The sequence below is a fragment of the Tiliqua scincoides genome, chromosome 2, assembly GCF_035046505.1.
Source record: "Tiliqua scincoides isolate rTilSci1 chromosome 2, rTilSci1.hap2, whole genome shotgun sequence".
In the NCBI taxonomy this organism is placed as follows: Eukaryota; Metazoa; Chordata; class Lepidosauria; order Squamata; family Scincidae; genus Tiliqua; species Tiliqua scincoides.
In genome coordinates, this window is record NC_089822.1 from 29,004,297 (window position 1) to 29,076,385 (window position 72,089).

The 72,089-nt window shown below is 43.8% G+C and overlaps 2 protein-coding genes across 4 annotated transcripts in view; one reads left to right on the forward strand and one right to left on the reverse strand.

Moving 5' to 3' along the window:
- Positions 1–524: 524 nt before the first annotated feature.
- Positions 525–36,502, reverse strand: THBS4 (thrombospondin 4). Of its 2 annotated transcripts, none has more exons than XM_066618500.1 (21): positions 36,469–36,502; positions 28,196–28,443; positions 23,959–24,064; positions 20,430–20,512; positions 18,610–18,661; positions 17,565–17,737; positions 16,642–16,779; positions 14,652–14,729; positions 12,827–12,979; positions 12,069–12,173; positions 11,796–11,903; positions 11,230–11,389; positions 10,603–10,721; positions 8,934–8,986; positions 7,785–7,978; positions 6,712–6,890; positions 5,562–5,610; positions 4,392–4,588; positions 3,983–4,155; positions 2,440–2,579; positions 525–586 (listed from the first exon to the last, which is right to left on the reverse strand). In XM_066618500.1, the coding sequence occupies exons 1-21, from the start codon at positions 36,485–36,487 to the stop codon at positions 525–527; spliced, it is 2,589 nt and encodes an 862-aa protein (XP_066474597.1). In that variant the 5' UTR covers positions 36,488–36,502. The 2 variants fall into 2 exon arrangements, with proteins under 2 accessions (XP_066474597.1, XP_066474596.1); XM_066618499.1 differs by having other exon boundaries at positions 20,430–20,524.
- Positions 36,503–57,246: 20,744 nt separating this feature from the next.
- Positions 57,247–72,089, forward strand: part of MTX3 (metaxin 3) — a 19,197-nt gene continuing 4,354 nt past the window's right edge. The window contains exons 1-6 of one of the 2 annotated variants that reach the window (XM_066614747.1): positions 57,247–57,339; positions 58,621–58,690; positions 59,180–59,256; positions 62,752–62,844; positions 69,991–70,173; positions 71,907–71,983. In XM_066614747.1, coding sequence (XP_066470844.1) covers positions 57,259–57,339; positions 58,621–58,690; positions 59,180–59,256; positions 62,752–62,844; positions 69,991–70,173; positions 71,907–71,983 — 581 coding nt within the window. In that variant the 5' untranslated portion in view covers positions 57,247–57,258. Of the gene's footprint in view, positions 57,340–57,395; positions 57,549–58,620; positions 58,691–59,179; positions 59,257–62,751; positions 62,845–69,990; positions 70,174–71,906; positions 71,984–72,089 lie in introns of those variants that run through there. The other variant, XM_066614748.1, reaches the window with a different exon arrangement.

Here is a 72,089-nt window from a genome sequence, read left to right on the forward strand (position 1 = left end):
CCTCCACTTGATAGCACCAGGCTGTTTTGTCCTATAGCCCTGCCAACCTAGGGTTAGCCTCAGCCATGTATTGTGAGATAATGTCTAGGAACTGGGAGCTGTTTTGCCACTTATCAAGCTTCTTGACTTCATGTGAAAGAAATGTTGGAAACTTTACATGTCTCTGAAACCACTGGGGCCAGATGACTCTCACTATGGCAGCAGGAAGAGAAGCACAAGCACTGAGGTACTAGCCGAGACAACCTCAGTTAGTAGTGGAGTTACTTCCATGATATAGATCTGATTACAACAGTATTGCATCCTACAATCTTAAGATTGTATCTTAACTATTTCATCTGAAAAGGATTTCAAAACAAAGTTAAACCCCCAGCTGATTTTCTCTTTTTATTTTAACATTTACATATAAAAAAGTCTGACAGTTTTATACCAATCATAACAAGTAGTGTGGACTTGCACCAAAAAAAGTCATATAAGAATTTAATCTGCTTTATTGTCTGCCCAGCTACTCTCATTCTGAGTAGCTCTTAAATATCTCCAACTCCATACTGCTGAGCTTGAAATTCTTGGAAGTCCTCTGGGATAGTATCTAAAAGAAGGAGACAAAGATCAGCCTCTGTCACTGCTATGGAATTGGTGAGCAGTTTATTTTCAGAGTTCATATTTGGAAAAATGCTCCTTGTACAGAAGACTTTTCTTCTCTAATATTTCTTTATAGTCTACTCCTATGCATATTGACTTGAAAGTAAATCTCACTGAATTCAATAGCGCTTTCTCTGCATAGGACTGACTGCTATGGCCATGCACCCTGTCATGAATATGTACAGTTGAGGCCTAGGTTAGCATGTGAAGCCTGAACCAAACTAAGTCAGTAAAGGAGAAGTGGCTAGCAGTTCCTAGCTACAAGAATGTGAGTAAACAAACAAAAAGACTGTTGTCTCCCCTTTGCTGGCCAGAAAGGACAGACAACAAGAATTACAACCCATTGGAATGTTTAACACCTCAGTAGACTGAGGGGTGCCTGATCAAGCGGAATGGAATGCAGCTATGGATCTCCAGTTGGGAGGGGTAAGAACTAGGGGGGCTAGCAACCAGACCCACTCCAAGAAGATTCTATCCTCAAAAGTTTCTGATTTTTGGACTTATTTGGACAGTCTAAATAAGTATGAAGTCACCTCAGTACTATTAGTATAAGACGTATAATAATGAGTGCCCCAAGGGGTGTGTCTGGTTCTTCTTGGGCAGAGTTTTTGGGTGCAATGTCCTGCACATTGTGAGCTCCATTGTCCACCATGGGCATCTGGCCTCACAGGTAGCCTGGAACTAAGAGATCTACAAGAGTAACTGACCCAGGTGAGAGATAGGTATTAATAGAGATAGCCAGCTAGCTTTATTATTTTATTGCTGATATGTTTCCTAGATGTTTATGCCTCTAGCATTTGCTGCCTTATGTAACTTTATGTACTTAATAAACTAAAATCTCTTTTACCAAGTTGTTTCATTGTCTGTTGGGGACAAAGGTTCAGAATCCTGCCTAGCCATTCAGCAAGCTACCAAGTGCTCATTGAGGTCTAGTAACTTGAGGACTGAAGCTTTAATTGGAGAAGAAGCTCAGTGCCTGCAAGGGATAGAGTTAAGCCTAGAGGGTCTCAGTGTCCCTGGACTGAGGCACTGGCACATACAGGGTGGTGGCAGTACTACTGAACAGGGGGGCCTCAAGGGCTTTAGGGTTTGAGAACCAAGAACTCTGAGCACCCCAAACCCCCCTAAGTTTACGACACACCCACCCATCATAGTGACAGTAGAGAGAATTCAATACAAATGCTACTTTAGTTCTGTATCATGCAAAGATTACCTGTGTGTGTTTGTGTTTAAATGTGATTGATTGCTACATATACACTTTAAAATCACCAAAGGGCATCTCCTCTGGCAAGTTACATGTATATAGCAGGTAAGATCAGCTTATTTGCATCTGATAGCCTACATACATGTTAAGCAGGGATGTGTTATTGGAAGCAGGTGAGGCTTTGACCCTGGCTGCGCACCCAAAAAAAAAGAACCCAACAAATCGGGCCTGGAGGTGTTCTAATGACTGGAAAGGCTGTATGCAGCCTGTCTGACCCACCAAAGGCCTTTCTAAGGCTTTCTGAAGACCTTAGAAATGCTTTCCGAGGGCCGGAGAGGCTGCATATGGCTTGTCCGGTTCTAAAAGGCCTTCTGAGGCCTCTCTGTCCCTCAGAACACCTCTGGCTGTGACTGGGCTCTGTGACGGTTTGTGCCTCACTGGCACAGAATGTCACGGCATGTCCCTAATGTTAAGTCACATTAGACAAGGTCTGGCCTTCCCTACAGCCTGCCAAGCATGCAATCTTCCTTCAACAGTCTTTTGTTCTACAACCGTTTACTTGGTATTGCAAGAGGATGATGTAAGAGAAAGGTTACCATTGCAGCGATACTTCAGATTGGACCAAATAATGTTTTCCTGAGAGAAGCAGAAAACACCAAGTCTTCCTCCACGCATGGTAGTATCTATGGTTACTCCGGAATCTGCTACCAGATCAGAACCTTCATAAAATCTTGCCCTTTGAAAATGGAGCAAATAACACTGTTAAACATTTATGTGGCCTGATCCTTTATGTGGATACACACAGGAGCAACTCCCACTATGTTATATGGAGTGAAATCCGAGGAGGCCAACGTGTGCAGGACTGCAGTTTAAGAGTGTGTGTTTTGGGGGTCTTTCACAACAGCAAATTTCAAAATTGACTGCAAATGTATAAGTAGATTTTATGTGTACCACTAGAGGGCCCTATGCAGGGCAGAACTGACAAGGGAAGGAAAAGATTAACTATTGCCTACCAATTTTCTCCTCCTATCCTTCCCATTATCATTAAGTGACAACACATATTTGGAACTACATGTCATGCCCTGAGCTGCTCTGCTGCATATCTCATGTGGTCAGATTTTTCACAAACACATCTGTGAAACGGGCATAATCTCAAAATATGTAATACTCCTTGACTGTGAACATAATTCACACCTGCACATTTTGGACAGCAGAGGGGCATGCTTGCTGAAAGCAAAGGAAGGAGCCACTTTAGATGTAAGCTTGGACAAAGAGCTGGGGAGTAAAGAGCGGACTCCATCTCTGTTCTGTTCTGGTTAGACCAGATTCCATTGGGTGGATCAGACAAAAATCAGAAACTAAAAATCAGATTTCAATTTTATAGGGCTGCCTGTATGCTACAATCCCCAAACAGTGCCACAGAAGCATGGTGTTTGGAAATGGACAACCAATTCAACGTTCTGGCAATCTCAGTTTTAATAAAGATAAATTTCTAGACCTTATCACTGCAAAATCAAGTTTGAAATGCCCAGTAAAATCTGACAAGCTGGGGGGGGGGGGGGTTGCATATTTCTGATGGCCAGTGCCTTGCAAAGCTTTTTTAATGATGTGAAAATCCATCAGATTTGCTACTATAAACACTCTGTAACCTGCAGTTTTCTGAAGATAGAATTACTAGAAACAGACAGGCCTGTCTCACACATTATGTGTTAATAAGTCTGGATTTGCCACTGAAGATACCCTCCTCAGGAAACTGTAGCCAGTATTAGTTTCCTTAAGAATGGGTCTGCATGAAACATGTTGAGGAACAAGCATTAAACATCAGAGCTGTACACCTAAAATGTAATGTCATGACATGGTCCTCAGTGTACACACAGTAGGCATTTATTTTTCTGGAACAGCATCAGCTTCAGCATTCATACCGATGGCTGCACAGTCACAGAGTTTCATGTCCCAGATTCTTTTACCAACAGGTATTGTTTTAATGTTGCTCAATTTTCTTCTCTTAGGTGAAAATAGCAACCTTATGCCAAGTTGTTGAAACAGACCCAGTTTAGGTGCACACAATACTCAACGCAAAGGAGTGCCATGCCACGAACAGGTTAGAAAACGCTTTCCTCCTTTGCACCACCACCCTACCTGATATATCCAACTTGAGGTCTATGCTGCAGGAACCAGCGATAGGAAACTTTGTCTTTCCATCCAACATTTCTGGGGTCTTTCCACAGCAATCTGACTTGGTCATTGGTGTCCCCTGTGTGCCAAAGAGAATTCCTGAGGTGTTCTCCAGGTCCAGTCTTTGATTTAACAGCCTACACAGATTCAAGTTCAAAGATAGGTCAACAAGACAACATACAGTTTAACTTTCTTTCTTAATTCTGGAGAAAAACAGAAACACTAATGGTCTTTCCATGATGTTATGGGAAAGGAAGCTCCATGCCCTAGGTAGGCTTACAATGCCAGAAACCACACCACAAACAGTTGGAAAGTTTCATCTTGGCCCATGACTAGATGACGGCATTAAGATCACAATTTCTCAGCCCACTACCTTCAGCTGAATTCCAGGCTCTGCCACAGCTCTGAATGGAGTGGCTTGCCAATAGGTCTGCTCTGTCTGCTTCCACATCACCACATAAAAGCTAGAGCTGTCTTGATAACCAAAAATGAAGCCAGCATAGTCGTCGTCTGTTGCTGTGTTCACATGGAAAGTGCCTTCAAAATCGACCCCGTTGAAAGCTGTGTAGCCTGTTCAATGTGGAAGTATAGTTTTTATTATTATTAAGAATATTTATATAAATATTATCAATTACACACATAAGACTGGATCCACTAATGTTCCCCAACGGGGAAATGTGGGATATAAATATTTTAAAATAAATGTGATCTTCCTTTGGAAGCAACAGCCTCAATCCAGACCACCAGGAAGAGTTGGAAGCCCTCCCCCCACTCCTTGTTACCAGATGCTGAGTGCTTTATGAAGTTGCCCTATGGCAAGTCATGTCTTGGTTCCAACTAGCCACATAGCATAATCACTCTTGACTGACAGCAATTCTTCAAGGCCTCACTCAGGCAGGTAGGTTTCTCAGCTCTATTTTCTTGAGGGTCTCTAAACAGAGACATCAGAGATTGAACTTGGTATCCCCTGCCTCTCTGTTGCTAAGATCGGGCCAGGGTGGCCCATCCATGAGAGGATGATGAGAGAGATTGGTTTTTCTCCTTCTCTAGTACCGCTGCTGAAAATCACAGTACTGGCACTCCTGTAGGAGGAAAAGGCCACTGCAACCCTCTGCTGGAAGGAGAGAACTTCCTCTGTCTCTAGGTTCCTCTCTGCCCAGTTTGTTTTAAAGACAAGCTGAGTAATGAGTTGGTAGGGTGGCACCAGCAATGGATGCCTGCTCTAATGTATGCACAAAAATACAAAGGCTGGAGGAATCTGAAGCCTCCTTCAAGTGCAGGTCCAGCTTCAGCTGGTGCTGACTAGGTCCCTGGCTCAAGGACACACAAATGGTCTCTGAAACTCGCCGATCCCTGACAGGTTGTTCTCAGAGCTGACCACCTGTTAGGCAGTGTGCGTGCAATGAAAGAATAAGTGCATATACCCTGGATGCTGCTTGCACGATTTAGAAATCTTTTGGGCAAATGACACAGAGCTCTAGAAGTAGAAATCTGTTTCTGTTCACAGATTTCTGGGTCTGTCTGCAGAAACATTTGCACTTACCCACAGCAAGTCCAGGATCACTGTTCATGGTCTGCACAATCTCCATTCCCTGTAAAGTACAAGTAATGTTAAGGAAACAAAACTGCAACAAAGGTGTTTTGTTTGCTAGTCATATCCTTAGAGGTTAATAAAAAACACATGCCTTTCATGCTCCCACCTGGTGAGTCCACATAAGTCTTCTTTGGCTTGAATGGGCTCATAAATAAAAATTATTAACAGAAAAGATGTTCATGTCTTCCACTTCTGCTGTTGGCAAGCAGGATTGGCTTCCCAATCATTTAATTTGTTTTAAAAAGCAAATAGTGAGTCATCAAAATCATGGGGATGTTTGCAATGTGTGGCTAAGGACCCAGTCCTATCCAACTCTCCAGAGTTGATCCCACAGCAATGCAGGCCCAAGATAAGGGAACAAATGTTCCTTTATATTGAGGAGGTCTCCATGACTGCCCTACCACCACACAATGCAGTGCATGCCCTGTTGGTACCGTACGGCTATATCAGCACTGGAAAGTTGGATAGGATTGGACCCTAAGATACACTGAATGCTCAGCTGACATTCTCTCTAGCATAGCGCCTTCTCTCTCCCCTCCAGCCTCCTCCCGTACACCCCTCTGTCTTCTTTGCCCTTCAGATACACACAACATTGCAGAGTCCCAGCTAATGGTATTGGATTCAAACCTCCACTTCTATAAGTGGAAGTACCTCCCACTCATACATGGCAAGTTGCCAACCCCATCCCAGCTGCAGCTCCCCACAGCCCATGAAAAGCTGCTGGGGGAGGGGGATCCAGGGATTATCCAGAGCAACACACAATATGGGACAGGGGACTGCAGAACTCCCTCCTAAGTAAAAAAACACATCTTCTTATCATCCAAGCAGGGAAGTTGGCATAAATATACTCAAAAGTTTAGTGTGTTTATGCTAATTATTTTAATTAAAGGAAAATGGTTAATCCAAAGTTAACCATTCTCAGTCTGCATGCATTTTAGGTTCCTTTGCCTATGTATAGTTTTTTTCCATTGACAACCTCCAACTTCATTTTACAATGAAGTGCTGAAATATCATTAATTCCGACATGGTTGGAGAAAAACCTTTATTTGTGTCACAGCCAGCCATTCCCTCCTACTTTTAGATAATCAAAGTGTTTTACCTGGTTCAAAACTACCCAGTTGGGATCAATCTGAGCATCACCTTCGGGATCCAGAACAACAGTCTGATAAGCCCTGAAATCTGTCAGGGTGATCTCTGCATTCTCAGGACAAACATCAATCCGATCAATCACGGTGTCTTGATCAAAGTCGGACTCACAGATATCACCTATTCCATCACCTGGACACGTAAGTGCAACACAGTTGGGAAGTCATGTGACAGCTGCTGTTGTGACAGCCATTTGGTGACAAGAGAATAACTGATTGAACATCCTTAATATTCATTGTTTAACTCTCAAGTCTACAGGAGTTTCATGAGGATGTTCCTATATGAACCTTCATATACTTCTGTGGTGAACCCAAACTTTCACCTTTCCTCTCATTCCCCTTAGGGAATCCCTAGACTGGTTTAACATAAAGGGTGTTCAGCTGAATCTTACCCCCCCCCCCCCACCCATGAAGATTGGCCTCATGGTCATTCTCTGCCAGTTATTTTGCATGTTGCTCATCATTTTTGTCTGGAACCAGAAAATCACAGGCCCTGGCCAGACCACATTCTGTGCGTGGCATCTGCTGGTTCATTGGTAAAATTAAACCTGACCATGACCAAGAGGAGGTTCAAGGAGCTAACCAGGATTTTCCACCTTTGAGTTACCAATCAGACCATGGGCTGATGCAAGACAAAGTCCTCCCAGATGCTCTGTTCTGCAGTTTTATAATTGCATTGTATGATTTTAAATTTAAAGTAGTATTTAAACAGCAATTGGGGAGATTTGAATTGAACTGACCCTCCACATGATTATGCAGCTAGAGGGCAGTGCGTTTTTCGAGGGCAAAGGCTCACACGTGCTCATGTCCCGCATTCCATGGGGGGCAAGGCTGCTTGGGCATATCATCTGAACCTGACTGATGGAGAAAATTTTCAGCTCCTTATTATGGGATAGTCAAGACCCAGGCAAACTCTTCATGACAGTCTCCTTTGTTCATCTCGAGGCATCATATTGTCATTGTACCCACTGCATAAATACCAATAGATGGAGATGGGGGAGGAAGAAAAAAAATAGGTCGAACTTACTGTTGTCATCTTCCTGCCCCGGGTTAGGGACTAGCCGGCAATTATCTGGGCCAGGAGGAACAAGATCTGGAACTCCATCATTATCATCATCTTCATCACATTCATCCCCCAGCCCATCCTTATCTGTGTCTAGCTGGGAGCTGTTAATGACTGTGGGGCAGTTGTCCGTGCTATCCTGATGACCATCCCCATCGCTTCCATGGGAAAACAATGGAAGAAAATTATTGAATAAGTCTAGCACATGTGCTATCATCTGCCAACCCAATGCCATTCTACTACCTACACAGGACAAACAGGTTAATCTCTGCAATGGAATAAATGGACATGAATTTGACAAAAAAAACATGGCAACAGTCAGAAACCAGTGGGAGGTCATTTCAGTCTCCCAGGACTCTCCACTCCTGACTTGAGAGCCATCATTTTACAGTAAAGGAACGACTAAGGGAGAATCCGGTGAGAAACTGCTGCACAATAATTTATCAAGGAACTTGACTGAATAAATGTCTCACTACACTGTTGAATAACTTAACTGAACCAGATATCATGCATTTTGACTGCACACAGGACAGCTACCTGCTGCATTTCTTGCTCTTCATAGAGCCATAATGGTCACCAACTTTACCTCTTCCATCCCAGAGGTGACCCCAAATTTTAGAACTTTTTTTTTTCCTGCTTCTGTATCTCCAGTGTTATCTACTTGCCCACTGAGGATTTCACTCCCTGCATCTGATGAAGTGAAACAGGGTGCAATCCTAACCAACTTTCTAGCAGTGACATAGCTGTGCCAATGTGGCATGCATTGCATCCCGCTATGGGGAGGCAGTCAAGGGGGCTTCCTCAAGGTAAGGGCATGTTTGTTTCCTTACCTTGGGGCTGCATTGCAGCTAAGTCAGTGCTTCGAAAGTTGGTTAGGATTGCGCCCATAGTCTATGAAACTTATGCTGACCTAAACTGGTTGGTCTTGATGTGATACAAGACTTTCCTGCTGTAGATTCAACTGGAGAGTGATCCAAGGCAAGAAGATACTTCCGCTCAGTTAGATTCAGGCCCCCACCTGTATTAAGAGTGTGTACTGTCCAAAATGAGAACAAAATGGGCACTACCCCCCTTGTGACACTCTTACATATATGAGATGAAGATTTACTCTACCTGTCTTGATTGGTATCACAGGAATCTCCTACCAGGTCATTGTCAATATCCGACTGTAAACAGAAACAGAAAACTATTGTTATACTAAATTGCAAAGTTAAAAAAAAGAGATAAGATATGATTGCATTATTGCAAGTCATCAGAATTCAACACATCTTTCAATAATTGAAATTAGCAGGGAACTAATGTTTGAGAGGAGAATATTTGAGAATGATTGGCCTATGTTTGAACAGCACAGGTTCTGCTTTCTCTCTGGGCTAGGAAACAAATGTAGATTATTGATTATTAAGGGGATTCTACTTCAGAAAATCATTTTCAGTTTTTTTAAAAGGAAGATTATATGAAAAACCGTATGAATACTTATTCAGTTATAATTTCTGCTGACTTCAGGTCTAATCTCAGGGACAAATAAATGTGATTTTAACACATATTTGTATTCTGAACTTTTGATGATAGGCTTATTTTTTAGATAGCAGCTGCAGGGCCCTAAATCCAGATCGAGATTGTGGAGAGCAAGTGTGAAGGTGAACTTTTTCCCATGAGCTACAGTCCTGATGAAAATTGCTTCTAGCTCAAGCTCCTATTTGCCCTGGGAGAGAAGCTGCTACTGGCATTCCCACAACTGCTACTTAAACAACAGACCATAACCACAACAAAAATAGAAGGGCAAAGGAGTATTTGACCTGCAGAGATTTGGACAAAGGCAGATTCAGAAATTTATGTCTGCTCTGCACATGGGAAGTTCCAGGTTCAGTCTCTGGCAACTTCAGCGTCAAGATAACAGAACTGGGAAGGACCACTGCCTGCCATCGTTGGATACCTGCTACAGGTTGAATCAGACAAACCAATAACCAGACTCTGTACATGGCAACTTCATATGTCAGCATTATTGTTGCTGCTGTGAAGTATTTCAGCATGTTTCTCAATTATTATATTCCTTTACACACCCATGCATGGGATGATTAAATGTCAGGCAAAGGACTGCATTGTGCAGGAAAGAAATGATTTAATTTGCTGGGGTCCAAATTAAACATATTTTGCAGAAAAAATTTAACAGGGAGTGCTTTAAACTGCACTGGTGTAGCAGAGCCACATGGCCTTCACTGTATCCAGCACAGGTAAAGAACAGGTTGGAGGTCTCAGACGAAGGGGAGATCCTTCCTCTAAAGCTGAGTAACATCCCAGCCTGCCCTATGGGGCTACTCATATCTGTGCCTGCTAAACAGCAGGTGCAAGTCCGAGCAGCCATGTGTAGGGTGTTCAGGTTCGGGAGGGAAGACAAAATACAGCAGAGGGCCTTCTCTGTTGATCCTGGCCCCTCCCAGGCCTGCTGCCCTGTTCCATCTTCCCCCACCCCAAATGCCCCTCCCCACCACCAATCCACACTGCCACCATCTCTCTGCCACAACTCTTACCTCCACCAGCAGCCAGCTGTCTAGATGCAGCATCACTGGGGCAGCTTAAGCTGCTTACTCTCCAGGTGTCACAAACATGCTTTACAGCACGTTTGCAACACCCTCAGATGATGCAGCAACCACTGTGCGAGCGGACAGCCTAGTTTGGATTGTGCTCTAACACACTTACTGTTTTGATTATCTTTAATTATGCTATAGCCTCACTGAGGATTTTCTGTAGCCCTTTCCTGCTGCTGTTCCCTGTTGTCACTCACCTGATTAGGATTGCTAATGTCAGGGCAACTATCACAAACATCACCAACACCATCACCATCTCTGTCTTTCTGTTCTTCGTTGGGAACCCTCTGACAGTTGTCCAAAACATTCTTAATTCCTGAATGAGATGATAATCAACATTACTTTCTGACACTTCTAACTGTATGCAAGACTAGAAACAAAGAACCACTGTAGCAAAGTGGATACTGAATTCAGCGTAGGTCTTTGGTTTAAATATTGAGTTGGGATGGGAGAAACATAGTTTCAAATCCCCTTCTGACCACAAAAGCACACTGGGAGTCAGAGGGTCAGTTACTATCTCCAGCCTAGCCAATCTCATAGGATTGTTGTCCCTTTATTCCACACAACCCCATACGTAATCCTGAGCTCCATGAAGAAAGAACAGAATATAAATATATCTTTTTTTACAGGCTAAGAGCTAAAGAGCTCCATGAGAACACCTCAAATATTTCAGCAAGCACTAGAACTTCCCTGATTCTGACTTCATGCCCATGTAATGCAATAGCTACCACCCTAGAGAGGCTTCCAATCTTCATGTGTGGTACTGGGGTAGTTGGGGACGTGCACGTGAGTTTCACAGATGGCAAATGTGAATATTGACCTACCATCTCCATCCATGTCATCATCACAGGCATCTCCTTTGCCGTCGCCATCTGTGTCTCGTTGGTCATTGTTTAAGACCATGCGGCAATTGTCACAAGCATCGCCAAAGATATCTTGGTCGCTGTTTCTCTGGTTAACATTAGGAGCCAGAACACAGTTATCCTGAAAGAAAGACAAATGCCTCTTGACTAGAACCTCTCCACAACAGCAGTACTCAATAATTTTTTAACTATTCTCACAAGTTACATTGTAATGTGAAAACAACAATAGGAGCCTGCGGCACCTTAAAGACTAGCAAATTATTGCTGATATTAGCTATCATTGTGGCCAAAACTTACTCTGACAGATACATGACCTGATCACTAGTCTGAATGCCATCCTCATTGCCTGCTATTCCCTGCCTTCTACATGAGTTTCGTCCTAGAGGCCTGTTTTTAAATTTTAGTGCTTTCTAATGGTTTTTTGATGGAGATTCTGATACATCTGTGAGCTGCCTTGGACACTCTAATGGCCAGAAAGCTGGGACATAATAAACAGAAATAAAATTTATAATCTCTGTAATCAGCACCTGATCATTTGAAATGCCGTCCCCATCCGCATCATCATCGCAGGCATCTCCGATTCCATCCCCATCCGCATCTTCTTGCCCAGAGTTTGGAACGAACTTGCAGTTGTCCTATTGGAAAAACAAGACTGGGATTATTGCACTACCATCCAGTTTGCTGTTTCTCACCCTTCCATGTGCTTCCTCAATAGAATTTTAAATGGGGAAAACATTAGAGATAATGGGCCAAGTCTAATTTTTTGGTCTTCGCACTTGGTTCCCAGTAGGTCTTCTTACCTTTCTGCAGCTTTCAGCAGAGCATGGAAGTTCTTCATCAGGATAGCCATCAATATCGATATCTTTTCCACACACAAAGCCATCGCCGGCCCAGCCAATGCCACACTGTGAACAAAAGTGTAAACAAACTAATGAAGACTGAATATTCTATTTTATAAATGTGCACAGTTGTGTCAGTCAGTATCTGCTGAGGACACACAAACTGTTTGATGGAAAACATGTTTGTTTAGGAAATTTCTAGGCTGTACGATTCAGTACAAGGCAGTGGAGGACCAAACATTCATTTGATGGGGCAAATGCTCCGGACGCAGAGCCTCGTGCACCTTTAGGACCCCGCGGAAGCTGCTCCCAAAGGGGTCAGAATCTGTGCTTCCGGTTTGCCTTCAGGATGCTTCCCCTACACATCCTGGAGTTGTGCGAGGCACCGTGGGGTATGTGGGGGGAGCGGATTTGCATGGGGGGCTGCATCCTGCGGAAGGGTTATCGTGGGGATGCAAACTGAAAGTGACTTCTGATTGCATCCGGGAGGCCTTCTGAGGCTGAGAAAGGCCCGTGGCCACTCCCTGGGCCTTCCTCAGCCTTAGGGCACCTCCTCGATTTGACCAGAAGCTACTTCTGGTCATGTCTGTGAGGTTTTCTGGGCTGAGGTTCAGAGTCTATGGATCCTCAAATCTGCAGATGCCCGAACTCAAGGATAAGGAGGGCCAACTGTACTACACCTGGATCAGGTTAGAAAATCTTGCAGAACATCAACTTACAACACATGAGATGTCGCCTTCCCTTGTTTCGGTACACTGTGCATGTATACTGCAGGGATTCAAGGCTCGATTTCTGCAGCTTCTTTCAGCCCTGCATCCCCTCAGCTGGTCTCCAGTAAATCCAGATTTGCATTCTCCACAGCGATAGGAACCCTTTGTGGGAAGCAACAGAGAAAGTAAGCCAAGCCTTCCTTGCTACTCACTGGATGCCAGTTCTTGCTTCAAGATAAGAAAACTTTCTTAGGTCCACTGAGTAACTGGTTTGTTGAATATTGCATGCCTATTTTATCTATTTCTTTTTTCAAACTGCATTTATATCCTACCTTTCGTCCATCATGAAATTCAAGGCAGAGTACATGGTGTTCCCAGATGATTTCCCTACTTAACCTCAGTAAGGTGGTGGCAACAGGTGAATTCACACCATACCCTGGAAACTCTGGCTCTGCTCTGGGATTATGTTCACTCATGCTCCTGACCAATTCAGTGCTGCTTCTCATGAGATACTTTATATCCACAGAAGTACAAAGGCATAACTTCTTGATCTATCATTGATCCCTTAACTGTGACTAGGAAAGTACCACATTAGACATGATGGGGTAGTAGCCACATATATGTTATCTACATGTTTGACTTGTTCACATATGAAGTAGGATGGGGGAATTTTGATCTTCCTCTGAAAAATAGAATGTGGGGATGAAATTTGTCTTGCTATTCCTATCTTACTTTGCTATGCAAGTTTTCTCCCAGCATGACTCCTTATCAGATATGGTGGGAAACAGCTGAAGGCAACAGACTACAGCTAAGAAAGGGGAGAGGGGTTGCTCCCCTACTTCACAGATATGTGGATAGCTGTCCTGGCATATATAATTTAGCCATCTAAGGGCCCAATCCTATCCAATTTTCCAGCACCGGTGCAGCTGCAGTGCAGCGCTGAGTCAAGGGAACAAATTTTTCCTTACCTTGTGAAGGCCTCCATAATTACCCTCCCACCACAGGATGCAGCGCAGAAACCATTGGCATGGCTACACCAGGGCTGGAATAGGATAGGATTTGGCCCTAACTCTGTATCAGCTTAAAACAGTGGTTCCTAAACTGTGAGCCGTGGCTCCTTGGATTAGGCTCCCTGGATTAGCCACAGAAACCAGCCAGGGGAGCTGCAGATTCCTTGCTAAAAACCTACCATCCATTACCATGTATAGGATTGCAGTCCTAATGGGGACAGCCAATGGCCCAGTAGGTCAATGGAGCCTCCAGTTTAAAAAAAAAAAAATTGGGAACCACTGGTTTAAAGAACTACAAACACTTTTGACTGTGCACTGACAACCTCCTGCAAAAATGAAAACATGAACTCAGCTCTAATATAAAGTTAACAAGAATCCTGTTGAATGTTCATCCCTTGTTTTAGTACTGAACATCCTTGCTAGAACCCTTGCTGGAACATCCACCATCTTCATCCCTTGGTTTGGAACAGAATATCCTTGCTAGAAAAAATAGGCAGTAGTTAATATAATCTCTTTTCTTGCGGCAGCCACATGGATGGGGTGCCACCGATGCCAATTCTCTTGTTCACAGATGGCAGTTGAGAAACACACCAGTTTAATGCTGTGGGATGGAAGTGGGGCAAAATGTGGCTGTAACGTTTTTATCTGCTGATGTCACATTATTATCACCATCAACATCATCTGGATGGCATTCAAATAATCTTTGCAACAGAGAAGATAACCACCTCAAGGCACTTGCTGTGACCTGGGCTGTGTTTTGGGGCCAGCTCCCAAAACATACAAAATAATCAGATTTGGATACTCTAAAATGAGAGCATGCTTACCACAGTGTTTATACAGTGGGAATTTGGAACACAACCTCCATTTCCATTGCTTTGACATTCATCTATGTCCAAGCAGACCTAATACAATTACAAGAAAAAGTAAATTAACTCAACTGAGATGGCTGTTTAAGTACAAAATGTTTGACTAAAAAAGCCTCTCGAACAGTGGTTGTCACACATTTAGCAAAAGGACTCACTTTTTACAGTGAGAATCTGTCAGGACCCACTAGAAGGGATGTCATGACCAGAAGTGACATCATCAAGCAGGAAAATGTTTAAGAACCCTAGGCTGCAATCCTACCCACAATTACCCAGGAGTAAGTCCCATTGACTATAATTGTTAAAAGAATATACATAGTAGCTTGTTAAAAGTACAGGTTTATAACATTTCCTCAAATGCAATAACATATCATGGTAGCATCAAGTCTAACAGATTAAAAATAAAATACTGAAATAAATGGGGATCCACCTGAAATTGGCTCAAGGCCCACCTAGTTGGTCCCGAACCACAGTTTGAGAAACACTGCTCTAGAATGAATCAAAGCAGAGACTTTTTTGCCAACTGAGAAATAATCTCAAAACACAGAAAAACCATTTATTGATTCATTTTGCTATGTAAACAAGCTTTATGAACTATTTTTTTTGTTGAAAAGCAGTATACAAATCATCTACTTCATCATCATCATCATCTATTTTGATCATTCAATAGCAATAGATTGTTCTAGTCTCTGCTGTAAGTGTAAGTCCCTACTTGAACAAAGGAAACGTGGGTTCAGATCTGTGCTAAACCTGAATTCTCTGAGAGTTGCTTCACACATAGCATTTTTCCTACAGCACAGTCTTAATTTATAACAGGGGTGTCCAAACTTTTTGGCTGGAGGGCCACATCATCTCTCTGACACTGTGTCAGGGGCCGGGGAAATAAACAATTAATTTACATTTCAAATTTGAATAATTTTACATAAATGAATGTATTAGAGATGGAATTTATATGAATGCATGAAGGTCTTGCAGTAGCTCAAGGCCTATAAAAGGCCTTGCACAAAGCAAGGCTGACCTTTCCTTCGCTACTGCTGCTGCATCACAGACGTGAAACAGCAAGCAGTGGAGGGTGCCCTTGTCCCACAGCTCACGCAAGAGGTTGAGCAGTCGCCCTCACATTGCATCTGGCCAGCACATGCTCCAGCAAGTCTCCGGAGAGCCAGAAGCTCATTGGAGATTGAGGGCTCCCCGCGGGCCGGATTGGGAGTCCTCAAGGGCCACAAGTTTGCCCCGGGCCGGGGTTTGGACACCCCTGATTTATAAGAATAAATATGGATGCTGTAATATGCAAACTTTTTGAGTTTTTGCCTGCCTCAAATATGTGAGTTTGGAAAGTTAGATTATTGTTCCTTCTGTTGGAGAGGTACAGTAGAGGAGGACTTGGCCTTCATAAATGGAAAGGAAAAATAAAACCCACAAAACGGTGTGAGCAGAGGATACAGAGGAAAGCTGTGTCTCTTGTCACTGACCGCAAATTCAACCACATCCAACGGGTGCCCGTGACAATCATGAAGTTCTGTTTCACAACAGCATTCAACACTAGCTCTTAAGTCCTGGGAAAGATCTTATGCTAGGGAAAGAGACTCTTTAGGGTGAAGCAGATGGCTATGATGTGGAGGAGGATATCTTGGTTTCTTACAAAGAGATTTTAGGGAATAGAGAATAGCATTAGGGTATGCTTGCACACCAAGAAGAAAATACCTGCAAGAACTGGGACAGAATGGGGTATTAATTTAATCAATAACTGATTAATATTACCTTTAATACAGTGAGGCCAGAATTATTTTGTCATACATTAGAAACAATGTGGACATTTACACAGACATCTCAACTTAGATTTTTTTAGAATAAAATTAAATTTCAGTTATAATAAGGATCCCATAAACTTGCATGCAGTCAGACTTTGCATGCATGCCAGCTTGAGGTGGCTGGCAATCAGATCACACACCTGTTTGTTATTCTTGGCAGAGTTTATTCCCACTCCTTGAACGATCTGCCCAGTGTAACCCGGTGGGCAGGTCTCACACCTGAACCCTGGAGCCATGTTCACACACCTCACGCCTGGGAAGCAAGGATTATACCGGCACTAAAAGGCAAGCAGTAGATTCAATCAATGTGCCAAGTACACAGCACCCAACCAGCAAACTAAGAGCCCACTCAGACAGTCCTTAGATGCATAAGGGCCCAATCCAGAGCCCTGTGCACTGGCTCACCGGTGGCACGCATTGTTGCAAACATGGCATAAGTACAAGCAGTACTATGGGCCCAGCGCCAGAGGCTGGCAGCAGAAAGGTGACTGGGGATGTATGGGAGGCAGGGAGAAGGTGTTCCGGGTTGGAGGCAGGTGGGGGGGAAGATGGGGGGAGGGCAGGGAGGAGTCATGGCAGGGGGAGGAAGAGACCGGTGGAGCTGTGCTCTGTCGGATCCTGAGCCCCGCATGGGACCACACAATGTGACACTGGACTCTGATTCTGTGGCAGCGCTAGAGCTTCCATAGAATCAAGTACCCCAACTGTGGAGTTGCTTCCCTTACCTGGGGGAAAGGGAAAAAAGTCCCCTTCCCCCGAGGAGCCGCCACGGTCTAACTGGTTGCACTTAGAATGCGGCAGCCGCCATTTTGGTGCCATGGCAGCCCCACACTCTGGGCAGCTCAGGATTGGGCTGCCTGTTAGCTCACATGTCTGAATCCCTGTTTTGATGGTAATACCTAACTCACAAGTTTCATCTCAAACCATCTGGTCTCTGAGAATCAGAAGATGACCCCCAGCTGGAGAATGAGGGGCAGCCTGAATCTCTCTGTCCCCAATTGTTAAAAGCTCTCTCTCTCAGCTCTGCATTAGTCTTTTTAGGGACACACAAAGAGTATTTTACCTCATCAATATCTGTGCATGTAACACCATTTCCAGTGAAGCCTTCAGGGCAGGGCCCACACTGGAATCCATCTGTTGTGTCTGTGCATCGCACCCCTCTGAAACAAGTATTGGCTTGACATTTGGCCTTTGGGGGCAGTGGAGGTGGAGTTGGGAAGTTTCCAGTCCCCAGTCCTGCAATCATAAAATACAGCAACCATAAACTCAAGAAAGGTTCAATTTTCTACAGAAAAGTAGCATCTGTGCACAGAATCTGTCAGGCGTGATTCTGAGTGCTACGCGAGTCAGACTGTTTCAGGGCTGAAGAGAGAAGTACTGACAGCTGTTTCCCCATTTAGGATTTTCAATGAGCAAGGAAGCTGCCTGGGACTAGGTTATTTCTCATGTGTTTGCTCATTTTGGTGCATAAATATTAGTGTGGCAGATATCAGACCTGAAGATTTAGTACCTTCAGAAAGTAGCAAAGCACCTTTTTACTCTGCCACTCATGTAGTCATGTGGCAAACCTCTCTGGTCAACCCTGGAGACCTGAACTATTTTCCTCAAACCTAAAAGAAATTGTTTGATTTACTCTGAGACAAATTCCAAGCCAAATTGGGAAGCTATTGGGAGTCTGAGGGATCCCTCCCTCCAGGTGAGCCTCTCAGTGCACCCAAGACTAAGTGTCTCTCTCCTTCCTTCCACATTTCCCAGTTCTCCTGCCACATGACTAGCAGCTGTAGCCAGGTAACAGGAGGAAGAGCCTCCACCCCTTCCCTATCACAAGAGCAGCAAAGAAGGTAAGCAGGTGAGTGGGATGGAATTTGGAGGCAGAAGTGGAAGGGAATGCAATGTCTTCTTTCATGGTCATCACATTTGACTCATACCTGAGAAAAGCCATACGCGTTGCCAAGATTCATTTTTCCGAGATAGAAAAATATGAGTTTTAGCCACATTGTTATTTACCTCATTAGATAAATGGATTAGAATCATTAAGGACTCTTTGTATGATCTGACTAGTAGTTTTATAAAATCCTCTTTAACATCAAGAAATAGAAAGCACTTACCACATGCCTGGCATTCAGCTATTGTATTCCTTAGAAAACTGGTTTCCTTAACCTTCATGGAATGAATAAATGAATACATTATCATACAGATAGACAGTCAAACACAGATTGGTATCCTGCATTTTGAATTGGCATTCGCATCACAACACAGCATTCAGAAACATACAAAAGGTAATTCGTGTAATGGTGTAGCTTAATGGTGCAAATATTTACTCCTGTCTTATAAATACAATGGTAACAACTGTTCATACCAGGCCTTATGATTAGTCTGCTCCATGAACCCAACTCTGATTTCAGACTGTGGCTCTGTATCATTATCAGCAGACTCAGAGTAAACAACATTAGCCTCTTGGCTCTGAAGGCCAAGCTCCTCAAGCAAAAGGTTGAATGTGATGCTTAGGCTTCTGCAGTCCTAGACACATCACTTGGGATTGCACTGCTAACATGATTTAGGCTTGAATCATTTGCTGAACAAATATCACCTTCATTCTGTGCTTAAATTCACTTATCTACTTCTGGCAACACTCAAAGGTGTCAAACCAGACCAGTCAAACGCATATATTAACAAGTGTTTGTGGAATTAGAAGGTTCCTGGGTTGTGGCCAGGGGGTTATACAGCATTAGAAATTTTTATGAGAATGTTTGGAGTGAACCCTAACGTCTGTTGCCCAAGCTCAATATTATCACATTACTTTTACATGTCACAAAATCAGTGCTAGTCTCAGTGCTGTGTCTCAAAACATACCAAAGGTGCATAGATTCAGGCTCACCAGAAAGATAAACATTACCATTTTAAAGTTAGGCATATCTTCATGTTCGGAGTTAGTTTATTTCTGGGGAATTACTCCATGGAAGAAAATGGTGTGACTAGAACAAACTATGCCATGAATATTTAAAAATAACACATTCTCTCGGCAAAATCACAGGGGACAATTTTACCTTATATTTCTTACCTGCTTTACATCTGAAAAAGCAGTTTGCATAGAAGCTCAGCTCATGAACTAATTTTTTCTAACACAGCTGAGAAGGCATTGATTTGGCTAGTGGCCATCAAAATGCATATAGTAATACCTCTTATGTCTGTAGCTGTGTTCTTGGAAAAGAGAATACTGAGTGAAACAGTGTTACAGGAGGTAATTATAACATCGTACTGTTATAATTGAATGAATACTGTGCTCATCAGTTCATAACTGATCACCATTGCTGTCATCCTTCCTATAGGGCAGTGGTGAAAAATGATGGGATAAAGGACTCTAATCCTATAGATTAGAGCTGGTGCAGCTGTGCTGATGGGGCAAGCAATGTATCCTTTGGTGAGGAGACAGTCAGAGTCCTATTCAAGGTAAGGGAACATTTTTTTCCCTTATGTTGGGGGTGCATTGCAGCTGTACCTGTGCTGGAAAGTTGGATAGGATTGGGCCCAAAGTAACTTTCAGAAGGATGAACCAGATTGTAACTCATCCTTGGGAACTGCAGAAGGATTTATCCTTCTTGTTGAAGAAGGCATCTAGGATAGATTGCCTTGCCCTCTGTTTCATCTTCTGTAGCATTTCCTGGTGGCAAGCAAGTGACCTCAGGCTGGTCAGAATACACTGCATAGAATATTCTAGCCAGAATATGCAGCTCCTGTTATCTAAAAAGCAGAACGCAGACACCTGCATTTTTGTGCACCAAACTTTTGAACAGTTTTATGGATTTCAACCCGTCTCTTTTTATGATGCCATAAAAATTACAACCAGGACAAAGAGTGCTATAATGAAACAGTGTTATAGGAAGCAGCTTTATAGGAATATCACATTGTGCAAAACTTCAACAAGTACCTGCTGTCTGAGAAGATCTTTTACATCACCTAATATCTGGTTCATCTGCACCATGTGACTCAGTAACTGCTTGTTAAAGTCTCCTGTAGAGACACCTACAATGATAAAGTGGGGGGGGGGAGAATGAATGTAATGCAATAGGTTCTGAAAACTAATAATATTAGCACTTCTATATCACTTTTGCGTGTCTAAAAAGTTTCATATACATTTTTTTCTAGAATTTAGGCCTTAATTTACATTGTGATCCTATTTATGCAGAACTAAATCTCATGAATTGCAAAAGAACAGGCAAGTATGATTTGGACTACAACTATTCAGCCAGATTCTGTGAATGTTTACTTAGAAGAAAGCTCCACTATGTTCAATACAATTTACTCCCAAGTAGTTGTTCGCAGGATTACAGCCTAACAGCCCAATCATATCCATACTTTCCTGGGTGTAAACCCCATTGACTCCAATGGGACTTACTTCTGAGTAGACATGCATAGGATTGGGCTGTCAGGCTGCAAACTTACACCCATATATATCTCACAGATAGAATGGAAGCATGCATTGGATTGCAACATGAACTAGTTTCAAAGGGCCTACAAATGGATGGTTACCAATTAATGGATCACTGGCAGGATCAGGTAATGATTTGCTCTGTTTATGAGCTGTCACAGATCAAACACCACAGAGCCTTTGAGGATGCAGCTGGTATCAAGAAAAGCGAATAGGCAAGTATATACATCCTCATGCATGTGAATGAATGTATACATCTGAGACACCTGTGGAACACCTGCTGCAGGAAACACCAATGCGTGGAGCTATCCTCAATGGAAGAAATGCAGCTGCCACAGCTTTCTGAACAATCGTATCCAAGCAGACCCAAACTCCCAAGGTGAACTGCCAGGTTCATTTCAACAGATGCAAAACACAAAAACACCCACACACCACTCTGGCAATATGATGTTTAGCCTACATATGGTAAAGCAGTTCAGTTTACATTGCTTTTGGCTACAGGTCTGATGTGTCTGTTTCATCAGTTTCCTAGAAAAATACTAGAAAACATGCCCACCGCAGGAGGCAGCCAAGCCAATAGTTTTCTAAGAACACAGACATCTATGCTTAAAAAGGAAGCAACATTTTTGCATGACCTCATATTCAAGTAGTAAATAGCCTTTATTTCCCCTTATTTTTCCACCTTTCCAACACCCCAGGGGCTTCTGTGATTCTTTAGTCTCCTAACCCAGACTGCAGGAACTTCTTGGAAAATCAGCACCATTACAGAAGAGCTATATGTCAGGGAAGCCAGGGTCACAGTGTGCAATCACCGTCTTCTTGTCTGGTTTCTCCGAGAATAAAACCTCATCAGCCCTCCTGCTGGGACTGGCATGTGCCAGATGACTGGGCACCCCAGCCCACCTGAGCAAGTCAAGGGGCAGGTAGAAGTGCCCAGGTGGTCAAAAATCATCCAACATGACATCATCACCCCTAAGTTTCATGAGGTCATGCAGATGGATGCCTGTGTGTGTTGATGAAAGCAGTTAATGTTTTTAGCAAAAGGCATGCCCACTCACTGTGAATACAGGAAACAGACCCCATGGAGCAGCATGGATAAGAAAGAATAGAGGGAAAGAATTCTGTTATCTAATTCAGAAACCTGTTTTATTTGTTGCTTGCATTTATATCTCCTGGCCATTCTTTGTCCAAAATAACAATTTTGATAGGAGTCTTGCTTTGATTCTTCAAAAATGTGCCTCAAAACACGCTCATTATTTTGGTCCTTCAGCCTTTTAAACAAACACCACCTATTTTTTTTACATCTAAGCTGCTGAGAGTAAAGCCTACCAGATTGCCCTTGTTTTACTTCCATTTATTTTCAGGGGTGATCCCATGTATTTTAGGGGCTTCTTTGTTATCCTAGGAGAGGGGCTCTTCCAAGGTTATCTCTTTTGATCTGGGCTTCCTTGCTTTGGATGATAGCAATGGAAACAGGTGGGACATCTGTATCTGCAGATCTGGCTGAACGTGGGTCCCCCCGGACCCCTGCTAAGTGAGACTTGACCAAAACTGAGTTCTCTAGGGGCACCCCCAGCCTTAGAATGCTTTATAAGGCAAAAAACATCACTTCTGGTTTCCCTCTGGAAACTGGAAGTTACTTTTTTTTTTGTTGTTGCCTAAACAGCTATTCTGAAGCCAACAGAGGCTGCAGGCAGAAGTACATGGCCCCTGCGGGCTTCAGAAAGCTCTCAGGAGGCAACTGGACTACAGTTCCTGTCACCTCTGGAGGGCTTAAAGGGGCCCAAAACACAGATTTCTTTATCAGACCACTGTGGATACCAAGGCCCCACCTGTACTACCAATTTGCTATTAAACCCAGTTTGACCAGTACTGAGGGAGTGGGAAATGCAAGGCTAGGGGGGAAAGGTCATTACTAACCACTAGGCACTGCATTACCCTCTGTACTTCTCTACTTCCTCCACAAGGCTTTTCCTGAGCTGTTTTCTGCCCTTGATAGGATCTTTAGATAGCTGCAGCAGAGGCAATCTGCCAAATGCCATCATTCCTCAAAAATGGGGGGGGGGCGGTTGGATGGGAGAAACTGAGGGAGCCTAAGGGTAAGCAAAGATTGAGCAGTCCAGTTGCCATGAAACAGCATTGACCATGTTATATACAGATACACAATTTTCTGCATAGGATCAAGCTGAGAGGAAATATTTTCTATCAATCTGCAACAGAAGCCAGCTGTGCACAGCACTGATTGGCTAGCACCCACCATGCCACAAACCCATATCCTCCACCATCTCTGGAGCAGTTTTGCAGCTTCTTAAAAATGAGAGTTCCTTTGTTCAAATATAGTAAAGTAACAAACAAAAGTTTAAACTGATACATGTTCATGCTAGCTTCAAAAAAAATGCCAAAGGTAGACATTTTACACTTGAAGATGGGAAGGGGAAAGAGAGACAGCTGAGATATTTGTCTCAGTTGTTGATTACAGTTGCTACATGAGATGAAAAAAGTTGAAAATCATTGGCTTAATATAATGTCAATGTAGACAATGTAGTGTTGGTCTGCAATTGGCGTGGCTGCGTCTCACCCCAAACCACTACCTCTTATCCCAAACACCAAATATTGTCCTTTTAATTTCCAGGTGGTGGAAGAAAAGGCAGCTCCTTCACTGCCCCCTCCCACTCATCCCCTTGTGGTCCTGCCTTCCTCTCTCTCTTGCTGTGTAGCACACCTGGAGATTTGCTTTCCACAGCAGAAAGAGGAGAGAAACAGACAACAGAAGACTTGGGCTACAGCAACCATGAAGAAACCCAGAGAAACCATGACTAATTTCCTCCCTCTTCAACTGAAAAATTAAAGGGCAATGTGCACTATCCAGGGCTCGAGGCAACAATCCGACTGCATGATTCCATACGTTTGGAAGCATGACAGATCTTTGCTTGCTCCTACATTATTACTTGGAGAAAACAATGACCACAGTATTTTTCCATAATGCTCAGCATGGTAAAGTAAATTCAGTTTGACATGAGAACGTTACCTGGATATTGAACTGCTGGTTCAATCTGTGGAAGAAAACAGTCTTGTAGGCTTGCTACTTGGGACAAAGACCCTCTTACTACTAGCTTCAACTCCTCTAAAGTGTCCTGGAATAACAAAATGAGATTGGGAGCATCAGATGCCAACATAAAGAAGGAAGACACACACAGTATAGAAATGAGATCTCACAAACCTATTCATTCCATATGCAAAGTTCTCCTTCGGAAAGCTTGGAACAAGTTATGTGGGTCTTCCACTCAAGTGATGTCCCACTGATCCACACTTGCACAGCTTCAACAATACTATAGAACTGAATGGTTCAGATATGCCCACATAGACTCAGGGGCTATGACACACTGGGGCCTTTAAGTAGGGCAGCCACCATTGTGTCCCGTCCCCCGCAGCATCCCTGTATCTTTAATAGATTCATGGCCTGAGGATATTTAGCAGGTGAATTCTCATCTCCATGACAGGGAAAGCTGTACCTATTTAATTTCTGCCTCTCACACATAGTGCTCCCTATAAGGTGCAGAGTAGCACACCTCCAAGCCCAGCTCCCTGCAGCACAGAGCTTGGCAATCCAGAAGTTCAGTGATGATGTAATGATTTGGTTGCTGAGTGTTCGGAGAAGGCATTGCAACCCAGTTGCATGCCATGCAGTTGAAGAACTGCACTGGTGCAGAGTCCTTAGAGCAGAGGTGCCAAACTGGTTTCATACAGTGGGCTGAATAGCATTCATGATGCCTGCTGAGGGGCAGAAGTGAGGTCATTAAGCAGGAAGGGATGTCATTGAGCAAGTTATGACCAGAAATAAGTACTTTTTTCTCACTTAGGAACTTATTAGCTGCACATGACAGAAGAGAATACACACAAATCTTGATCATATCTTTAAGATTTGGGCAAGTTCAATTACACAGGCCAACACACATTTTGCTTCCTTAAATATAACACCAATTCCTGGGTATATTTGGGGTGCTGATTCAAAAAATGGCATCCATTTTGCCCTATCACATCTAGTTTTGGAGACACGGCATAGTCTCTTTAGTGAATGGTTCAAGTAGCTTCCTCATGAGGAAGCCTACACCACGGCTTCCTCATGAGGAAACTGCTTGAACCTAGTGGCGTAGCTAAGGGGGTGCAGGGGGTAGCAGTTGCACTGGGCATCAAGCTTTAGGGGGGCAACAAGCTGAGCTTGACACTAGTGACCAAAATTGTGAAAATCTTGATATATATGATTAATACTGTCATGTTATATAACATTGGAAAGGTAATTTAATGTAGAATGCAATGAAACAAACCCCATTGGAATATCTGTATTCTATCAAAAGTTATGGCCAATTATCCAGAAAATGAAAACAATTGCTTTATAGAACAAAAAGTGGATTTTCTTAACTCAGAACTGACCTATGAGAATGATTGTTGTTCAGGAGGTGCCCCTCTTATATTTAGCAAGAGAAGAATAACCATCCCTCTTCACCCCAACACAGTGTCTCGAACCTACTAGGGGCACACTTTTTATTTATTCCATCTGCTCTGAGCGTGGGAGGATGGAGGCCAGAATGTGAAACCAGATCAGAAAGAAGCATCTGAGTGTTGTGGTTCTTGAAAGATAGAACCTTCTTTCAATTGTAAAAATCCCTATAGGGATTTAGTATAGCCTGCCTATGTAAACCGCCCTGAAATAAAGTCTGAGGAGAAATCTGACGACCATGAAAGGCGGTATATAAATACCTGTATTATTATTATTATTATTTACTTAATTAATTTGATTTTGTCTGGGGGGGGCTATAAATCTTCTTTGACCCCAGGTAGCAAATAGATGCCTTTTCACTTTTGAAAAAGCCCGGATGTGACATCACTTCTAGCTGTGACGTCACTTCCGGGCAACATTTTGAGCTTGGCACCAGGCTACATGATCATAAGCTATGCCACTGCTTGAACCATTCACTAATGAGGCTATACTATATCTCCAAAACTTTGACATGATAGGGCAAAACGGATGCCATTTTTGGAATCAGCACCCCAAATTCATATCAAACCACCATAAAGTTTGGGGAAAACTTTTCTGACCCTCAATTTTGTAGGCCTGTGTTATCATGCGGGCTGCCCTTTCAGCAGTGACACCTTAGTAAAGCTCAGAAGCTGAGAGCATCTGATGATGGTGGTTCTGGGAGAGCCCGGGGGCCAGACAGAGAACTTCCATGGGCTGCATCCGGCCCATGTGCCTTATATTTGACATGCCTGCCTTAGAAGGATATAGCTCACACAGCTGTCACAAAGATTAGCTGCTCTTTCAGGAAAAATGAAGTAGCGGCATTCTTGTGTGCAACTCAACTGTATGTTACGCACACACATCATTAACACAGTCTACACAAACTTTGCTTTGCTTTCAAGACAGGAGCCAAGAATGTGTTGCACTCTGCTTTTATTCAACATAAGCCACATGTAGGTATGATTCTTTCCCTCATGTTTCTTTCAGGAAAACAGTGTCAACCCTCTTCTAATCAGCCCAGCTGCCCAGTCAGCTGAAGCAGAGCCACAGAGATCTATTACCGCTAGCCTCACAAAATAATTACAAAGGCAGTTCCTCAAAATCATGATGCACATTGACAGACTGTAAGTCTTTAAACAGCAACGTGGTGGTGGTGTGTTTATCTACCTTCTAGTTTCTCAGGTTTCCAGACATGCCTTCTCTATGTTTACAAAAGCATCTGAGAACCAGAAACTAACTTTTTAAAGTTAAAATTGAGTGACTGTATGTTGCTAAAGAACCTTCTGACACAGGCCCAGCAGATGCCGTTTCTATGCAGCTGCTATGAAAGCCAGGGTGGTCTAGTAGTTAAAAAAAAGTGAGGATTTGGATCTGGTTCATGTCCATCCTCTGCCATAGGCTTGTAATTGGTGGCCTCTGAAACATCACTGCCTTCTCATTTTTGTTACGCCTTTGCTTTCCAGTAATTGCATGGTTTTGAAAAAATGCCGAAAGGGTCACATTGCACAGATGCAGAGCAGTGGCATAGTGGCAAATGGTGAAGGGCAGGAGCTCATCATGGACCTCCATTGCTATTACCCACTAAGACGATGAAACAAAAATATCAACTTTAAATTTCTGCATTAGAGTTTGATCTTCTCCAGCTTATTCCACTTTGAAACTTCATTTAAAGATCTAGTTCACTTCATTCCAAACTCTTGGAGTAGGTTGCAATAGATTATGTCAAATGCATGAAAACTGAAAAATCTCAGATAAATATAAAAGGTTATATAAGGGTGCTACTTAATTATGCTATTAAAAGTTGAATTTGACTTGAGTGTATAGCACACTTCAGTGCAGGTACGTTCCGAACTGACAGCCTAAACCTGAGCTCTGTGCGCTGGCTTACCACTGGCATGCACTGTTGCAAATGTGCCGTAAGGCACATTTGAAGGGCTTAGCGCTGGCCCAGCACCAAAACTAGCCCAGCACAAGGCTGCGCTGGGCTAGCGCCAGCAGGAGACTGGCAGACCACCGCTCAGCTGTTGCCCAGACCCCCAAGCAACCGCTGAGCAGCTGCCCAGTTGCCCACTCACTGCGGAGAGGTGAGTGGTGGTGTGGGGGGAGGTGGGGAGAACACGTTCCAGGGTGGGGGAGGGCAGGGAGGAGGTGTTCCAGGGAGGGAGGGGGCGGGAATGGTGGAACTCTGCTCCTCCAGATCCTGAATCCCATGTCAGGCTGCAAGGCCCAACACGGAGTTCTCTGATTCTGCAGCAACTCCAGAGCAGCCACAGAATAGAGTAGCCCCATTGGAAGGCTACTTCCTTCACTCAGGGGAAGGCGACAAATGTCCTCCTGAGGAGGCAGCAGTGGCTTCCCAGGGCGCATTGGATGTCGCAACAGCCATTTTTGCCACCACAGCAGTCCTGGACTCCGGGCAGCTCAGAATTAGGCTGTAATTTCCATTGTATTCAGCAGGGCTCTCAGGTAAATTTTGATAGAATAATAACCTTAATGTGAGCTTAATGTTATCTCACAGGCAAGTCTTGGGAAAGAGGGTGATCTAGGTAAATCTGTCCGTTTGAGTGCTCCTGCCAATGACATTCCTGCTTCACTCTTCCTCAGTTATGCCCTTCGTTCAGAGATACTTGTGACTTTTCATCAGTGTCTTTTTGTTTGGCCACAGCAGTCCATATATTCAAGACACAGCTGTTTAGACCAGCACACGCTACCATAAGAGGGGGAAACAACTGTGTGAAAACCTCACCTGTGCTTTTTTCTGTAGCGTTCGCAACTCCATCGACTCTGAGCTCTGCAATAATCCTGAAAAGGCCTTGGGCAAATCTTGAACAGAATCCATCCGCACACAGTCCACGTACAATTCTGCTTTGCTGGAGCCACGTTGCAGGCTGCTTAGCCTGAGGAGGACAGCGTGGCGCTTCCCATCAGCCAACGGCACATTGCTGAAGACCACAGCATTTAATTTCCCATCACTCCGCAAATATCGAAGGGAAACTAGCACAAAAGAAGATCGTTGTAAGGTGAGAATGCAACATAATAGGTATACGATGAAATGTCTGCCAATAGAGCAGGAAGTATGTGGATGGTTCCGGCAAATCCTTGCCAGCATGGCTGTTCTTAATTTAACTATGTCTGTTGTGACAATTCAGCTTTCTAGGCAGTGAAACACATAAATGTATATGCCAGGTGGCGTGTTGCCCTAGATGCAGGTAACAATAAAAAACAAAGGAGAAAACACAGGACCGCAGCCTAGGAACTAGATTACTGAACTCAAATCTAGAAGAGTTAGGTTCAAGCCCTACCCCAAGTTCCTGTGACTCAGCGGGTGGCCACAGGCAATCCACAGTTCTAGCTTTCATTTCCAATCAGGAAAGAAAAAATATTAAGGGTACAAGCCTAACCAGGTCTACTCAGAAGTAAGTCCTATTGCGTTGAAAGGGACTTACTCCCAGGAAAGTAAGGTTAGGATTGCAGCCCAAGTGGGTCTACCTTGGAACAAGGTTGGCCCATGCAAGACATTTTGATGCCGGAAGTAAAAAATCCAGAATGACACCTACTCACACTAAATAAATTAAATAAATGGTACTGTAATTTGCCGATCTTTAACATTGTCCAAAATCTGTTGGGCCACACTAGACATGACATAAGAGGTCTCTGATTGGATCTCCTAGTGACTTTTTTCTTTGTTTAAAAACAAAAGCACAGAGGGGGTTGTCTGGCTCAGGACCACAGGACTGGAGGAGGGGCTTAACCCCTTCCCTTCCCATGCTGTTTCTCTAAATCACACCCCTCCCTATTAGCAGCCATGGGAGGAAAAAAATAGTTACATTTCAGGTACCTGCCTCCCCCCCCCCCCCAAATGTGTGCATAGTAGCTGCTTTGAGGAAAGGGATTTAAATCAGCAAAACAGAACAGAGGGCATTTTTGGATTTTAAAAAAACCCAAAAAACTGCCCAGTACTACAATTCCAATTCTATCTGCCACTGCTTGTAAGAAACAAGATACTGAGAGGTTTGATCACAAATCTCTCATCTCATGTCTAGTTCAGCAACCTGAATAGGGGTGCAAAGTGCATGAAAGATCAATTTATCTACAGTAATTCAAATAATATTAACCTATATCATGTTTTCATTTTGGTTTCAAATAATTAGTTTCAAAATGAAAAGTCGAATATCTGGTGAGAGGCTTAATGTGGTCAGCAGGCCAGGAGGAACGGTACCCTTGCTGTTTGTCATTCGGCCTGTGCCTGCAGCCTAACTCAAGAAAGCACAGTTAGTCACCCACTATGGAAGTTGCAAGGGGAAAAGAACACTGGAGACATGTGATTCTGGATACTACCTCTAACAAGACAACATCCAGCAGCATTTTTTTCCCCATCATGGTTGATTCATTGCAGGGAGCAATAGGAATAATAACATGGCATTCATGCAGGAATGTCCTTAACCGATTTCTGCCCAGCCCAGAGGTATATACATTTTATTCCTGTCGCATGTATACAACATTGGGCAGAAATGGCTTCACAGTACACCAACGTTCTCCACCCTATTTTTTACCAATCATTTCCCAGTTTCCATAACGATCAATCGAAAATTAACTCCTCTGGAAGTCATTCCAGTTATGTACCGCACAGCCTGGACTACAACCTGATCCAAACTTTGTCACTGAGATGTTCTGGGCAGTGGTATAGCTGGAGGGGGGGCGGAGCCGTATGGCTCCATTCCCCCCCCCCCTGCTGGGAATGGCTCTGAAGGGAGGGATCGCTCGCCCACCTCCCTGCCAGGCTGAGTGAACCGCCCCCCTCCAGCTACACCACCGGTTCCGGAGTGACCCCAAGTCAGAGGCGACACACCTGGTTCCACATAAAACTTCCCACCAGGGTCTTGGCTGACATAATGTGAAAAAGGCAAGATTCTGGACAGATCAAGGGAGTTTGCAAATTGAGACTGTGCGGCAGGCACTTTCTTTAAGCATGCTGAGTGTTCTTTAACACAAGCATAAACAAGACCCAGAGTTGGCTGAATGCGGCACAGAAAAGGCAGGAAAGGGTGAATGCAGAGGAACCCATATCTGGTCAGCGGCCACAAGACAGGATTGCCTAAGGGCAGCAGGATTGCATGAAAGATCAAGGTTCATCTGAGGGAGTGGAATACTTTTTTGGAGAGAGCTGGGGGAAATGCTTGCGAGGACCAAAGGCAGAATTATATTTAAAACAGCTGTGCTCTGCACCCTCCCACTGTGGGAAACATTTGCCTTAATGATGCCACTGCCAATGGAGAGGTCAGTTATTTTCACTGAGAAACCCAAGTCCCCGCTCTACTCCTGAAAGACAATAAAAAGGACCTCAGTTCAGGTCACCAGGAATCCCATCTATATTTGCAAAGATGAGCTGTTATTGTGGGAGCTCAGGTCACTCTTAAGAACAGAACTGGGTTCAAAAGGCAACTGTTGCTCTCTCTCTCTCTGTCTCTCTCTGAGTGTATCTCCAAGTGAGGGAAAAGATCAGAGAAAGTATCAGACAATGGAGGTAGCAGAGAAGTCCACTTAATATAGTTGGAAAGTCAAGGACTCAGAAGAAGGAATTTAGAATAACAGATGGCTTTCTGATTATTTTCTTAGTTTTTGGAACTCTCTAATCCAGAAGTTTTCAAACTTTTTACCACCAGGACCCACTTTTTAAAATGACGCTGTATTGGGATCCACCTAGCTTTACCAGACTTTTAAAAAGAGAGATCTAGAAAGAAATAATATATATTTATTTGTTTATTTATAATGATAACCAGAAAAAAGACCCCTGGACATTTATCTCCCTATATTTACACATGCTTGCAAACTACAGGAACTGATCTCTTTGCAGGGTAATTAGCAGCTACAGGAAGTGGGTCATGATCATTATTTTTACATTCTCCATGACTTGGGGAGCCCTGTGGAGGCTTCCACAGGGCTTCCCACACTCCCAGGAGGCTGCTGCTGCTGCTTGCAATAAGTAAAAGAAAGCCCCTGGTGCCCCTGGCAGTGGCACAATCCTGGGGATAGCATCGCTGCATTCCCTCCTCCCCCACAAAGATTTTCTGTGGCACCCAAACTCCAGGAGAGTTTGGGAACCACAGCTCTAGCTTCATAAAAGTCCAAGGGTCATGAAATTTACATCAAACACAGTTGTGTGTGTCTGTGTGTGTTTTCATAACCACACCCAGCAGTTTCTGGTTGGTCAGTTTGCCTTCTGAGATTAAAAAAAGAAAATGTGTTTAAAAGACAACACAGTATTGTGACTGATTAGGCTAGATTACCAGCAGGTCTAATCTAATGTCACTCCTAAAGGGGGGCGGGACTGGTCTTGAATGGTGCAACATTGCTGAAAGGAAATGGAAGCTTTCAAGTATTTTCTTTTTTCTTTTTAACCAGCTAGGAGAGCACATATGTAGATATGCAGCCAGCTTTACAACTTCTACAATGATGATAATGGAACTTGATTTTTTAAAGCTTGAAAATGAGTTCCAGTACTGCTCCAGGCACTGTTGGAGGATGGGAGATGTGTGCCACTAAATGTGGCACTATCCAATAGGTACCCAGGACTGTCACACAAAAAGATTCACTTTTTTTCCTAGCCATTCTGGATATACTTCAAGGGCCTGCTTTTAGGTTTAGTTAAGTATAGATATGAAATGCTGTGAAAACCTGGAACTATCAGTTTGACAAATGAGCGTGTGTACTGCAGGCACAGGCAGTTTTACCACATCACGTTCAAATCTCTGAAATGATAGTTCTCTTTTCATTTGCTTGAATCAGCAAAAATCCCAGGCACAAGTAGAACAGTTGCAAAATAAGAATGTTGGCAGTGGACCTGTCAATCCCAGACCATGAACAACATCTTACATTTTTGGAGGTGTGCATACACTGAGAGGCAAAATCTTCTTCCACTTTCTCAGAGGGATACATTTGCTTTTTTAAAACACTGGGTTCTATCTATCTATGACGGGCAGCCCAATCCTAAGCTTCCTGATGCCCAGAGAAACAGTAGCACCAAAGTGGTGACCGCTGTATCCCATGGGTGCCATGAAGCTGCTGGAGGTCTTCTTAGGGTAAAGGAACTTTTGTCCCCTTTCCCCAAGGAAGGTCCCAGGCCCCACAATGGGGCTTCTCAAATCTGCGCTGGCTATTTTGCTGGTACAGACCTGAGAACCTCCGTGTTGGGCTTTTCAGTCTGTCATGGACAATAGGATTCAGTGCAGGAGGCCTCTGCCGGTCCCACCCTCCTCCCTGGCCAGTCCTTCCCCCACCCTGGAACACCTCCCCTGCTCTGAAACCCTGCACTGCCACCTGGTGCAGGTGCACTTGCACCTGCAACCTACTTTTGGGCGCTCCTACAGTGTCCTCCACCTGGCACTGGGCCCAGCGCTGACTGGCGCTGGCTGGCACTGGTGCTCCCTACTCTGAGTGTGCTGCAAACATGCTTTACAGCACATTTACAACACCCATTGCTGCAGCTCAGCGCTAGTGCTAGGGCCCCATAGGATTGCACCCTTGGTCCCATTGATTTCACTCAAGCAAAGTCCATATGAATTATTTCCTCTTGCAGAATCTCGTAATTTATTAGTCTCCTATGGTTGTTTTGGTGTTTATTTTACTGCAATTTTTTTAAAAAAAATTCGAGTTTTGATGTTAGTGTATGTTATAGATTTTACATTTTTCTAGCTGCCTTGTAGATTAGGTGTGACAAGGTGAGACATAAAATGTTTTAACAACAACAGAAAGTCTACCTGCTGACACTCAAACCACCAAGGCATTCCAGTCACTGAATCATATACAAACTTAGGATCAGGCTGTAGGGCTACAACTCTATACACACCTAACAGAACATAAGCCCCATGGAACTCAGTGGAACCTACTTCTGATGCTTTCAGTGGGGTGTGCATCCCAAAGCTATGCACATCTGCTCAGCAAATCACGACACACCCAGGCAAGCATGAAGCCCCAGTCATGAGTAACTTTAGCTGAGGGTCCATCACACACACACTCCCCTCCTGCACTATATTCAGTGGGACTCACCTCTGAGCAAACATGCCTGGAACCTGACTGTAAAGTTTTCTTGAAGTTTGAAGAGCAACATTCTTTCAACAATTAGGTGTTCTTATATTCTATGCACATTGATTCATATAGAAACATAGTCTTTCTTTTTCCATAAGCAAGCACACAACTTGTAATTTCCAAGCCTGTTCCTCTCCCTTACCAACCCACATATTCCTCATTTCCTAAGGTTGAAGGAGACAGATAGAAAGCCCAAGAATGCACTCAGAATGATGGAAACAGTTCCATAGCGCAACACTGTTCTAAAAGCAGCACAAACTGAAGGCCTGGCAAACTTCTCCACATATACAGGCATCCCCCGGTATCTGTTGATTTTCTATCCATGGATCCGGTTATCTGCAGTTCTCCACACCCATTACCTTTGTTTATCTTGTTTTCACTTGCCAAAGAAATAGGGTAGCTTGCTTTTACAGAACACTAGAAGCAAGAAGCCTTATAGACAGACAAGCAGGCAGGCAGCCCGCACACTAGAGGGGATGACTCAGTGAACATTAACAGGAAGCAGGAAGATTTTTATCCATGGTTTCCTATATCTGCGGGGGAGGGAGGAGGAATACATCCCCTGAAGATACAGGGGGCCGCATGTATCTTCTGCTCCCAGTCCAAAGCAGACAGCAAAACCAACAAGTTTAATCAGACTTTGGTGAGTCGTCATCAAATTACTCCTGGGTTGCACTGAGCTTGACAGACAAACTGTGCATGCCTACTCCAGTTGTACATAAAATAAACTACTATTTAACTGCAATGAAATACAGTTAACCATCAGAATGCAATATTTGTTGTTAGCTTTGTGCTTACTATGCAACCAGTTTGCCTTGTGAAGATAATGTCACACATATATCTTGCTGCACATTAGTGTTTTCAACTACTGAGGACACAGAACACTGGTGCACTGCGAATGGTTCACAGGTGTGCCGCGGGAGTTTGGGGGAGGGTCATTTACTAGTAGGACCAATGGGGGATGCGAAGCCCCCAACAGCAGTATGGTGTGCCTTGTCAATTGTCAAAAAGTGATGGTGTGCCTTGGCAGTTTTAGTGCCTTGCTAGTGCACTGTGAGATGAAAAAGACTGAAAATCGCTGCTGTATGGATTTTCCACCACATGGTAGAGCTTCACACAAGCCAGTGCTGCAGCTCTGAAAAACAGATTCCTCTCAACCCAGAGCACTTTGTCTCATGTGGCTGATTTTATAAGGCCTCTGTGATAGGAATGTTTATCTTGCATAGTCAAAGCTAAACTTTGGGATCAAGTAAATTACGTTCCCATCTTTCATATGCTGAATGCAGCGTGTGCGTGTATCTCTCAAATTCCTCAGTAATTTGAAACAGTGATTTCCCAAAGGGGAAAACAAGAATAAAAAAGAAAAACTACTTGGACTTGATGCTTCCAGCATCATTCATCAGTGCTTGTGGCAACTTAGCTGGCAGACAAATGCCAGGTTCCCCATGTCTCAACAGAGGAAGCAAAGCTGTTCAAGAATGCATAGAAGACAGAGCTAGGATGTTGCCTTAAGCCAGCAGTTCCCAAACTTTTTTGACTGGTGGCCCCTTTGACCTACTGAGCCATGGACCGCAGCTCTCCATTATGGGTACAATCCTATACAGTGGTGCCTTGGCAGCTGCAGGGGTTTGGTTCCGAGAACCCCACGAATGCCAAAACCCATGGATAATTAAATCCATTAACTTTTAACCCTCCAGAGGTGATCGGAACTGTGCTCCAGTCACGTCTGGAGGTGTTTATAAAAGGCCTTTATAAGGCTTTCTGAGGCCCAACAATTTTCAAGCTTTTTCATCTCACAGCACACTGGCAAGGCGCTAAAATTGTCAAAGTTTGGAACCCAAGGTGCCTTCTCTCTAATGGAAAAGGAGGACTGCTTCTGAGTCGGTGGAAAAGTGCTGCATAAGAAAGCCACCCTAATCCAGGGAAGTTCTTCTGCTTGTGAAAGTCCTTTTAAAGCCCTTTTTATGACCTACCACTGTATATGCTACTACTTGCATCTATCTTGTTTGCCAAATGTCTTGTTTTGTAATGGAATTCCTGAGATATTCTAGCTCTGCAGTGGGAGATGCCTTCCGTTAGCACTTGCATTGTAGAACAGTCTGAAGAACAGCACAACACATTTTCCTCTGCTGCTTCTAGTTAGAACACACCCGGGTAAGGGTACCTAGGATTGCAGCTGGGTCCAATCCTATTCTCCCTGAGCACCAGCACTGAATTCCAGTTCGGTGCTGGGTGTTGCAAATGTGCCATAAGACACATCTGTGACTCCTGGGGAGGAGGGGCTGCCGGTGCTGAGCCTCTGCACTGAGTGGAGATGCCAAGGAAGTGCCTGGAGGTAAGTCGCACTCCAGGGTAGTGGTGCAGGTTTTGAGGGAAAGGGGAGGTATTTCGGGGTGGGGGAGTGTAGGGGAGGGGAAGGGGAGTGTGACTGACCCAGGAGGGGGGGTGGGACCCGCAGAGCCCTACTCTGATAGGTCCTATGCATTGGGCTGCCCAACACAGAGGTTCTCCAATCTATGCCAGCAAAACAGCCTCCATGGGGCCCCAGGATAAAGTGGTTGCTATTTTGGCACCACTACACCTGGCAGCCCTGCTGGGGATAGGATTGGGCTGCCCATCAACTAAACATTGCAGCCCTACTTTTAACTAATTACATGTATACACATATTACAAAAATTTATTCTTGGTGTTTTTCTGAGAATTTGAAAGACCTGTGAAAGAACTTACGTTTTAATAAACCAAAACTACCACTTTGGAGGAAACATCACATTTATTATTGACCTTTTTGTTCCCTATAAAATCAAGATAGCCACACATAACTTTAGCACCCAACTGCATGTGTACCCCCAAGTGTTGTAGAATCTACATTCAACATTCTCATGAATACAAGATGCATGCAATATGCCCATTTTTCTCCTCTTGCATCGGACTTACCTTTATTCACCCGCCCCATCACTATGAATTCAAAATATTTCCTGTTTTCTGCAGAGGAATATAGTCCAAATACAACAGCTGTACTTTTGGGTTGCAGTTTGAATGTTGCAAGCACATATACTTCATTCAGTGTAGAATCAGAGAGTGTTTGTTGCAAGAAGGTTTTTGCTAGTCTCTGGATAGGAGTTGAAAGAAGATCAAACACTATAAAAAGATAAAAGGATTTTAATGAGTTGTTGAGGATGTTGTTAATTACTTGATGAGGATAAGCAAAAAAAAAAAAAAAAAGCAATAGGCTTAGATGCTTATTCCAGTTATCTGTTGGGTCCCTGTTGGGTGAGAACCATCTGCTGGGTGAGAACCAAGACACCCAGTCCACCTAAAACTGTACCTAACATTCTCTGTATGCAGAGCATGTGACAGTAAGATTATGCTTTTGCCTCTCACTACTCCTCTCCTACATCCCTGGATGGGGATGGCAACAGAGGACGTATCATGCATTGGCCTGGAGCCAATGCTCCCCCAGTTGGGCTGATCCCTGAACACCAATATCAGTGGTGCAAGTCAGCTCAGAGATGAGCACTGCTGTTACTCTGCTCAGTATCACAACCCCATCTGCAAATGGAAGCGTCTTCCAGAGGTCCTTTTGTCACAGTGAGGCCTACTGAGAATGCCTCCATTAGCTGGTGGGAGAAAAGGAGCTGTGGCATGAATCTCTTGCCAACTCTTAGAATCTTTACAATGACACAGGGGTCTTTGGGAGAAAGTCTATTGACTGGTAGACAGAAAAAGTGACCATCCCTAAGGGATTCTGTGGCAACAGAAGTTCCTCTTCTTCCTATTTTCTGCCCCCATTAATAAATGGGAGGGGCCTTTCCCAGTTTGAAGAGACACTTGGCCAACAGTCTGAGGCAAAGAAGGAAGGCCCATAGCCAGGGAGACAGACCAGGGACTTGCTCCCAGTGTGGAAGGGATTGTCACTCCCGAATTGGCCTTTTCAGCCATACTAGGCACTGTTCCAGAACCACCATTCAGAGCGCGATACCATAGTCTTTTGAGACTGAAGGTTGCCAACACAAAGGACTCAGTGGCACTTCCACTCTCTCCTGCCACCTGAACATAGAAAAAGCTGTCACAGCCAAAGATTCCTCACGTTTCCAATGGTGTGAAAGGAACCACACAGCCCACTAGAGAGCTTGAGGGACACAGGGAGCTCAGTTAAGAACTTGCCTCAGGAACCCTCTTATGCTGGCACAAACACTGCCCCTGGATACCCCAGTGAGTGTACCACTTGTATAGGGTATGTGCCCATGAAATCCAACAGACTCAAATCAATTTCCCCCACCTCAAATTCATGAATCAACCATGCAATCTGGGCCTACGTGCACTGAATTGTATAAGCAAGTATACCCTACTGAAACATTATGCCCACGTACGAATGTCTGGAATTGACATCCCATTATAATTAATGGGACTTAAAGAGTTTTAACTTTGGCTGGATCATGCCCTATATATTTTATGGCTATTTTGCAGTAATTTATTTGTACCGATTCTGGAAAGAAGAAAAAAATCAAGTAGATCAAGTGACTCTATGGAGTATGATCAGTTAAAAACCTGTACTTGCTGGTATATATTTCTTTAATTGAACAAAGTTTCAAATAATATGACTTTATATGTGCCAAGAATAGAAGTAAACTCTGTTTTTTCAAGAATTAACATAGCGCTATTTCCATGACCAAACTGTATTCTGATATAAGCCACACTGTTGACAGAAAACATGACTGCCTGGTAGATGGCAAGTTTTTCACAGCACACTGAACTTATTTCTGGCTCTGAATGGAGACACTCTGGATTTAGTCACCACAGAAAACAATGCTATTGGGTGGATAGCACTGTGATGACATCACAGTTGTTAAGTAGACAAAATTATCCAAGTCTTTGTTTCTTAAAAGAAGAAAAAATAAAGAACAAAGCTCAGATATTTGTAAAGGGTGATTAAATACAGGAACACACACGTTCAGAAGCTACAACCAGGTTTAAATTTTGTGATTCAAAGACAGAGGTTGTCTTGTCCACTGAGAAGAAAGTTGAGGAGAAGCTAACAATGAAGGTATGGTTTTTATGGCTCAGTTCACACACTAAACAATGACAGCTGTGGTGGATGCCCTCCCTACCACCACTTACATAAAAGCAACATGCAATGCAAGCACTCCCATATATGCATCTCCCTCAGTTTGTGCAATTCTTCTCAAAAAACAGAGGAGGAAAGTCATGCAAGTCAGGCTTCCACATTCACAAATCTCCATGTGCAGGGCTAGTGTCTTACAGTTATGAACAAGGTACACAGGTATCATGCTTCTCCTCCACTGCAAACAGATTGTCACTACCTGGTTATGGGTCAAACTCTATGTGACAATAAAACTGTTGCCAGGATTTGAGCTCAGTGCGGAAGTGAATGGGAAGAAGTCCTTTTATCTCTAACCATAAGCCCCATGGGAGCAGATTGTGTCTGCTCTATGGCAGTGGCATAGCTAATGATCATGTAGACCGGTGCCAAGTTCAAAATGTTGCCCTGGAAGTGGTGTCACAACCGGAAGTACATCACGCCCAGGTTTTTAAAAAAGTGAAAATTGGGAGGAACCCACCTGCTCCCCCCAGCAGCTCACTACCCACTTGTTCTGCTGCCTCCCCCCAGTCAGTGGCATAGCTAAGGCATCCATCTGCTACCGGGGGTCAAAGAAGATTTTGTAGCCCCCCCCCCGCATGACAAAATCAAATTTAATTAAGTAAATAAATAAAAAGTTATTGGTTCCATGCTGTATTGTAGTAACATCTCATTGGCACTCAGAACAATCAGTCTCATTGGTCAGTTTGGAGTTAAGAAAATCCAGTTTCTGTTCCATGAGGCAGTTGTGTTTTAATTTTCTGGTTAATTGGCCATAACTTTTGGTAGAAAGCAAATATTACGGTGCAGTTTGTTGCATTGTATTCTGCATTAAATCACCTTTTCAATGATATATAACATGATGGTATTATTCATACATACCAAGATTTTCATAATTTTGGTCACTAGTGTCAAGTTCAGCTTGTTGCCCCCTTAAAGCTTGATGCTACCCCCTGCAACCCTTAGCTATGCCACTGCTCTATGGGTTTTAATACTCTAATACTCACCTGGAGTATTGTGTCCAGTTCTGGTCGCCGCATCTCAAAAAAGACATAGTGGAAATGGAAAAGGTGCAAAAGAGAGCGACTAAGATGATTACAGGGCTGGGACACCTTCCTTCCTTATGAGGAAAGGCTATGCTGTTTGGGCCTCTTCAGCCTAGAAAAGAGACGCCTGAGGGGGGACATGTTTGAGACATACAAAATTATGCAGGGGATGGACAGAGTGGATAGGGAGATGCTCTTTACACTCTCACATAACACCAGAACCAGGGGACATCCACTAAAATTGAGTGTTGGGAGTTAGAACAGACAAAAGAAAATATTTCTTTACTCAGCATGTGGTTGGTCTGTGGAACTCTTTGCCACAGGATGTGGTGACGGCATCTGGCCTGGGCGCCTTTAAAAGGGAATTGGACAAGTTTCTGGAGGAAAATCCATTACGGGATACAAGCCATGATGTGTATGCGCAACCTCCTGATTTTAGAAATGGGCTATGTCAGAATGCCAGATGCAAGGGAGGGCACCAGGATGGGGTCCCTTGTTATCTGGTGTGCTCCCTGGGGCATTTGGTGGACTGCTGTGAGATACAGGAAGCTAGACTAGATGGGCCCATGGCCTGATCCAGTGGGGCTGTTCTTATGTTCTTATGGGTTGTGTCAAGATCTATGAGCTTAATGTTACATGTAGTTTGGTTGAAAGTGCATGAAGCTGGCATATCATGTTTCCCCGAAAATAAGACACTGTCTTCTTCTTCTTCTTCTTCTTCTTCTTATTATTATTATTATTATTGGCTCAAAAAAACACACAAGGTCTTATTTTCGGGGTAGGTCTTTTTTTTTTTTTAATATACAACAATCCACAGTCATTCAAGTACAAAAATATACAGTACAAAAATATCCCCTCAGCACCCAGGAGGATCCCTGCCTGCCTGTCTACTCAGAAGTCAGTCCCTTTATAGTTAATGGGACTTACTCCCTGGAAAGTAAGGAGAGCCTCAGAGCCAGGTAGGCAGGGTTGCCTCGCTTGCTGTTTGCTGCTTCCCGCCTCAGCTCCTCTTCAGTGTCCGCTGCCCAAGGCAGCACAGCAGACGCTTTCTAGGTGGCGAGTGAGAATGCCATTTTAAAAGTGTCACATCCTGCCAAAATAGAGAGGAACATTCAGCCACATCTCTGGCACTGAACAGAAATCCAATGAAGCAGGAAAGTGGTTAAACGCTTGTCACTTGGCAGAGAAAATATAGATAACCAGTTTACCAAGCAGTTCTATGGATGCAAAGGTAAACTAATGCTAGGTAAATGCTTATCTATATCCAAATGTGACCACCCTTAGCTGTGGAATTAGCCACTGTCATCCACAGCAATTCTTTAACACAGAATAACTGAGCATCTACAAAAGCTAATTAGCCTGCAAGGGTACACAGAATGCATGACTTCCCACAGTGAATTAAACTAATTGCTCGTGTAGTCCAGAGGGCACTACGGATAGTGTTTGGTAACTTTAGAATGGAGATTCTCAGACGTTTCCCAAAACGAACCTCCTGGCAAAAGGAAAAAAAATGGACCTTTGGCTACAAAAAAACTAAAAATAAAATTTTCTGATTGCATTACGCATTAAGACCACCACCCAACCAAATTAAGTGCTTTTCCCCCCCCCCCTTTGGTTGGACTGTGCGTTTAATTTCTAAAATGTATAACATCTAAAATCAATGCTCAAATTATGGGGGGGCTGGCCCCTTACTTTTTTCCCTGCCCCCTTAGCTAGTGTTTTAAAAGGGGGGGCCATGGCAGAGCAAAACTGGGGAATTAAGATTTCGGGTTTTCTATTAAATGCATAAGTGGCTCTTCTCTCCCTCTTCTTTAATCCTTACAATGACCCTAGAAGGTAGGCTATGCTGACAGTGAAGTCACCTAGTCAGCTTCATGGCTGAGTGGGCATTTAAACCTGAATGTTCCCAGTCCTAGTTCAATGCCAACCACTACATTATAGTGGCTCATAACACAATTTTCTCTATTAAAAAAGAGACATATTTAATGAAACAGTGACACATTATCTTATATATCTTCTATATCTGCAGGCCTAGTTCCCAGGCAACATTTTTGCATGACAACCTCACTGATACATTTCTGTCAGTGAGTAAACCTTGCCTTAAAAAAGAAAGTCCTTTTATGAGTGACAGAGAATCTTTTGGAGATGCAGAAATGAAAACTGCTGCTATGCATTTCTGTTTGCTGTGCAAACATCCAGTGGTGTTTCTTGTTAACTGTTTTACTACAGTTGTATGACTTGGCTTTATGAGCCATGCTTTTACTGATTGTGGATGCAAACCTGATGGAATCTACTTCTTGTCTTTCTATTGTGTGTGTTGGCAACCTTCAGTCTCAAAAGACTATGGTATTGCGCTCTGAATATTGTACAGCACAATAAATATTAATGGCGCCACACAGATGATGATGATGTAAACATGCATAGAATTGCACTACCTTTCTACAGTTTGTATAACTGTAGTAAAACACTGACAAAGAAATCTAATTCATTTTAAACTACCTATTTGAACCAGTGTTTCAAAACCCTTTTTTGGGTCACAGACCCGTTTGAGCATCTGATGAAAATGATGGAAACCCTTCCTTGAAAAATCCACATAAATGCAAACACATGCAAATTGATCTTGAATGTACAAATGAATCTCAGGTTTCCACAGTCTGACATCTAACTAAAATAGCTTGAATAAAATTTCCCTTTGTGCCCAGTAATTAATATTATTATGCACTGTGTCTGCACAAACATCGTAAAAATGTCATCTACAAAAGAGCATGAATTACAGCAGTGTTTCTCATACTGTGGGTCGGGACCCACTAGGTGGGTCGCAAGCCAATTTCAGGTTCATTTCAATATTTTATTTTTAATATATTAGACTTGATGCTACCATGGTATGTGACTGCATTTGAGGAAATGTTACAGACCTGTACTTTTAAAAAGCTACTATGCATAACCTTTTAACAATGATAGTCAATGGGACTTACTCCTGGGTAAGTGGGGGTAGGATTGCAGCCTAGAATTGTTAAAAATTTTCCTGCTTGATGATGTCACTTCCAGTTATGACATCACTTCCGGTGAGTCCTGACAGATTCTCATTCTAAAAAGTGGGCCCCAGTGCTCAATGTGTGAGAACCACTGAAGAAATTCCTTATCCCTCGTTCCAGTAACATCAATGAATACTGCAATATTAACACCACAACAATGCAAGTCATAAAGTATCCATTCAAAAATAAACCAAATCTCCTGAGGAATCAATAATAAAGTATCTCTGAGCAGTGGAAACCATGAGGAAAGTAAGACACTGAAATGTTACAGATCATTTATTGCTGGGAAATAATGGAGCCCCTTGTATAGAATCAGATACATCAACAGTTGAAAATAATGCTATTCCAACAGAACACTTTTCTTTTTCAAAAAAATCATATCTTATGCAGTGGTTTTCAAACTATGGGTCAGGACCCACTCGTGGGCTGCAATCTGATTTTTGATGGGTTGCATAAGGGTGATGGAAAGATCAGATAACTAATTGCCTTGAGCCCTGAAGCTATTCAAAATCAGATAGCAACTAAATACCCTGCAAAGAGCTCAGCTCTTACAGTTTACAAGCATGTGTACATATAGGGAGATAAAAGTTTGAGGGTCTTTTTCTGGTTATTATTAAATAAATAAAATATTATTTCTTCCTAGATCTCCTTTCTTAAAAACTCTGGTAAACCTAGACGGGCTCCAATACAGGATCATTTTAAAAAGTAGGTCCTGGTGCTAAAAAGTTTGGAAACCACTGTATTAAAGCATTCAACCACACTGGTTTATGTTAGTGCTTTCAATCCTAGAAAAAAAAAGAGAAGAAACAAAATAAGAGACAAGAACGACCTTTTGCTCTTGCAAATATTTTTGCAAGGTGTAAGATTTTTTTCCCTCACAGAAATTCATTAAACCTGTCCCCACAAATTCAATCTCCAGAGCTCGAAGGTATTTTTAAAGAGGTTGCATCCTTTATTTGAAAGGGATTTCTTAAGGACACTTCATATGAGGAAAACCCAATATTTCCACGTTTCCCCCCCCCCCCAGCCTCTATCAAAACTTCAACTCTATTTCATATTTCCGTACTGCTTCACCCATCACACAATTTGTTTGATACCTGCTTAACCTCTTTCTCAGATTAGATCTGAAATTCAATCTTCTCATTTTTCTTTCCTCAAGGGAGAAAAAAAACTGCCAGGTTTGAGGATCTCATTGCTGCCATGTGTTTTCCATCAAGCCTCCTGCCCAGGGCAAGCAACACTCCTGAGTCTTGGTAAGGAGTCCACTCTCAACTCACCCAATTCCCACAGTGTTTGTTAAGAACATAAGCAATGCCCTGCTGGATCAGGCCAAAGGCCCATCTAATCCAGCTTCCTGTATCTCACAGTGGATCACCAGATACCTCAGGGAGCACCCAAGACAACAAGAAACCTGCATCCTGGTGCCAGCCCTTGCACCTGGCCTTCTGAAGTAGCCTACTTCTGAAATCAGGAGGTTGCATATACCTATCACAGCTTGTAACCTGTGATGGACTTTTCCTCCAGAAGTTTGTCCAGTCCCCTTTTAAAAGTATCCAGGCCAGATGCCATCACCACATTCTGTGGCAAGGAGTTTCACAGGCTACTTACTAGCCAGGTAAAGAGATATTTTCTTTTGTCTGTCCTAACTGTCCCAACACTCAATTTTAGGGGATGTCCCTAGGTGCTGGTGTTGTGTGAGAGGGAAAAGAACATCCCTCTATCCATCACCATCAAAACATCCTGTGGCAATGAGTTCCACAGACCAACCACATGCTGAGTAAAGAAATATTTCCTTTTGTCTGTCCTAACTCTCCCAACAATCAGTTTCAGTGGCGGTCCCCTGGTCCTTGTGTGAGAGGGAAAAGAGCATCCCTTTGTCCACTGTATCCATCACCACATCCTGTGGCAAGGAGTTCCACAGACTAATGACATGTCTGGTAAAGAAATATTTTCTTTTGTCTGTCCTAACTCTCCCCATACTCATTTCTGGGGGTGGTGTGGTGTGAGAAGGAAGAGAGCATCCCTCTCTCCACTCTGTCCACCCCCTGCCTAGTTTTGCATATCTGGATAGGTTTGTTGCCTTTTGCCCAGGACGACACCTCTTCCCAGACTGGCTCCTGGAGGGGCTGCTGCCTCTTACCTTGCGGGGCGGGCTGCGTGCCGAAGCCAGGGCAGAGCTGCAGGGCAAGCTGCACCAGGAGGAAGGTGGCTTTGCGCTGGTTCATCCTGCCCACCGGCCTGGCACAGGGAGATGTCCCCAAGTGCTGCTGCTGCTGCCGCTGCCGTTCTCTGGTGCCTCCTGCCCACGACTCTGGCTGCGCGGCACTGCGGGGGTCTCTCCTCTAGGAGAGGCGCATGGAGGCGAGTGGAGGGGCTCCTACCTGTCTCCGGGCGCTCGCGCACTGGGCTGCAGCAGCCCGGCAGGGGCTGTTCAACCAGGAGCGGAGACTGGCCGAGCCCGGACACTGGAGGGAGGAGCCACAGGCGGGGGGCTGCGAGCCATTGGCAGAAGGGGCTCTCCCACCGGCCGGCCGCTCCTCGGAGAGGGCTCAAGCCTGGAGACTGGGTCTCGTGGGTGGAGCGCGCTGGAGAGCCCAGCTGTCTGCAGGGATCGCTCGGGAGTCCTGGACCGGGCCAGGGGCATCTGGCAGAGTAACGTGTGAATGTGGACACTCTCTTGGAAACCCTTCCAGGGGGTCCAAACCAAAGATCAAGTTGACCGCATCTGCAGTGCGCTCTGCTTTTTGGAGCCACTCGCAGGTTTCTCCTGTGGCAAACCTCACTGGTTTGCATGTTGATCTAGTGGGGCGCTTTGGTTTCATGATGTCACCCGGGGGTCTCTTGGCTCCCCCCCCCCAAAGATCTTTTGTTCCTGTTCTGCACATATTTCAGAGCGTCTTCCAAACGATGGCATGTGGGGCGGGGTCACATTCTGAACTGCTGAGGATGTGCGATGTGGTCCTGATGTGAGGGCTGAACTATTCTGGGAGTTAGGGCTTTAGTTCTTATGAGAGCTTCTTTTACTTAATGTGCTTTCTTTAGAAGCTTTATCTGTAAAAACAAAAAACAACTGTATCATATATTGCATTTCAGGATAGAGGGCAATATATTTCTTAAACGATTGTGGGCCTATGCATGTCTACTCAAATGTAAGACCTATTGTAATCAATAGGGTTTACTCCCAGGAAGGTGTGGATAGGTTGGCAGCCTTAGCCTGAGAAAGCCCAAGCCTATGCACATCTACTCAGAAGTAAGTTCCATTATAGTCTATGGAGCTTACTCCCAGACAAGGGTGGATAGGATTGCGGCCTGACAGCCCAATCCTATTCACACTTTCCTGGCAGTAAGTCCCATTGACTCTAATGGGATTTACTTCTGAGTACGCCATGCATAGGATTGGGCTGTGAGACAGCAATCCTATGCACGATTTCCTGTAAGGCCCATTGGACTTACTTTTGAGCAAACACACATAGGATTGTACTGTTAATCAATATCAATAGGAATAGAGCAGTGTTTCTTAAATTGTGGGTTGGGACCCACTAGGTGGATTGTGAGCCAATTTCAGGTGGATCCCCATTCATTTCAATATTTTATTTTTAATATATTAGACTTGATGTACCACTGTACGTGATCTTGATCTTGAAGTACATGTACTTGATCTACCACTGTATGTGACTGCATCTGGGAAAATGTTACAGACTTATACTTTTAACAAGCTACTATGCATATTCTTTTAACAATGATAGTAAATTGCCATTGAAAAGCAGTACATAAATATTGTTGTTAATAATAATAATAATAATAATAATAATAATAATAATAATAATAATAATAATAATAAATGGGACTTACTCCTGGGTAAGTGTGGGTAGGATTGCAGTCCAGGATTATTAAAAATCTTCCTGCTTGATTAAGTCACTTCCGGTCATGACATCACTTCCAGTGGGTCCTGACAGATTCTCATTCCGAAAAGTAGGTCCCGTTGCTAAATGTGTGAGAACCACTGGAATAGAGGATTTATTTTATTTTATTTTGTACTGTGCATTGGTCTATTTAGACACCTGGCATTAAAATCCAACACTAACTGAAACTTCAATATGAAAATAACAGGTTGAAATAGATAATAAGCAACTTAAGAACATAAGAACAGCCCCACTGGATCAGGCCATAGGCCCATCTAGTCCAGCTTCCTGTATCTCACAGCGGCCCACCAAATGCCCCAGAGAGCACACAAGACAACAAAGAGTACTGCATTCTGGTGCCCTCCCTTGCATATGGCATTCTGCCATAGCCCATTTCTAAAATCAGGAGGTTGCACATACACATCATGGCTTGTAACCCGTAATGGATTTTTCCTCCAGAAACTGAGATTAAAATATACCAGACACAAAATCTTAGTGGACTTTTTGCTGGATAACTGAACTCATGGTTTTTATGATTTTTCATTTTGCAGAATGACTTTTGATCTCTCTGGATTGTCATTCTGGAATCATTGTTCAGGCAAGAAGCTGATAGTAAACTATGTACAGTACAAGCCTGTGCATGTTTACTCAAAAGTAAGTCCCACTGAGGCCAATGGGACTTCCTTTCAAATGCAGCCATGCAGCACAATTCTATAATCATTTACTCAGAAGTAAAATCCATCAAGTTCAATGAGGCTTGCTCCCCAGGAAGTGTACATAGGGTTGCATTTGCAGCTGGTGACAGGTGTCTTGAGGTGAGTCAGAGTGCAGGACACTGCATGATAAGCAGCAGTCATGGAAAGTTGTGTAAGAACTTTACTGGAGTTTGGGGAGGGGGTTTCAGACTTGATCTCCTTGGTTGTATTGATGTAAGATCCTGGCCGTTTGTTGTTTCTGGACTGGAGGGACTCTTGGCAACATCACTGCAGCTGCAACGTGGCTGAGAGTGGGTCTAATTTTTGAAAGGCATTTTCAGCTTCTAATTGTGTCTCACAGATAGCCAGCACATGGAGTTTTGAATTTCAGGGATTCTCTTGGCCCTTGCTGAAACTCCAAATCGTAGATTAGCAGAACGAGTACAGAGGATGACAGTGAAGTCAGCATCAGTGATGACAGTGCCAGAAGCTCTGTGCTGGGTTCCCTTTCCTCACACTTCAATTTGATGCCACTGTTGTTGGGGTCAGCAGATGCAGTCCTGATCATGATGAATACTGCACATCAAAATTCTCTGGGCTGACTGGCACTGGTCCTCTTTAAAAGGGGATTGGACAAGTTTCTGGAGGAAAAATCCATTATGGGGTACAAGCCATGATGTGTATGCGCAACCTCCTGATTTTTGAAATGGGTTATGTCAGAATGCCAGATGCAAGGGAGGGCAGCAGGATGAGGTCTCTTGTTATCTGGTGTGCTCCCTGGGGCATTTGGTGGGCCGCTATGAGATACAGGAAGCTGGACTAGATGGGCCTATGGCCTGATCCAGTGGGGCTGTTCTTATGTTCTTCTTGCATTAGCCTTGCACAGAGGACAGGGGGAAGGAGTGGTTAAAGTAGGTTAATTTTCAAGCCCACTCACAAGTTCAGAGAGGAGTAGGAGGCAATTTGAAAGTCCTGGGGACTGATGCTCACTCAGCACGAGGCATACTCCTTGTGTGGAAGATCATTTGTTGTAGGAAGATCATGCAGCTTAGTCTTCGTTTTCTATATGAAATTCTGTCTGTTCAACAGGATACCATTGAACTGTGAATATTAGGGTGCTTCCACACTAGTTGTTGTCTCTGGAATTGACATCATTTGTTCAATCCGTTTTTACAGAAAATCCAGGTGATGTTGCTGCCAAACCAGTGCATTCCTGTGTTTCCCCTGTAGTCCTCTTGCCTTTTTAAAGGCCTGACTTGGCAATCTTTCTGACTTTCAGTGCATTTGCAGGTCTCATGTGTGGGCTGGCAAAGCACTGCTGATGCCCCCGCTGGAAGGAGCGTGTCATGAGGCAGTTGATGAGATGGCTTTGCAAAACCTGGTTGTATTGCCTCTATTACCTGTCCTCCAACCATGGAGCCTTTTCAGAAATGTTAACATTCTGTAGAGCAGCAAATCATGGGGGTGGGGGAGTAGATTTAGCTCCTCTCCACCAGGTAGGCAAATTTTTTTAATGCAATGACTGCTTACACCCACAGAACAACATGTCCTGCAGTGGGGTCTCCGCTCTCGTCACTGTTCAACAGCTGGCCTTTGCCTTTATTTCAATTCTCATTGCATTTTTTGTGCTAAAGTCTAAGAGCATAGCTTAAAAAATTAGCTACTTTGGGCCCAATCCTATTCAACTTTTTAGCAACTGCAACTGCAGCCCCAAGGTAGGGGAATAAATGTTCCCATACTTTGAGGAGGCCTCTGTGAATGCCTGCCTGCCACAGGATGCAGTGCACACTCCACTGACATGGCTGCACTGGCACTGGAAAATTGGATAGGATTGGGCCCTTCCACTTCTATCATATCATAACGTGCAACACCATTCCTTTCCCCATCAGCTTTTCAGCAGGTGGTGTTTCACTTTTTCTTAATTTTCAAGCATTAATAAAAAAAATTAAAAATAAACCAGTTATCAAAGTCTCTTTCTTGGGATTGCTATGGGTGGTGTAGTTATGTGCCATCTAATTTTGCTTGTGTTGTGGGAATGGGCATGGAAAGATAATAACGCAACACTATATAAAGTGCCTTGTAGCACTTAATAGATCCACATCCAGCCAACTGTAGAATAACCATGTTCTCACATTCGCCTCTCTAAGGGGCCCTAATGTGGAGGAGGCCTTAATCTAGTTCGTTCTATGATGTATACAGATGTTTAAAATGTTAAGAATGCCCTTTTGTAGAGATACTTTTCAGCCACATATGACCTTAATACACCATCTGTGTGAGTTCAACTGTTAAAATATTTGTCTTTCCTCATTTTTATATAATCAACAGAATACTGCACGTATGGCATATTAAATTAGTCAATTACTGTTGATTTTACTTAAGAAAATGTCAGCATCTTGTTATTTCAAGCCATGCAAAATGACTCAAAACAAGTTTTACCATTTGTTCATAACACAGCACAAAAGACCCACTGTCTGTCTGTCTCTAAGGTTTTTTTGTCTCTTAAGTCAGTTTTTTTTTGGAGGGGGGGGTGTTAAAATTCTTAAATACAGTTCTTAAATACTATATCTCATTGGTTCTCCCAATCACCCAATTACAGCAGGGAGATCAGAGTTTGTATGGCCAGGCCGGCGGGAACACACCCCTTCCCCTGAGGGGATTGGCGGAGGGCTGTGGCTGGGGGGAGCAGAGGTAATTTAAGGACAAAGCAACAGCCTCTCTTCCTTCTTTGGCACCAAGCGGACCTGACCCCATGCAGCCACCTTGGACTCAGGACCAGTGCAACTTCCAAGGAGGCCTCCTGCACTGGATCCCACGTGCAGCGTGTTTGATCTGTAAGGTGGGGATGGGAGTTTGGACAGGCTCTGCCCAAGGAAAGGATCAGGTGCAGTCCAGGCACACTTTTCTGGGAGTAAGCCCCGTGGAGCGCGTGGGGATTTGCTTTTGAGCAGACATGCTTGGAGTGTGCGCTCAGTCCCTGGCCTGGTGGGCAGAGGGGGCAGGCTGCCACCTTCCAGCTCAGAGCCAGGTCTCCCTGCTAGCCTTGCCGGGGTCTCCAGCGCACATGGCTCTCGCAGCTCCTGCTGCTGCTTCCGGGAAGGGCGCCCACAGGGGTTGCAGGGCGGAGTATCTCAGTGATTCTCACACATTTAGCACTGAGACGCATTTTTTAGAATGATAATCTGTCAGGACCCACCAGAATTGATGCCATGACTGGAAGTGACATCATCAAGAAGGAAAATTTTTCACAATCCTAGGCTGAAATCCTACCCACATTTACTCAGGAGGAAGTCCCATTTACTATCATTGTGAAAATAATAATAATAATAATAATAATAATAATAATAATAATTATATACCGCTTTTTAACAAAAAGTTCCCAAAGCGGTTTACAGAAAAAAAATCAAATAACTAATGGCTCCCTGTCCCAAAAGGGCTCACAATCTAAAAATATGCAAAAGAACACCAGCAGACAGCCACTAGAAAAGACATTGCTGGGGGGAGGTGGGCCAGTTACTCTCCCCCTGCTGAATAAAAGAGGAGCACCCACTTGAAAAAGAACAGGTCTTTAACATTTCCCTAAATGCAGTCACATACTATGGTAGCATCAAGACTAATATATTAAAAATAAAGTATTGAAATTAATGGGGACCCACCTGAAATTGGCTCGCGACCCACACAGTGGTCCCAACCCACAGTTTGAGAAACTCTGCCGTATCTTATTCTAGATAATGTGTAGTTGAGTTCAGTATGACCTCTGTGATTTCAGAGAGTGGAGGACTGCAGCCTTGTGGGTGCCATCACTAGGCATTTCAACAAATATAGCCTTTTAAACCCATTTTAAAAAACCACATGAAGCAAAGTCAGACCATTGATTCATATACGAGCTCAGTGTGTACTGCCAATTGGACTGGTTGCAGCTCTCTAAGATTAGGAAGATTCCTTTGTCTGCCATTTTATCTGAGATCCTCAACCAAATGGCCCAGACATTTAAGACCCTGGTGCATGACTTTGTCCCAGGGCCCACAGCAACCAGGCACCAGCATCAACAGCATTGCAAAGACTGAAGTATGGATTGTTAGCACAAACCTTCCATCAGTTGTTGGGGTTTTCTTGAGAGGCAAATGACCAGACACAGAGATGACAGCAGATAACTGGAAATGGAAAAGGTGCAAAAGAGAGCGACTAAGATTATTACGGGGCTGGGGCACCTTGCTTATGAGGAAAGGCTACGGCGTTTGGGCCTCTTCAGCCTAGAAAAGAGAAGCCTGAGGGGGAACATGATTGAGACATACAAAATTATGCATGGGAAGGATAAAGTGGATAGAGAGATGCTCTTTACACTCTCACATAACACCAGAACCAGGGGACATCTACTAAAATTGAGTGTTGGGAGGGTTAGGACAGACAAAAGAAAATATTTCTTTACTCAGCATGTTGTCAGTCTGTGGAACTCCTTGCCACAGGATGTGGTGACGGCATCTGGCCTGGATGCCTTTAAAAGGGGATTGGACAAGTTTCTGGAGGAAAAATCCATTATGGGTTACAAGCCATGATGTGTATGTGCAACCTCCTGATTTTAGAAATGGGCTATGTCAGAATGCCAATGCAAGGGAGGGCACCATGATGCAGGTCTCTTGTTATCTGGTGTGCTCCCTGGGGCATTTGGTGGGCCACTGTGAGATACAGGAAGCTGGAGTAGATGAGCCTATGGCCTGATCCAGTGGGGCTGTTCTTATGTTCTTAACACAAAGGGTAAAGGAGCAAATGTCAATGTATAGTATCTGTCACGCATGGAAGGAACATTGCAACTCTGCATGTGGCTAAAGAGGAAAAACCACAACTGTCTGGTGCTACAAAGAGCTGGTTGAGAACATAAGAACATAAGAACAGCCCCACTGGATCAGGCCATAGGCCCATCTAGTCCAGCTTCCTGTATCTCACAGCGGCCCACCAAATGCCCCAGGGAGCACACCAGATAACAAGAGACCTCATCCTGGTGCCCTCCCCTACATCTGGCATTCTGACTTAACCCATTCCTAAAATCAGGAGGTTGCACATACACATCATGGCTTGTACCCCATAATGGATTTTTCCTCCAGAAACTTGTCCAATCCCCTTTTAAAGGCGTCTAGGCTAGATGCCAGCACCACATCCTGTGGCAAGGAGTTCCACAGTCCGACCATACGCTGAGTAAAGAAATATTTTCTTTTGTCTGTCCTAACCCGCCCAACACTCAATTTTAGTGGATGTCCCCTGGTTCTGGTATTATGTGAGAGTGTAAAGAGCATCTCCCTATCCACTCTGTCCATTCCCTGCATAATTTTGTATGTCTCAATCATGTCCCCCCTCAAGCGTCTCTTTTCTAGGCTGAAGAGGCCCAAACGCCGTAGCCTTTCCTCATAAGGAAGGTGCCCCAGCCCCGTAATCAGCTTAGTCGCTCTCTTTTGCACCTTTTCCATTTCCACTATGTCTTTTTTGAGATGCGGCGACCAGAACTGGACACAATACTCCAGGTGTGGCCTTACCATAGATTTGTACAACGGCATTATAATACTAACCGTTTTGTTCTCAATACCCTTCCTAATGATCCCAAGCATAGAATTGGCCTTCTTCACTGCCGCCACACATTGGGTCGACACTTTCATCGACCTGTCCACCAAAACCCCAAGATCTCTCTCCTGATCTGTCACAGACAGCTCAGAACCCATCAGCCTATATCTAAAGTTTTGATTTTTTGCCCCAATGTGCATGACTTTACACTTACTGACATTGAAGCGCATCTGCCATTTTGCTGCCCATTCTGCCAGTCTGGAGAGATCCTTCTGGAGCTCCTCACAATCACTTCTGGTCTTTACCACTCGGAAAAGTTTGGTGTCGTCTGCAAACTTAGCCACTTCACTGCTCAACCCTGTCTCCAGGTCATTTATGAAGAGGTTGAAAAGCACCGGTCCCAGGACAGATCCTTGGGGCACACCGCTTTTCACCTCTCTCCATTGTGAAAATTGCCCATTGACACCCACTCTCTGCTTCCTGGCCTCCAACCAGTTCTCAATCCACGAGAGGACCTGTCCTCTAATTCCCTGATTGTGGAGTTTTTTCAGTAGCCTTTCAGAAGATTCCTGAGTCTGGAACCTTCTAGCAGGCATGAAAGGATGGATATTCTTAAATGTACGAACCAGGAGCCTGATGTATAAAATACCAAAGAGACAGTGCAGACAGGTTTAAACAGGGCAGTGACACGGAGTAGAAAGATGATTATACCAGAGGCATTCTTTACTGCTTGGCTGACATAACAAATCACTGATTGGGGACTTTCTACCTCATTTTTTCCAAACTGAGTATGAATACTGCAAAGACACATTTGAGAGATGCATCAAAACCTCCTGAGTCTGCCATCCTGTCTCTCATTGTACGTTAAAGAATGTACTTAGGTCATTGGTATGGAAATGTACTTAGCATTAAGAATAAGTGTTTCTTCTATAGACCCTTCATATGGTTCCCTAATATTGTTCCCTTCAGATCTATAAGTGTGCAAGACTATAGACATGGCTTTGTGATCACATTTCATGAACACAGAAAATTAGTACTGGGGGAGGAATTCAGTATTCTGAAATATTAGCTTTTTTTTTTAAAGCAACTTTCTAGCTCTCAAATCTGAAGTTAGGATAAAAATGTGTGGGCAACATCTGGAAAAATTTCAGAAGCCAGGAAAAGTTCATTACCTATGTAGTGAAGACTTCTGTGTGTCAATCAGTGATTAGCAGAACCTGAATATTACAAAAGACAAATAACTATGCAAATTTACCAAAATGTGTTTAAAAGGGGCATTAACAGCCATCTTTTATGCCAGCTTTTGAAGAAAATGGCACCTTCCACCTCCACACTCAATGGCATTAACCTTTGAGGATAAAATAATCTGAAGGCTGGGGGGGGGGGGGAATGCTGAGCTGTCATCACACAGACACTGCTGCAACAACTATCATAGCCTAAGCCAGTGGTTCCCAACTTTTTTCACTTGTGTACCCCTTGGCAGCCCCTTTCCATAAATTGTACCCCTCATATTAACAAAATGTTTATAAACAATATAGTTCTTTGAAATTTATATGCTTTCAACCATTGATCCATATCTGATAAAAAATGAATTGATGACCAGAAACTAGCAGTTGCTGGGACTTTCACAGCCTGCTAACTGCCTTCCTTCTTGCCTTGCCAGCCCTGCAAGGCATTCTGATACACACCTGCCTTTTTCAGCCATTATTCAATTATTTTTCAAGTATCCCTAAAGGTCATAGCAAGTACCTCTGGGGGTACACGTACCCTACGTTGGGAACCACTAGGCTAAACCTGTCATACCCATATCACACTGATAGCACACAGACACCAAGCCAAGCCTGTCCTGGCAAAGCACTGCTAGAGCAACTCTTCCTAGTAACACCCCCAGCATCCATGGACACACCAAAAGACTGTTATCCATAGAGTGACACCTTGACATCAACCTGACTTCCATGTGTCATCGTTGTGACATGTGTTGGAAGGCAACTGCATGAAACAAAGACACAAGTCTTTTCATGCCAAGGGTTTGAGTCCCTGTGGGGACATCCACCAGATAGAAGGAGCACTTATGAACAAGTTTAATTTCTAGTACAGCCATTTTCAATCAGTGTGCCAAGGCACACTGGTGTGCTGCAAATGGTCTGCAGGTGTGCCACAGGAATTTGGGGGAAAGTCATTTATAAGTAGGACAAATGGGGGATGTGAGCCCTCTGCTGGCAGCATGGTGTGCCTTGTCAATTGTCAAAAACCTGATGGTGTTCCTTGAAAATTTTAGTGCCTTGTCAGTGTGCCATGAGATGAAAAAGGTTGAAAATCACTGTTCTAGTATCTTGAGAGTTTATAATATGGAAAATAAATATTGTGAATAAATACTGCCCTTGTCAATCACCTTCTCAGATGGTGTAGTGGTTTGGTAGTTGGGACTTAGTCCTGGAAGAGCTAGGTTCAAATCCCTGCTCAGTCATCAGGCTTCCTGTGTGACCTTGGACCAGTCACTATCTCTCAGCCTCACCTACCTCTCAGGGTTGTTGTGAGGACAAAAGGAGGGGAGGAACTATGTACTGTACACCAACCTCTGCTCCTTGGAGAAAGAGCGGTCTAAAAATGTGAAAAATAAATAAAATAAACTCTTCCTTTCATCAATCCTTTGTGTTCCTTCTCACTTGCTCAGTGGTTTTTCACCCTTGTGCCATTTAGTGAGGCTGATGCCATGTCTAATTCTGTTATATCCCACTGAGTAAATATCAAACACGTTGTTACAGCACTTTCTGGTCACATGCAGGATCAGCAAAACTTCCACTGTTAACCCTATCACTGATTAGGTTGTTCTCATTACATAACAATGCAATCCTATGTACATGTACCTGGGAATAAGCCCCACTGAACACAGTGGAACTTCCTTCTGAGTAAACCCACATAGAATTGCACTCTTAAAATGTACCTTCAGAATGATTCACAAAAATATAAGCAAAGGTTAATGTGTAATAGGTCAGACAAATGTTTATTTAATTTATGAGGAAAGTGAAAAACAGCTGGATATTTTGGGTGTTCTTTAGTTCAGAAGCGGTAGTTTCTATATCCATGGTGGGCAAGGTTTTCAGTGAAAAATAAATCTTACAAAATCTCTGACTCCAGGAAACGGGGTTTTACTGAAACCACAAAATATTTCAAGTCTCTCCATAAAGTCTATAAACTCTCCATAAAATCCTAACTGTTGGTAACACTGACTCAGTACTATATGGTACAAGAAACATTTGTGCAGCTAAAGTGTTTTCTTTCTTTCTACCTCCAGGTGCAATAAATGTTAATTTGTCCAAGCTTCTCTTAAAATTGCAGACTGCATATTTTTACTTTTCAGTGTGCCACTATTGTCAAAACAAAGGCAACTTGAAAATTAGTAACATAGCAATGACTTTGCCTCTGCCTCAGCAGAGGTTTCCAGCTCTAAATTCTTTTGAAGTGTGCAACACTAGAAATTTTTGAAAGACAAATCAATGAAACCTGCAATAAAACTGCAAGAATCAGACTTAATGAAATGTAAAAAGAGTCATTGCAGGGCTTATTTACACCATCAGTTATCCTAGTGTGGATAATTAGATTGTTTAGATCTATTATCACATAGATTAGATAATTAGATTATCCTAGTGCGGATAATTTTTAGATTGTGAGCCCTTTTGGGACAGGGAGCCATTCGTTATTTGATTTTTTTTTTCTGTAAACCGCTTTGGGATCTTTTTGTTGAAAAGCGGTGTATAAATACTGTTGTTGTTGTTATTGTTGTTGTTATTATTAATTCACACAATATCAGCCACATATGCGGTTCCCTATTAACAACCATGCTGCAGCACAAATACAACAAAATTCCCTAATTACGTTTTGAAAGTGGAACCCCCTAACACTGACACAGTACATGGGTTGTGTGCACTTGCACACTTCGCACAGCGGGCGGCGCTTTTCGAAGGACTCCGGTGGGGAGGCTCTGCCTCACCTGCCTCACCTGCCTCCCCACCCAGCGCACATCCCTGAGTAAAGTTCAAGGAAGCCTCTGCGCACCTATGGCCAGAGCTTTCTCCTCACGGCCATTGGTTGGGATGGACTCTGTGAAGATAAACCAACAAGGAGCATGTCTCTGACAGCACTCCCCTGCCTGTCTACTCAGAACTAACTCCCACTGTGGTCAACGAGACTTACTCCCAGGAAAGTGCGGCTAGGGCTGCAGCCTGAGTAGCTACAGCGTGCCCTTCCCATCCCAGGAGGGGCAACAGCTGCCCCCCACCCAGCTCAGGCTGCAGCGAGCACGCCACGCCACGCCACGCCTCAGCCTTCTCAGCCCAGCCTACAAGGAGGCGGGGAGGCGGCGCTGCTTCGCAAGGGCAGAGCTCTGCCTTGCCCAATATGGCGCCTGTCATGGAGCTGAGCTGCTGGGGTGGCGGTTGGGGGTTGCCGTCCGTGCACGCGGAGTGCCTCGTTGTCATGGTAACGCGGGATACAGGCCACCTGGGCTGGAGGCTGGGGATGCTCTGAGGGGCGGCCGGCTTGGGGAGAGCTGTCGTTCTAGGGGGACGAGAGGGGCTCTGCTTCGAAATGGCGTCAGTCTCTCCAAGGTCTCCCCAGTTCAATTAGGTTCAAGTGCCTTCTGTGTGGCCATGAATCTGTTCCAGCACAACCCCTGTGCCTACTCAGAAGTAAGTGTCATTGAGTTCAGAGGAACTTGTTCCCAGGTAAGTAAGTGTGCATAGGACGGCAGTCTTAAAGCCCAAGCCTATGCATGTCTACTCAGAAATAAGTCCTATGGTAGTCAATGGGGCTTACTCTCAGGTAAGTGTGGATAGGACTGCAGCCTCAAGCCCAAGCCTATGCATGTCTACTCAGAAGTAAGTCCTATGGTAGTCAATGGGGCTTACTCTCGGGTAAGTGTGGATAGGACTGCAGCCTCAAGCCCAAGCCTATGCATGTCAACTCAGAAGTAAGTCCTATGGTAGTCAATGGGGCTTACTCTCGGGTAAGTGTGCATAGTATTGAAGCCCCAAGCCCATGCATGTCTGCTCAGAAGTAAGTTCTTATATCTCCATTATATCAACAGTTATGGCCAAAAAAACAAGAAAACAAAAATGCAACTATCTTATGTAACAAAAAGTATAATTTCCTCAACTCAAAACAGACCAATGAGGCTGAATGTTCAAAGAGCCAATGAGATGCTGTTATGTCACAGCAGGGAACCAATAAGGTGTTAGCAAGGTGATAGGGTGGGTGACACCAGGGTTGGATCCAGGGTTTGAGGGGGGTATTGAGTATTACCTTAACTCCAGAGCCCAGGTGGGTATACCAGGGCTCCTGGTTGAACTTTGGCCTCTGTGGCCAAGGTTTGCTAGGCAGGTAGACCTGGGCTCCTTTCTGGACTTGGACCCCAGGTCTTCCTGCTGGGTAGACATGAGCTCCCATTATTACTGGCGCCTGATTTCACTGCCCATCTTGACAGGTGCCCTTACCCGCTGACAAATTTTATCACATGGGGTGTGACAAAACTTTATGGGCCCCAGGTGTCAAATGACCGAGCTACGCCACTGGAGCAATTACATTAAGGAAAAAGTTAATATCTTGATTTGTTGCTATTTCTGAGACAAGTTTTGTTAAAAATCATCACTTTTGCATATTAATAGGACAAGCCATAATTCAAATGATTACAGCTTTGTGCTTAAATGGAACTTAAATTCTGAAGAGTGAACAGGTATATTTATTATGTAATCTTTGTTACAGGCATATGCCAGATTTTCTGGTGCACCATTGAAAGTGAACGTTATAGATAACTTATGGAGAGCACCAAGAGGTATTGCTATAGTATTTTCAATGTAAATGTTAGCATTTTAGGCCACAGTTTAAGAAAAGTTGCGTTCGTATAAACTTAGGTAGATTTGACTATGGGCCCAGGTAGATGTGAATGTGAGGCAAAATGTGAATAGAATTTGGTACAAGTTAGTTTGGCTCTTTCTTGGAAGCTATTTGCAACTGATGCAGTAAAATGCCTATGGTGTTAAGACTTGTGCAACAACTGCATAAGGACAGTGTAGCTGAATTGTGCAAGGTCTTTTATGGATCCAGTGAAAACGCTTGGGGATTGATGCTAAGCAAGTGATTTCAAAAATATTCATAGCTTTCATAAAGGTTTATAAGCCATGATGTTGCTGGCTTCCATAGGCAAAAGGCTGATGTAGAACCAATTCATTATTGAGCTGAGACTTTTCAAATAAGCAAGCACTAATTAAATTGGCATTAATGGATTACATTATCTTGACCTAGTGTCTTCTTCTTTTCTAAGGGAGTGTACCATTATTGATATCAGATGACACTGTTATTTCTCAGCCAACAAACATATTAAATTTCTTAAGAAGACAGGTGAGTTTCCATATGTAGTATCCTGTGTTTCAGTCACTTTATTGTTTAAGTAGTATTTTACTTTGTTTGTACATATCTCTTTTGAAAGATTAAGTAAACTGACACCAGAGCATCCAGTATCTTGTGGTTATAACAGGATGCAAATATAAACAGTCTTATTATTGAGGTTAGTCCTTTTTTGCTTCTGGACAAAAGAAAATACTACACACAAACCTTGCATTATACAGTATTTCTAAAAACACAAATCATAAATAGTAAATCAATCATAAATCATAAATCAAACTAGTACTATAGATCAGTTGCAGTCATACCTACAAAGTTTGTTGACTATTGCTAATAAATTATTTTCCTTATCTTCTTGGCAACAGTGTCATCTCTGATATGATTTGTATAAGAAGCAGTGTGTATAAGGATTTAACACAGAAAGTGAATGTACAGTGTTTCAAAACTTGAAGGTTTTCAGTTGTATGTCTTGTGCATTAGTAGCACTTGACCATATTTTTTATGCCAATAGAACATATTTTTTTATGCCAATAGAATTGTACATTTCAAGAGCAAAGTAATGGCTTTTCACTTAAGAAAAATTGTCAGCTAGTAATACTGGAAGACCCAATTCTGTACACTTCAGTACAATTGGGTCTTGCAGTGTCACTAGCTGAATGTTTTTCTTTAAAGCATTGCTACCTGTTTCAAGTAAAAAGTCAGCACTTTGCTTCTGAAAATATTAGGTGGTGGTAAATCAACTGATTGCAATAATGTGTAGGACCTTTCCAATGGTGCTACGTATTGAGGTCAACTAAAACAAAAAACAAAAACTGGTTGTTGTGACTGCCTTGCCACAGCCTGAAGCAGCTGGAAGCCAGCTTGTATCAGTTTATACAGGCTGACTTAAGGCTGGGCTCTTAGCACGCTATTACAAACTCAAAACAATTTGCCCCAAACAATATTGGCCTTAGTATTAAACACTGAATCTGGGATGAATTTGGCCTCTGATGGAAGATGCACATAGCACCATATTATAAAATAGCTAGAAAGCCCAGCTGGGCCTTTTCCTGCAGGCTCCTGGGCTAAAAATAAATTCTTGCTTCCAAGTCAGTTAGCTCAATATAGGAATGGGAAATGGAATGGTGTATTATTTTTGAAAAGGTACTCAGCCTAGATGGCAGCTGCTCTAATCCAACTGGCCATTTGGTGCTGGTTTCTAAAGAAAGTTTTCATATGGATATAAAATGGCAGTTCTCCCCTGAAATTGCCAGACACACCATAGTTTGACAATTGACAAGGCACACTGTGTTCCTGGAAGGGGGCTCACATCTCCCAATGGCCCTACTAATAAATGACCCTCCCCAAACTCCTGGGATGGACCATCTGTGGCACACCAGTGTACCATAGCACAGTGGTTGAAAATCACTGGGCTAGGAATTTATATCCTGGTTTTTGGCATGACAAAGAGCCGCTATAATTGTAATATAATGGATTGTAGCAGAATCTGTCAGAATATATTGTATTGGTCAGGTTCCCAAGAATCAATCAGCTTGCAGCACAATCCTTTTCATATCTACTCAGAAGTAAGCCTCTTTAAGTTCAATAGGTCTTACTCTCAGGTAAGTGTTTAGAGGATTGCAGCCTGTTCTGTGTTGCCAAGAGAGTTTGACTTGCATTTCTTTAACAGCAGCCTCTCTGTCCCCAATGCCTCATGACAAGCAACTTCTAAAACTGGAAGGCCTTGCTAAAGCAGCTTGTGATATGTCATCATGGTGTAAAGGGGAAAATATCCTGGGATATGGCTGACATTGGTCTTTGGATTCAGCCCATGGAAATTCTGTTCCGACAGACCATTCAGAACTTTTTATGGGAAGGTATTTGAGGTTTTCAATGTAGGAGGGAATTTCTGTTAACAGAGCCAGAACATTTATTCAAGTGATTTTATCACCCATGCTGCTGATACTTGAGTCAACTAAAATGAGTCCATTAATTTTGGTGATACGTATAAGTTCACTTTTACTAAGCTCCCAACTTTTAGTAAGCATCCAATTTCAGTTTCAAAATTGATCTTTCAAATTAAGGGTCTCAACTTACTTGTGCTATTGATTTGCTTCTTTGCTTATGTATAGAGAGGAACTGAAATATGTTTGTTACCTTATTTATTAAGGATTTCTTTCTGCTTGGTTTTAATATTAGAAATTCAGTTGCTGGCTAGCCTGGAAGTTTCACTGAAGACTGGAAACTAAGTAAATTTATATCATCAGAAGAATCAAGGAAATGAAAGTTGAAAAATCAGGATGTGAAAGGATATTGAGTCAGGCTACTTAAAACTGTTTTCAGTGACTAAGGAATGTTCTGGAGAAAGGACACCTTTACTAGGTTTTGACTGCCACCTCTTCCTCTCCTGTTAAGGTATGAGAGCAAACAAATGTGTTCCCCTGAGAAATCAAACATCTGCCACCAAAGTCCTTATAAAACAAAAACTGGACTTATACTACTTATTTAAAGAATAAATTCATACTCTCCTAGTATATGTGAATACACAGAGACACGTTCAAAGTGGCTGACTTCAGGAGCTAAATAAATTAGCACCTCTCTTGTTGCTACTACTCTGTAAGCCACAGTGTTCCTCTGCACTCAGTAACAACCAGGTACTTCCCAACAAACAGGAGCCAGCTCTTGAATAAGATAATGCAGCAATGTCCTCTGGCCCCACACATGGGACAGTTCCTGCTTCTGTTAACAGCAGTTTGCATGTGCAAGGTCAGAGGAGAAACAGATTGCTAGATTATACAGTGCAAAGAAAAAAACACCTTAAGGTAAAGTGCCTGTTGATAGAACGTACAGGTATACTGCAGCTCACTTGGTGCAGTGAATGAGATAGGATTCTGCTCAGCTTCTATGGGGAGCCACATTGGACCAGATTCCTGTGTGTGCACACATACTGGGAGAGCAGGATTGCACCCCATACATACCCAGCTTTTCAGATTCTCTTTATACAGTGAACAAGCCAAACAGGAGCACAAGTACACTTTTAAATAATTTTCTGCAAGGAAATGAAAGTCTATGTTTATAAAGGTGCATCAGCTGCTAAAACCTCTTCATGTTTCTAAATTCTTGAGTCAGGAATACTTGAGCTATGTTTCCTAAGTATGAAGAGTTGATTTTGTTAGAATTTCTTCAGCTAGACTGAATTGAAGATTATTTCTTTTTGTAGCGTCATCATTGTATGTAGCACATTATATATAATGAAAGGACAGGACTCTGCAAATAATATTGAGTTCGGGTATCTGGATAACTTAAGTGATCATGCTATCATTTTACAATAGTTGGAAATAATTAAGTTGGGAGAAAACATGAATGGTGTGATTTGATTTATTTCCGTTTTGTGCTGATGGGTATTTATATCTTTTTAACTTTACAGGAACTCTCTGTTGTGTTTTTTCCCCCCTATTTGGAAAGCTTTGTATGACTGTTCTATATGTAAGTGTATTTTGTTTTTACTGGCAGAAGTATAATGCTGATTATGAACTGTCAGCAAAAGAAGGTGCTGACACACTGGCATATATTGCACTACTTGAAGAAAAACTACATCCTGCAATGGTAAGATACCAGTTATTGCTACTGCCCATGGTTAATACTTTGGAGTTACATTCAGCCAGTCAAGCACATTATTTTCTGTTTACATTAATGGGACTCAGTTTTTTGTGCATTCACTATGAAATGTTTTTGACATTGGTGGGAGGAGTCTGTTTTCACCAAAATTGTGTCTCTTTACAATCTGCATTTGAGATTTCAGTTGAAAATCTGCTCAAGATTAATCATGTCACCAGGGGTGACCCATCCATGAGGCTAGAGGATGTGAGTTGCATCAGTGGCAAATTGTAATGGGAGTGAGGCAGATATGGGGGATGCCTTTTGCCCCAAGTCTGTTGCTGGACCCCCTAAGGCCTACCACAGATGCGGTCCTGCATTGAGCACTAAAAGCTAATGGGAAGATTATCCACCTCCTTCCCTTCTCCCTGGCACAGTGTCTTCAAATGTGGAAGCACAGGACTTCTGGTTTGATTTATATGGGCCTCACATGTGAAGGAGCCCCTGCATTCACATGATCCCTTTAAATCAAACTGAGAGTAAGATGGTGTGTGTATGTGCTTGCAAAGGTGGTAGCAGTGGGCCCAAGGCAGCATTGGGTGGCATTCTGGGTTGTGCCACCCCTGCATGTTGTTAAACTGAAGCTTTTGAGTCCCACCCTCTGTGTTCTAATGCTCAGAACGAGCAGATGAGATACTAATCATTGCCTGTGTTATACTTCAAATTGGTATAAGGTGGAGTCTTGGTTGAATGTTCCTCTAACTGCAATATTTCTTCAGACTGAGAAAACTAGATATTAAAGAGCTGTAGCCTTATTTACTCTGCCTTTCTGAAACATGTGCCACCTTTCAAGACTCAGCGTGGCTCACATTAAGAAAAACAACAAAAACACAACTTGGTAAAAATGATATAGCAGCTGCTATGTGCAATAGTGCATCAGCCAAGCAGTTTCTGAAATAGGTGCATTTTACACAGTCTGTGATGAGTAAACCCCTTGGGTTGGTTTGTTTGGAGAAAAATGCAGTCCTGTAAAACTCTCTTTGCAGCCTGAAGTGGTACAGCCTAGAAATAGATTTATCAATCCATCGACTCCTTAAGAACATAAGAACATAAGAACAGCCCCACTGGATCAGGCCATAGGCCCATCTAGTCCAGCTTCCTGTATCTCACAGCGGCCCACCAAATGCCCCAGGGAGCACACCAGATAACAAGAGACCTCATCCTGGTGCCCTCCCCTACATCTGGCATTCTGACTTAACCCATTCCTAAAATCAGGAGGTTGCGCATACACATCATGGCTTGTACCCCATAATGGATTTTTCCTCCAGAAACTCGTCCAATCCCCTTTTAAAGGCGTCTAGGCTAGACGCCAGCACCACGTCCTGTGGCAAGGAGTTCCACAGACCGACCACACGCTGAGTAAAGAAATATTTTCTTTTGTCTGTCCTAACCCGCCCAACACTCAATTTTAGTGGATGTCCCCTGGTTCTGGTATTATGTGAGAGTGTAAAGAGCATCTGTCCATCCCCTGCATAATTTTGTATGTCTCAATCATGTCCCCCCTCAAGCGTCTCTTTTCTAGGCTGAAGAGGCCCAAACGCCGTAGCCTTTCCTCATAAGGAAGGTGCCCCAGCCCCGTAATCATCTTAGTCGCTCTCTTTTGCACCTTTTCCATTTCCACTATGTCTTTTTTGAGATGCGGCAACCAGAACTGGACACAATACTCCAGGTGTGGCCTTACCATAGATTTGTACAACGGCATTATAATACTAACCGTTTTGTTCTCAATACCCTTCCTAATGATCCCAAGCATAGAATTGGCCTTCTTCACTGCCGCCACACATTGGGTCGACACTTTCATCGACCTGTCCACCAAAACCCCAAGATCTCTCTCCTGATCTGTCACAGACAGCTCAGAACCCATCAGCCTATATCTAAAGTTTTGATTTTTTGCCCCAATGTGCATGACTTTACACTTACTGACATTGAAGCGCATCTGCCATTTTGCTGCCCATTCTGCCAGTCTGGAGAGATCCTTCTGGAGCTCCTCACAATCACTTCTGGTCTTTACCACTCGGAAAAGTTTGGTGTCATCTGCAAACTTAGCCACTTCACTGCTCAACCCTGTCTCCAGGTCATTTATGAAGAGGTTGAAAAGCGCCGGTCCCAGGACAGATCCTTGGGGCACACCGCTTTTCACCTCTCTCCATTGTGAAAATTGCCCATTGACACCCACTCTCTGCTTCCTGGCCTCCAACCAGTTCTCAATCCACGAGAGGACCTGTCCTCTAATTCCCTGACTGTGGAGTTTTTTCAGTAGCCTTTGGTGAGGGACCGTGTCAAACGCCTTCTGAAAGTCCAGATATATAATGTCCACGGGTTCTCCCGCATCCACATGCCTGTTGACCTTTTCAAAGAATTCTATAAGGTTTGTGAGGCAAGACTTACCCTTACAGAAGCCATGCTGACTCTCCCTTAGCAAGGCCTGTTCGTCTATGTGTTTTGAGATTCTATCTTTGATGAGGCATTCCACCATCTTACCCGGTATGGATGTTAGGCTGACTGGCCTATAGTTTCCCGGGTCCCCCCTCTTTCCCTTTTTAAAAATAGGCGTGACATTGTTTTGCCAAATCCCAATCCACTGGGCCTTGCAAGCCAGTCCAATCAGAGTTGCCAATAAGCCAAGTTCCAGTCCAATGGTCAGGTTCCAGGTAGGTCAGTCCAATCAGTCAAGGTATCCAAATCAAAGTCCAAAGCCAAAGTCCAATCACAATCCAGTCTTTCCCAATTCCATAAACCAAGTCACCTCACCACATTCACTCCTCCTACAACCCACCATCCTTTCTATCTCAGGTGCTCCTTATATCCTGAGGGATCTCCTTTAGCCTCTAGTGGCTGCAGCTGTGCAGCACACCTCCAGCTACCACCTGGACCTTAATCCTGCATTCACTTAGAGCAAGGGGCACTGTGGACACCACACCCTATCTCCTCGGTAATATCTTCCGCAATTCCAATACAGACATTTGCTATCCTCCAATCTTCTGGTACCGTGGCCGTTTTGAGGGACAAGTTGCATACCTTAGTCAAGAGATCTGCAACTTCATTCTTCAATTCCTTAATAACCCTTGGGTGGATGCCATCAGGGCCCGGTGACTTATTGATCTTTAATTTATCAATGAGGTCTGAAACATCTTCTCTTTTAACCTCTATCTGACTTAACTCCTCGGTTAGGAGGGGCCGTTCGGGCAGCAGTATCTGCCCGAGGTCTTCTGCCGTGAAGACAGATGCAAAGAACTCATTTAATTTCTCTGCCATCTCTAAGTCTCCTTTTATCTCCCCTTTCCCTCCCTCACCATCCAGAGGGCCAACCGCTTCTCTGGCGGGTTTCCTGCTTCTAACATATTTGAAGAAGCTTTTATTATTCCCCTTAATGTTGCTGGCCATGCGTTCCTCATAGTCTCGCTTGGCCTCCCCTATCACCTTCTTACATTTCTTTTGCCACAGTTTATGTTCCTTTTTATTCTCTTCATTAGGGCAAGACTTCCATTTACGGAAGGAAGCTTCCTTGCCCTTCACAGCCTCTCTAACTTGGCTGGTTAGCCATGCGGGCACCCTCCTGGATTTAGTGGAACCCTTCTTTCTTTGCGGTATACACCTCTGCTGGGCCTCTATTACTGTTTTAAGCAGCCTCCATGCACTCTGGAGAGACTGGACTCTTTTTACCCTCCCTTTCAACCTCCTTCTAACCAGCCTCCTCATTTGAGGGAAGTCCGCCCGTCGGAAGTCAAGGGTTTTTGTTAGAGATTTGCCTGGTATTCTTCCCCCAACGTGCACGTCAAAACGGATCGCAGCATGATCACTGTTCCCCAATGGCTCAGTAACGTTTACATCTCTAACCAGGTCCTGCGTACTGCACAAAATTAAATCCAGAGTCACCTGTCCTCTGGTGGGCTCCGTGACTAGCTGATCTAAGCCACAGTCATTTAGCACGTCAAGAAATCCGGTTTCCTTATCGTGACCAGAACACAAATTGACCCAGTCAATATGAGGATAATTGAAGTCCCCCATGATTACAACCCTGTCCCTCCTTGTCACCTCCCTGATCTGTTTCCTCATTTCAAGGTCCCCATCCGATTTCTGGTCTGGAGGACGATAGCACGCCCCCAGTATTACATCGCTGCACAAGCCTGGTAATTTAACCCACAGAGATTCTGCGGTGGAGTCAGACCCAACTTCAATCTCTACTTTGCTGGATTCTATCCCTTCCTTAACATAAAGGGCCACCCCACCTCCAACACGCCCCTGCCTGTCCCTCCTGTAGAGTTTATAGCCCGGGATTGCGGTATCCCACTGATTCTCCGCATTCCACCAGGTTTCCGTTATGCCCACTATGTCAATATTTTCCCTTGTCACCAGACATTCCAGTTCTCCCACCTTTGCTCGTAGACTTCGGGCATTCGCATAAAAGCATTTATACACGGAATGCCCCAGGATGGGCTGCTTATTCGCTCCTTTGTCCCCGCATCCTCTCATTGTGCCAAACTGTCTATCACATCCCATCACCCTACCTTTCCCAATTTCTTCTCCTACCCTGCCTTTGTCTTGTTGTTCTCTAACCTCCCCATCCTCATCCCATAGGGATGAGGAGTCCCGAACCGGATGCCCCTCGGCTCCTGTCGGCCTTCCCCCAGGGATCAGTTTAAAAGCTGCTCTGCCACCTTTTTAATGTTATGTGCCAGCAGTCTGGTTCCATTCTGGTTCAAATGGAGCCCGTCCCTCTTGTACAGGCCCCGCTTGTCCCAAAACGTTCCCCAGTGCCTAACGAATCTAAACCCCTCCTCCCTACACCACCGTCTCATCCACGCATTGAGACCCCTGATCTCCGCCTGCCTAGCTGGCCCTGCGCGTGGAACAGGTAGCACTTCAGAGAACGCTACCTTTGAGGTCCTGGCTTTCAGCTTCCTGCCTAAAAGCCTAAATTTGGTCTCCAGGACCTCCCAGCTACACCTGCCCACGTCGTTGGTGCTGACATGCACCACAGCTGCTACCTCTCCCCCAGCACTGTCTACTAGCCTGTCTAGACGAGAAGTGATGTCCGCAACCTTCGCACCAGGCAGGCAAGTCACCACGCGGTCCTCACATCTGTCGCAAACCCCCCTCTCTATGTTTCTAATAATCGAATCCCCCACTACAAGAAGCTCCCGACCCCCCTCCCGCCGAGGAGTATCCCGAGTGCGCTCGGATACGGGCCCATCCCCTGGAGAAGGGATCCCCCCTAGGGGATTGTTTCCCTCCTCTCCAGGATAACGTCCTCCACTCCCGAGACTTCCCACCCGGGCAGCCGAGGAGCTGCACGCCTGAGGTTGGGACGAAGCCTGATAGTCCCCGGAAGTCTCCCCACGGTCCTCCTCTGGCTGCCTGCACTTCTCCAGGTCGGCCACCAAGGCTTCAAGGGAGCGGATGCGTTCCCTGAGAGCCTGGAGCTCCTTGCACCGAGGACACACCCATGACTTATGCCCCAGAGGCATATAATCATACATGTGGCACTCGATGCAGAACACTGGATAGCCCCCACCCTGCTGCTGGCTGTCTGACTGCATAGCTTTTTTGTTGTTGTTGTTGTTGTTGTTTTATTTAGGGGTCCTTTTAAAAACCGTACACTGGATAGCAGCCCTTTTCTCTAGGGAAGAGGAAGGGCAGTATATGGGGCCCTGGCCTCCTCGCCCTGCTGCTGAACTCACCCAGATGCTAAACTCTTGTGCCTTACCTGGCACTTAGTTCCCGAGGCACTGGGTTCCCAGAGGCCACACGCGATGGCCCGCCTAGCTTTATACTCCTGGCTGGCTCCTCCCCCTCCTTCCTTCCTGATTGAAAGGGGGCTGGCCTTCCCAGGTGAGTTTACAAAAGCTCAGGAAGGCAAATGGCTGCTGATGGGCATGACCTACTCTGCAGGCTCCTGAATGGACTGCTTGGATTAGCCTAATGGAGCTCTTAATGGGTTGGGAATTGGCCCTTCCTAGGTTCTTTCCCTCCTAGTTCTGTTCTCTTAGGCTGGACTGTTTTTGTTACCTCAAGCTAGTTTTTATTTGGGTTTGTTTAATTATTTATTGCTCTCTAGATCCTGTGTGCCAATTTACTGACCTGTTTAGGTTATGTTCTAATTTAGATTAAGTTTAACCTGGGTTAAGTATAGGTTTAATTTAAACAAGTAGAAAAACCTGCTTTCCACTTTATCCTCCTCCCTTCCTTCGATTAGGTGCTACCTTAAGTGCAGCTAACTTTCAATTTTGATTTAAATGCCTGACCCTTGGGCACTTACTCACGAGTAGGACTCTGCTCTTACTCATGAGTAGGACTCTGCTCCTACTCAGAGTAGCCCTATGTACCTCCCTTAGGTGCTAACTTTCAATTTTGATTTAAGGTTGCTTTAAAGGTAAGGTTAAGGTTAGAAGACAGGGAGTTAGAAAGACAAAGCATTAGAATGAGTACACTTACCTCCTCCTCCTGCTCCTCCTCCTCTCCTTCTCCAAAACTCAGAGGTCTCCTTGCCTTCTCCTCGCCCAGATGCTAAACTCTTGTGCCTTACCTGGCACTTAGTTCCCGAGGCACTTGGTTCCCAGAGGCCACACGCGTCTGCAGAGAGCCTCACGCGATGGCCTGCCTAGCTTTTTACTCCTGGCTGGCTCCTCCTCCTTATGACAGCTAAGCCTGAAGTATCGCAGATCTGTCAGTAACTGGGGTGGGGGGCGACTTGCAGTTCACAGCTAACGTGTCTTTCAGGTTTTTGGTCAGTGCCCTAAAACACTGCCGACACAACAGAAGGGTATAATTGGAATTGGATAGTGTTTCTTTATAATGCACTGAATGAAATGCAAGATTCATTTATGTTGTTCTAATTATCTTTGGTTAACTGTTCTATCCCATGAGTCTTAAAACTGGGGTATTTACTGAATAATACACTATGTACATAATACTGTATGTGTGTGTTTCTGTCTGTAATATATTTATTGGATTTTGTGTTCAGTGTTTCACTATTGGAGCTTCCTTAAGTTATTAAAAATCAACTGCTGTGCAAAATTAGATGAGTCCTTTATGAAGGGAATGTTGCTACTCATTCTTAAATTGCAGCTAACGTTATCTATCCTTATAATATAGCTGCACACTTTCTGGGTTGAAGTTGATAATTACTACAATGTGACAAAACCGTGGTTTGCTTCAAGGATTCCATTTCCATTGAGCTGGTACTTGCCTGGGAAGATGTCTAGGGAAGCACTTAATAGAATCTTGCTGACAAAGGGGCAGCCTCCATTGTACAGTCTTACTGAAGTAGAAGCACAGGTATGTTTTCTTATGTGAATAATTTAGGTTTACAGTTGATGCAACTATATCTCCACAAGTACAAACTAAATATGATAATTTCTTAATTAGCATGCCTAAAGATTTGGGGAGGGCTGTAGCTCAGTAGTAGTGTATATACGGTTCCTATATTCAGTCACTGACATTGGGCTTAATGAACCAAATAAATCTTATCTAAAACACACTTTCTTGGGTGTAAGTGCTATTGAACACAATGGAACTTACTTCTGTATAGACATATATAGGCTTTTACTACAACTCCGTATAAAGCAGCTTTATATGTCCATAAGATTTATTCTGTGACTACAGTATAGAACGCATTGCTGTTTTGGAACAACAAAATTTTGGAAAATTGTTTTGGATCAGGAAATTTGGCCACTAGTGCTAATAGGCAAGAACTGGCGCTATGCATTCTCCTCAACTAGTGCTGATCAAATAGGCATGCTGCTGCATTCTGCCCCTGGAGCTTCTGAGCAGTTTTCCAGGGGAGATTTGCATAGAGGAAATTGTGGTAATTAACCTATGAGATGGATGACATGCACCTGTGAGATGTGGATGACTACACAGATCCTTGTTTTTTTCAGTAAAATGAGGAAATAGCAAGGCCCTGCAAAGAATAAGCAAGAGAGGGGAAAAAATCCAAACAAAGTGGAAAATAGTCTAGCGTACCAGGAAGTGGCTACAGGTGGGCAGAAGGAGTGTCAAGTCATAGGTGATTTCAGTGTCATTTTTAGGTTTAAGTGTGTGCTTTCTTTGGTCCTGTATATTGAAGTTGTATACTTTGAATATTTTGGAGTAGAATTCACATTGTGCCACATAGGTTCTTAGCTGTCCATCATTTAGAGATCCTGAAGCTCCTATACTAGTGGTTCCCAACCTTTGGTTGGGACGCTACCCTCTTAAACGTAGGCATGTTTTTTATTAGGACATTTACCCCCTTAAGAAGGGTAGTAACCTGAGCAGGGATCTGTAGGCCCGTTAGCAGTTTAGCTGTCGCTGCTGCCAAATACAAGTTAGTAAAATAACTCTTTTTAGTCATATGCCAGCAGCAGCAACAGCGAAACTCAAAAGTGCTATACTAAAGGTGCCTACAAGTCCCTAGTCAGGTCACTACCCTCCTTAAGAGGGTAAGTGTCCCAACCAAAAACACTCATGCCTACCTTGAGGGATCACAACTCTCAGGATGGGAAACACTGTCCTACACAGGTTAAATTCACACTATAGGTCCAACCTTGTTATACACTGATTGTTTATACACAGATTTGACTTGGCAGGAATGGCCCCAGCAAATGAGAAGGAATGTGCTGATCCCTGGAGAAGGAGAAAAATGCACCCCTTTAAAATGCTTTTCTTACTGTTGTAGAGATTGTGAACTCAACATGATGAGAAGGGCCCTTTATTAAAGGAAAACAGTCCTTTATAATAGTTAAAGAGAGGGCGGCCTCGCCCTACCCGAGCGCCTTTTCTTTAGCGGCGACCAAAGTGAATAACGCCATTGAGGGGCTGCTTCCCTTACTCGGGGGAAGGGGGCGAACATCCCCTTCTCCAGAGGAGCCTCCCGCGGTAGCGCAGGAGGCGTAGGATCCGGTGGGAACCCTCCGTGGAGCCTCCAGGTCTGGGAGCTCCAGGCAGCTCAGGATTGGGCTGCCCACCTGTAATTTGAAAAAAGTACCAGTGAAGGACACAGTGCAGATAAGTTTAAAATTTATTTTTAGATATATAGGGATGCTAAGGAGTGCCTGAATCTTCTGTCAAGCAGACTGGGGACCTCTTCCTTTTTCTTTGGAAATATGTAAGTATAGATTTACTGCATTTATAACATACACTTTACGTTATCTTTAAAATCAAAATGCATATTCTGTTCAGCATCCTGGTTTTTGCTTGTCATTGTAAATTAC

Excerpts from the sequence above, each read along its gene's own strand:
- THBS4 (XM_066618499.1), bottom strand. Across the intron at positions 18,662-20,429 it reads AAGATCTTCTCAGACAGCAG|GTTAAGGAAACCAGTTTTCT; the intron begins GTACTTGTTGAA and ends CATTCCATGAAG. Across the intron at positions 4,156-4,391 it reads AGCCTGGAATTCAGCTGAAG|GCTGTTAAATCAAAGACTGG; the intron begins GTAGTGGGCTGA and ends GAATCTGTGTAG.